The sequence below is a fragment of the Monodelphis domestica genome, chromosome 2 (genome assembly GCF_027887165.1).
Source record: "Monodelphis domestica isolate mMonDom1 chromosome 2, mMonDom1.pri, whole genome shotgun sequence".
Classification (NCBI taxonomy): Eukaryota; Metazoa; Chordata; class Mammalia; order Didelphimorphia; family Didelphidae; genus Monodelphis; species Monodelphis domestica.
In genome coordinates this window covers 522285299-522355779 of record NC_077228.1, presented here as the reverse complement: position 1 = coordinate 522355779, position 70481 = coordinate 522285299, and the positions used below count along the sequence as shown (strand labels likewise).

Sequence of the window (70481 nt, the reverse complement as noted above, 5' to 3'; positions counted from 1 at the left end):
TAGTCACTCTAATAGGTGTGAGATGGTGCATCAGAGTTTTAAAGATTTTCATTAATCAGTAATGATTTTGAGCATTTTTTTTCATATGACTAATATCTCTTTGATTTCTTCTTTTAAAAACTGCCTCTTCATATCCTTTGATGATTTTTCAATTGGAGAATGACTCATATTCTTATAAATTTGACTCAGTTTTCCATGTATTTGAGACATGAGGCCTTTATCTGAGAAATTATAAAATTCTATCCTCTCCAACTTTCTGATTTCCTTCTAATCTTGGCTGCATTGATTTTATTTATACAAAACCTTTTATATTTAACATAATCAAAATTATCCATTTTACATCCTGCTATGCTCTCAAACTCTTGTTTATTAAGTTCATTTTCTATCCATAAATCTGATAGGTAATATATTCCATTCTCTTCTAGTTTACTTATGATTTCTCCCTTGATGCTGAGGTCATGTATCCATTTTGACCTAATCTTGGTAAATAGTATAAGATACGATACCTAATTTCTACCAGATCCCTTTCTAGTTTTCTAACAATTTTTACTAAATAGTGAATTCTTATCCCCAAAGCTTAGTTTTTTACAGTTATCAAGCATAAGGTTATTATAATCATTTGTTACTATATATACCTATACTATTTTACTCTGTGATTCAAGTTCTTAGCCAGTACCAGATAGTTTTGATAATTGCTACTTTATAATATAGTTTAACGATCTGGTACTGCTAAGTCTTCCTTTTCATTTTTTTCATTCATTCTTTTGATATTCTTGAACTTTTGTTCTTCAATTGAAATTTTTTTTCCTTAGCTCAAAATATTGGCAATTTAATTGGAATGGCACTGAATTAATAGCTTAGATAGAATTGCCATTTAAAAAATTGTATTATCAGCCCATGCATGAACAACTAATGTTTCTCTAATTATTTAAATCTGACTTTGTGTAAGAAATATTTTATAATTATGTTCATAGAGTTCCTGGGTGTGTCTTGGCAGGTATTTTATATTATCTTTGTTTATCTTCTTGCAGAGCTTTGTTGGTGATATATAAAAATACTGATGATTTATGTGGGTTTATTTTATAATCTACTAATTTGCTTAAATTATTATTTTAACTAACTTTTTAATTTAATCTCTAGGATTTTCCAAGTATGCCATTATAGCTACAAAAATAGATAATTTTATTTCCTCATTGTCCATTATGATTCCTTCAATTTCTTTTTCTTATTGCTATCAGTAGCATTTTTAGTATAATATTGAACAATATTGGCAAGAATGGACATCCTTATTCCCACTCCTGATTTTATTGGGAAAGCTTCTGGCTCATCCCTGTTACAGATGCTTGCTTATATATAATATATATATAGGTAGATACTTTTTATAATTTTAAGGAAAAATCCATTTATAACTATGCTTTCATTTTTTTCCTTTATTAAAGTTTATTCATTTAATTAATTAACTTAGAATATTTTCCCATGGTTCCATGATTCTATTTTTTTTCCTCCCCTTATCCCACCCCTTCCTATAGCCAACACGCAATTCCACTGGGTTTTACTTGTATCACTGATCAAGACCTGTTTCCATATTGTTGATATTTGCACCAGGATGATGGTTTAGAGTCTACATCCCCAATCATATCCCCATCGACCCATGAGATCAAGGAAATGTTTTTCTTTTGTGTTTCTGCTCCTACTTTCAGATTTTTTAAAACAGGAATAAGTGTTTTGTCGAAAGAGTTTTCTGTATCTACCAATATAATCACATTTTTGCTGATTTAGTTATTGATATAATCTTGAACTAGTCCTGCATTCCTGGTATGAATCTCACTCGGTCACATGATCTAATTTTTGTATTACATTGCTGTCATCTGCCAGATTCTTTTAAACTCCACCTTTGAGTGTATGTAACTATCTACTCTGAAGACACCTATCAGTAGTCGAGGCTGGAGACCATTCTCTTATTGGATCGACAAGGGGTATGTTTAGGGGGCGAGACCCCCCCCATCCTCTGAAAATCAAGAACCATACTTACACCAGCATGCAGGAAACCAAAATGGTGAATACTTTCATTGACTCCTTTTGTCCTCTTATTTCTGGTTCAGAAACCGGTCAAAAGGCCTTTACCATGCAGTAAGATATGTGGAAACACTCTGACGGGAGGAGTGGAGTCTCTCCATCCCACAGAATCATGACCTTTCAGAAGCCGACTCATCAGATACTGACATGAGTCACCTGCACATGTTCCCAGGAATGGGCCTTCTTTGGCTACTTCCCCATTGTATTAAATTTAACACAGTAGTGCCAACATTCCCCTGCTTGTCTGTGTCTCTTTCTGAACTTCCTAGTGTATATGTTTACATTGTTCATTAATTCCCCCTCCCCCTTTTTTTTGGCTCTCATCTTCCCCCTAACTCTCCCTGCCCTGAGCTACCCCCATGAAAGCCCTCCCTTGCTGTAGCATTATCCTCAAGCAAAACAAATGTGTGCTGTAATGATTGTGTTTGAAAATGCACGTTCATTCTGCACCTACATTCTTAACTTCCTCCAAGAGGTGGAAAGCATACTTTATCATCAGGCTTGAGAAAGGGAAGCAAAACAGGCATTTATGTGGCACCTACTATGTGCCAGGCATTGGGCTAAGGACTTTACAATTATTATCTCACTTGATCCTCACAGTAACTCTGAGACATAGGGGCTATGATTACTCCCATTTCACAAATGAAGAAATGGAAACAACAGAGGTTAAGAGACTTGTCCAATGTTACACAGCTAGGAAGTATCTGAGGCTGCATTTGAACTCAGGTCTTCTTGACTCCAGGCCCATTGCATCATTTGCTGTCTTGAGAGGGTCATAGTTGGCCATGGCTTCCATCAGAATTCTTACATTTTTCAAACTTGTTTTCCTTTCCAGTATCATGGGGAAATCTATTGGAAAATGCTTCTTGGTCTTGTTCTAACATGTGTGTTACTTCCTTACATATCTTGGATAGCATACATTTATCAGAGATTTACTACAAAGATTTTCCCCCATTTCTTTAATTTGATTTCTGTTTTAATTCTGTCTGCATTGCTTTTGTTTGTGCAGAAGTTTTCTAATTTTATGTGATTAAAACTGGCCATTTTGTTTCCTGTGATCTTCCTGTCTCTCCTTTCAGGAACTCTTCCTCTACCCATAACTCCTTCTGTTTTTCTCTAATTTGTTTATGCTAGGATTCTTTGGAACTAATAGATTCCAGTTCCTTTCTGCTGGGTTTTGTGGTCCTGAACAGAAAGGCTAATGATTTCTGTGGGTTTCTTTTTTACCTTGATATTGTACTGAAGTTGTTAAGTGTATCTATTCATGTTTTAACATAAGATGTGAAATGTTGATCTAATTTCTCCTCAGTTGTTTCCAACTTTCCCAGCAGCTTTGCTCAAACAATAGTTTGTCCTTGAGTTTATTGAACACAGTGCTACACTGTTGAGTTTCTTTTGGATCATGTGTACCTAATCTGTTCCATTGACCAACTTTTCTTTTTTTAACTAGGACCATTTTGATCATTTGATATTTTGTAGTGTACTTTCAGACTTGGTTTTGCTATGTCCCATTCCTTCCCACTCTTTTTCGTTATTTCCTTTGAGATTTTTTATCTTTTGTTTTTCCAAATGAATTTTGTTATAATTTTGCCTAGTTCTATAAAGCAGTCCTTTTGTAGTTTGATTGGCATAACAATGAATCTGTAAACTTACTTGAGTAGTATTGTCATTTTTATTATATTAGCATGGCCAAATCATGAGCAATTAATTCTCCTCCAATTGTTTAAATATTCCTTTATTTTTGTAGTTTTTTTCCCATTTCTTTCTGCCATATAAACATTTTGAACTTAATTTTTTTTTAACCCTTACCTTCCATCTAGGAATCAATATTGTGTATTGGTTCTAAGCAGAAGAGTGGTAAGGGCTAGGCAATGGGGGTTAAGTGACTTGCTCAGGGTCACACAGCTGGGAAGTGTCTGAGGTCAGATTTGAACCTAGGACCTCCCGTTTCTAGAGTCTGGCTCTCAATCTGCTGAGCTACCCAGTTACCCCCTGGACTTAATTTTTCAATTAACATACATTTTGTGGAAAATTTTTATTTAATTAATTAATTTAGAATATTTTCCATGGTTATAAGACTCATAATTAACATACATTTAAAATATATACTATTTACCATATTAAAAAAAGGTCAAAGGGGAAGCTAGGTGGTTCAGTGGTTTGAGAGTTAGGTCCAGAGATGGGAGGTCCTGGGCTCAAATCTGGCTTCAGACACTTCCTAGCTGTGTGTCCCTGGGCAAGTCACTTAACCCCCATTGCCTAGTCCTTACTGCTCTTCTGCCTTGGAACAATTACATAGTATTGATTCTAAGATGGAAGGTAAGATTTAAAAAAAATTAAATGATTTAAAATGTAAAAAAAATTAGCATGGTTCATTATAGTTATAGTTTTTGTAACATTGAAGCAACCCTGCATTTCTGGCATAAATCCATTCTGGTCATAGTGTATAATCTTTTCAGTATGCTATGGTAATCTCTGGGCTAAATTTTTATTCAGTATTTTTGCATTGATATTCATTAGAAATATTGATCTATTGTTTTAGTTCCCTGACTTATGTCTTAAAGAAAGAATTGGTAGGATCCCATCTTTGCTTATTTCTGCAAACAATTCATGTAAAATTAAGGAAGTTAATTATTCTTTTACTGTTTGATGAAATTCACTCTTAAGTTCATCTTGACTTTTTAAGATCTCCTTTGGAAATAAATGAATTCCCAAAGGGAGTTCAATTTATTTTTCTAAAACTGTATTATTTAAATTCTCTATTCTGAAAATAAGTATTTTTAAATTTTGGTATATATTCATCCATTTCCCTTGTTATTTTTGCAGACATATACTTGGATAAACAGTTCTAATAATTTCCTTTATTTGTTTCAAGTTTTCTTCTTTCGTTTTGTATGTTAACAATTTGGTTCTCCACTTTAAAAAAATCAAATTAATCTCTCATGAATCTATTTTATTAATTTTTAGATACTCTACTTGCACTTATTTTAATAGGTATTTTTTGTTACTATTTTATTCTTTGATTTTCAGAATTTTTTGTGTTTAGATATATTTCTTTTGTTGGTCACTCTTCTAGTATTTCATTTGCATACTTATTTCACTGACCTGTTCTTTCTGTATTCTTGAGCAGGTATAGAATGACTAAATTTTCCAAATACCCATTTGTCTGTATCCCATCAATTTTGATATGAGGTTTTGTTATCATTTTATCAAATTGTGTAGTTTCTATTTTTTCTTTGAATCACCAATTCCTTAGGATAAAATTATTTAGTCTCCATTTAAATTTGAAAACTTTTTTTCAGAGGCTTTTATAAATCATAACTTTATTGGAATGTGCTCAGTAAGGAATGTGTTTAATATTTCTGCTTTTGACATTTGCTTATGGAGTTTTTATGCCCTAACATATGGTCAGTTTTATTAAATTTTTTGGTGACTGATTTCATGCATCTCTCTCTCTCTATACACACACACACACACACACATACACACACACACACACACACACATACTTATACACTGTTCTATTCTTCTTTACTAAATCACTGGAAATTTATTGTGTCTAACTTTTATAATACTACTGTGGCCCTTAATCTATTACTTACTTATGTTTTTGTTAGATTTTGTCTGCACCCAAAAGGGGTTCATTGAGGTCTCTAACTTTTATAATGGGGCAGCTAGGGGGCATGGTGGATAGAGGGCTGGATCTGAAGTCAGGAAGATATCTTCCTGGATTCAAATTTGGCCTTAGACACTAGCTATGTGACCCTGGGCAAGTCACTTTACCCTGTTTGACTCAATCTCCTCATATGTAAAATGAACTAGAGTAGGAAATGGTAAACTATTCCACTACCTTTGCCAAGAAAACTCCAAAATAAGGTCAGGAAGAGTCATACATGACTGAAATGACTGAAAAACAAAAATATCTGTATTATTGTTGTCTTTTTCCTTAGCATTCTATTGACTTTTTCTTCAAGTAATAATAATAATAATGATCACAATAACTTTTATATAGTGCTCACTGTGTGCCAGGCATAGTAGTAAGAGTCTTACATTTATTATCCCACTTAATCCTCACAACAACCTTGGGAAGTAAATGTTATAATTATCCCCTTTCCCCAGATGAAGAAACTGAGGCAGACAGAGGTTAAGTGACTTTCCTGGGGCCACCCAGCTAGTAAGTGCCTGAGGCCAGATTTGAATTGGTCTTCCAGATTCCAGGCCCAGTGCTCTGTGCCCTGTGATGCCCCAGCTGCCCGGCACCCTTAGGTGCTGTGCCATCTGGTGCATCTGTATTATATATCACTACTTCATTGTCTGTGAGAATGCCTGTGATGGGACTCCTCACTTATCCCTTTTAGCTTCGTCCATTCTCACTGTTGCTTTGCTGCAAGTCAATGACCACCTCGGCCATTTGGAATTTGCCTGAAGTACAAGGTATGACCCAGGGTCATACCTTGAAGGAGTGTCTGAGGCCAGATTTAAAACCATCCTGCCTCCCGGCCCGGCTCTCAATTTACTAATCCATCTGGCAGCCCCTCAACAAGTATTTATTAAACATCTACTATATACCTAGGACAGTGCTAGGGGACTGAGTGTACAAAGAATGAAACTATCCCTGTCCCAGGCAGTTTCCATTTAAGGAGCAGAAACAGCTCACATACAAACAAGTCTATCTGCCAGTGCTACCAGTGTGGTACTTTACTCAGCTAGTAAAGGATTGGTCACTCCCTCACATTTCCTTGCTTCCATATGTGGGTCAGGCTTGGTTCTTAGGCTCAGTGATTCACCTGGCTTCACCTCTTAGCTATGTCTTTCTATATAGCCTCAGCCTACCCTTCTGGAGGATTTGTTTTCCTTTAAAATTAGGCAGCTGGATGGCTCAGTGAATTGGAAACCAGGCCTAGAGATGTATTCAATTTTTATGTGGTTTGACTGAATATATCAAATTGGTGGTCGTCAGGGATTTAATTTCTAAATCCCAAAATGAATTACTAAAGTAAATGAAATTTATGGTAGTTTATTTACAATAGAGTCTTAAGATATTAAGGAAATGAGAAAAGGGTAGAGAGGGAGAGAGAGCTCTGGCTTCCTCAGAGCCAGGTAGAAACTGTAAGGCCCTAATCAGGGAAAAGGAGTCTCAAGAAGATGGGCCTTTCTCGGAGGTTTAGGCCTCCAGAAAGGCAGGGTCACTAAGGCAGCCTTTCACTCACCAACGGTGACTGTCTAAAAGTAAAGCAGTCTGAGGTCTCCTGCATGAGCTCTTCCAGGGGTCCAGTTCCACAGCCAAGTCTGAGTGTCCATCTTCCAGTCTCTCCTCCAAGTGACTCTTCTTCCCTCTATCATGAATCTCGAATCTCTTCGAATCCACTCTTCTGGCCTCTGTGGTCCTCTTTTTAAAGATCTTTTTGTCTTGTGTCAACTCCCCTAAATTTCACGTCTACCAGTCACAGCAGATGCTCCTCTCCAGGACTGCCCACTTTTTAGTTCACACCTTCCTTGGTTAGATTATACCTTTTTTAGTTATATCACACCTTTAGTAGTTAGTTTGCACCTTTTTGTGGTTAAAATGGGTAGATCTATTTCAAATACTGAGTTACCACCTTTTGTAGCTTAAAATCTAAAAATAGATTGTGGATTACAATTCAATCTTCCCAATAAAGGAAGAGCTAAGTGCCTTCATTGTTACAATCAGGAGATAGCTAAATCCAATCTTCACAGATGGGAGGTCCTGGGTTCAAATGTGACTTCAGACACTTCCTAGATGTGTGACCCTGGGCAAGTCATTTAACCCTTACTGCCTAGGCCTTACTGCCCTTCTGCCTTGGAACCAATACACAATTTTGATTCCAAGATGAAAAGTAAGGGTTTTAAAAAAAAAGTCAATTGTGGGAAACAGTGAGAAGAAAGAATGGCCAAAGCTCATTGGCCTACAAAGACTGTGTGTGGGTTTCTTCTTTACTCTGAGAAACTGTACAATTGAATCAACAATTCTGTTTTTAAAGCTCTGAGCCCCTAGCCAGGAAAACTGTCATGGTGCATATGTAGTAGTTATAAAATCTTTTTCTCTTTCTCTCTTCTAGGCATTTCCCCAACTGTTTTTCTCTGTTGTGTTTGAGTAATGAAGCATACAAATCAGTAATAGAATGATTAACCTCATTTATATTAAAAGATAAAAGGCAAAGAAAAGCAAAGTCATAAGACCTAGAGATTGAAGGGACATTTGTTTTAAATGCCCAGTAGACAGTGGTGATATGAAAAGGGAGCTCAGGTAAGAGACTAGGGTGGGATGTATGGACTTGGGAGTCACTGGCATGTAGATGGTAATTAAACCATGGGAGCTGATACCGTCACCAAGAGAGAGCCTAGAGAAGAGAAAAGGGACCAGGAGACAGATTGTTAGTGCAACATGAATGAACAAATGAGCCTGAGATGGAATGGTCAAACAGGCAAGAAATGAACCGCCAGCATTATAAAATCACAGAGAAGAGAGTATCGAGGAGGAGAAAGGTCATCGGCAATGTGAAATACAACTCTAGAGATGCAGAAGGATGGGAAAAGGACATCCCAATTTGGCAGAGATTGCTGGTAATTCTGGAGAGTTGCGTGATGGACTTGGAAGCTAGACAAACTATGAAGGGCTGAGGAGGGAGTGACTGAATGGTCAGAGCATTTTATATGCTTTTCTCACAACAACCCTGTGAATGAAATCCATTGTGAGAGGCTTATTGACCCCATTTTACAGGTAAGGAAACTTTGTCCCAGAGGTTAAATGATCTGACCAGTCACACAGGTAAGAACTCTTTGATTATTGACAGTTTCTCTCTGTGCCTCTCTGTTTGTCTACCTACCAGTCTTTCTGCTGTCTCATTAAGAATTTAACTGTCAGGTGGCTCACTGGACAGAGAGCCAGGCCTGGAGATGGGAGGTTCTGGATTCAAATTTGACTTCAGATACTTCCTAGCTCTGTGACCTTAGTCAAGTCACTAAACCCCAGTTGCCTAGCCCTTACTGTTCATCTGGCTTTGAACCAATAAACTTAGTATCTATTCTAAGACAGAAGGCAAATGCTACCCTCCCCCCAAATAAGATAGAACCCCCCCCCAAATTTTAAATGCTTGTTTTCTGTATCTGTTTCTAGGTCTGTCTGAATGGCTGTCACTTTTGGATTGAATTTTGTCACCAACACTGAATTTTGTTATTTTTGCCAACTTAGTGGGTGTTAAATGGTATCTTAAGGTTGACTGGATTTGCATTTCTAGAATTCTTAGGGAATTTCATTAATTTTTTTGCATGTGGTTGTTCCCAGTTTGCATTTCTGCTTTCATAAGTCATTTATGCACACCCTTTGCCGTTTGCTCCATTAAGGAATGCATGTTATTAGTTATTATAGATACTCATCATTTCCTTATAGGTTTAGAATGTCAGATCTTTAACTGATACATAAAATATAAGACTTTATCCTTAAACCTTTCTTTTATTTTAGAGATATTGCTGCTTGTTTTGCAAAAATCCTTTCATCTTCTACTTAAAAACAATTTAAAATTTAAAACCTTTTATCCTTGGGTAGCTTGTGAAACTGGATGCCTCAAAATTCTGAATTTATAAGGACTGAGGGATCTGAGTGGGGAGCAGTGAAAAGAGTGTGATTCTAGAGCAGTGATGGTGAACCCATGGCACATGTGCCAGAAAGGGCATGCAGAGCCCTCTCTGTGGGCACACCTGCTGTCACCCACCAGAGTTCATTATCCAAAAGCCAGAGGGACTGGGGCAGATCTGTTCTCCTCTCCCTTTCTATATGCCTGAGGACATCATCTGTCCCTCTGCCCAGCAGCCAATGGGACGGCTTCATCTTTCCCCTTGAGGTCCAGGGGGATGAGGTGGGGATAGGATACAGCACTTGATCTCTGGGGAGCCCAGGGGGCAACTTGGTCTGGGGGGTGGAGTGGGGGCAGGACCTCTCATTCCACCACTACTCTAGAGTATGAAAGGAAATTCTTGGTCCTCTTTGTCTATTCTGAGTTTGCACTTGTGAAAAGGCAATCCTTTGTTCTCTTTGCCTAGTTGGAGTTAACACTTTGGAATAACAATAACTTAAATACCCTTACTTAGTACCTCACTAGGCTGAAGGCAGGATTAACTCTCCTTTGTCTACTTTTGAATTAATCAACAAAAAAGAATATATTCATACTTAACCCTAAAGTAAGGGAAGTCCACAAACTTACTCCAACTTACCCTTTTTTCTAAGTCAACCAGCCAGAAACTTTTGAATATTCAAAAACATGTGAATCCAAAGGTGAGAACTCGGAGGTGTAACAATTTTGGAAACTGTGATTGGCCCCTGTGAAGAGGGGCAGGGATAGTAAATCACCATAAAAGCCACAAAATTCCTTTGGCTGGGAGACTGGTGAAGTTGAGTCTTGTGGAGAGTGTCTCCTGGAGATAGTCTTTGAGGGAACCTCATTTGAGACTGCAGCATGGATCCTGACTTCAACATAGACTCTGACTCCTGGACTACTTGGTTTGGTGAGTGAAAAGGCTGACTCCCTTCCTAGTTTCCTAAGAGACTAGCTTCCATCTTGGAGGAGGCCGAGTGGTTACTCACTATCAGCCCTCCTGGCTGAGGACTAGTATATTTTCTCTAATCTCTTTCACATTTCTCTATCTTATTGTTTCCCTTCCATTTTGGTAAATAAACTGGGTCCAGCCATTAAATTTAACCTTTACAGGAGTAAGGAAGACCTAAATTCAAATCCATCCTCAGACACTTTGACTGTATAACTTTGGGAAAGTCACAACCGCTGCCTCAATTTTCTTGACTGTATAATGTGGAGATAATATTAGTACATATCTTGCAGTGTTGTTGCTAGGATCAAATGAGATAATAGTTGTTAAGTGCCACAGGTGAGTTCCATCCTCACTCAAGACTCCAGGGGTTCCCGACAGGTGGCAAATGATCAGTCAAAAAAACCAAACAAATGGAAGACGGCTTAATCATTATGGCCATGCGATTGCTTTGCATCTGATAGCTGCTCTGCCACCCCCAGGATTGAGGTTTATTTTTATACCCATTTTTTTTGGCACACAGATACATTACCTAACACATGTCCAAAGAGAGATAATTGGAAAAGTGATACATTGACTTTTAACAAATCACTTGATTAACATTCTATATTCTTATATTGTGACTACAGACAGCATAGAAGATAAATGATTTTGTCACAGGTGGTTTAATTTTCTCATTACCCTGTGAGAAGCTTTGAGCTTACAAACAATTAAGGAAAATTGCTTTTAATAAAATGGAATAATTAATCAACAGTTCTTAAAAGACAATTCAACAATTGTATCATTGAGGTTGAGGGGTACTGGGAACACAATTCAGATTTAATATTAGACTGGTCACTTCTCAGGGCTTACTAGGGAGTTTCTGATTTACTGATTTGTGTAATTGAGTCACTGAGGCATACTGAAGCTCGATGTATCTGTACATTTTGTATGAACCTTTATGATTGATTTGTGTGTTGGCTTCATGAGAATAAGTTTCTGTGAGTGGGAAAGTTCTGGGCTTGGCTTGTAGCTGTGGTTTTACTGGGGATTATGTATCTAAGTAAAAGTTAACCCATGATAGTCTTTTGGGATTAGGTTAGAGGGTCTGATCTTTTGGTGATGTTTTAGAGAATTAGGGTACAGGTATTTTGCTCTTGCATATTTCTTCTGAGACTAGGGGGAATAATAACCATGTCAATTCCATAGGTAACATAGGTAAGGGGCATTGATGAGAGAAGTCATGTAGGGAGGACTGAGTGGGCAATCACGTCTTACTAAGGGCCACTCTGTGGCCTCCTTAGCTACTGCATGTGACTCTGTCATAGTGTCATGGCCTGATGGCTCCCAGCAGTAAAGCACAATGCCTGACACATTGTAGGTGCTATACAAATGCTAGCTATTATCATTATGTCTCATCTGAGAGGTCTTTTCCCCAAAATGAGTATTTTTGGTTTGACTTGTTATGTCCTTATAGAGTTTTCCTTGGGAAATCTTGTTGTGTAGCTTATGTCTGGGCTTCTTCAAATGTGCATAACAGAAACACTAGTGCGTTCACAAGCACTTTAGGTAATAAATGCATTTTTAAAAAACCCTTGCCTTCCATATTGTATTTTGGTTTGAAGGCAGAAGAGCAACGAGGGCTAGGCAATGGGTGTTAAGTGTTTTGCTCAGGGTCACATAGCAAGGAAGTGTCTGAGGTCAGATTTGAATTCAGGACTTCCTATCTCTAAGCCTGGCTCTCTAACCACTGAGCCACCTAACTACCCCCTAACAAATGGCTTTTTCATAGAGGGCAGCCTTTATATACCCAATAGATAATACAGACAGTTCAAAGGACTCATAGGAATGCATAAAAGGATACTCTTGGAGAACTGAATTTGGGGTTACCAATGGGACTCTTACCTGATGTCCTAGTAAAATCCTTCATTTTTACTGGAACTTCTACAAGTCCTCTCAGATTTCTTATATATATATATATTTATTTATTCATTTATTTGTTTATTTATTTATTTATTTGTGTATTTATTTATTTTTCATTTTTTATTTTTTTAAAACCCTCACCTTCCATCTTGGAGTCAATACTGTGTACTGGCTCCAAGGCAGAAGAGTGGTAAGGGCTAGGCAATGGGGGTCAAGTGACTTGCCCAGGGTCACACAGCTGGGAAGTGTCTGAGGTCAGATTTGAACCTAGGACCTCCCGTCTCTAGGCCTGGCTCTCAGTCCACTGAGATACCCAGCTGCCCCCAGATTTCTTATATTTTATCCTGTGGTTTGGACTTCCTCTTGGAAGACAAATACTTTGAGGCTGCTGGACAGGAATAATTGAACCTGCACTGTCCAAATCATCCAGGGTAATAGTGGGAAGCAAAATATAGGTTTTCAGATCCTCCACATTCAGCTTTCAATGCTTTATTGCTCCTCTACCTTTGGAGCAGGAGTCCCCAAACTTTTTACACAGGGGGCCAGTTCACTGTCCCTCAGACCATTGGAGGGCCTGACTATTAAAAAAACTATGGACAAATCTGTATACCACTGTCTGGGATAGTAGAGGCTGGAGCACTGGCTGTGATGGGTCTGTCACACCTTGCACAGGCCCATCACAGCCACCACTATACTGGGCAGCAGGATACACAGTTAGGAATCCCCTCCCCCAGACCACCGCTCACCATGCTTATGTCTTCCATTATGCAGTCACATAATCCTTTGCAAGGCGCCTTGTTCTCCTTCAGTTACTCTCAGAACAAGGTGCCACACAAAGGATGGAAGTAGTCCTGTATGTGAGTGATGCTGTGCTTTGTGGCTCCTCTCACTGACCACCAATGAAAGAGGTGCCCCTTATGGAAGTGGGGTGGGGGTCGGATACATGGCCTCAGGGGGCCACATGTGGCCTGCAGGGGACCCCTGCTTTGGGGGCAATGGAGGAGATCCTTTTCTCTCTCTGTGAGGAGTATTGCCTGGAAACCTTCTAATCTTTCCCTTGGTGGTTGGTTTTCTGAATTCTTCAAGGCAACCCCAAAACTTGTACTGCTGAAGAACTATTCCTTCTCTGCCAGAAGGCTAGATTCTAAGATCCTGCTGCCCAGGAAATAGAAAGCTTACACAGGAGTCTGGAGTTCAGGAATATTTTCCATAACCGTGTGGATAAGGACATGGAGCTTTCAGGTGCTTTTCCAGGATATGTCACCACCATCTTAGCTCTTGTCATCTCTTGGACTGAGATGTCCCCTCTCAGGGATTGTTCTTGGGAGCTGAATGGATGACAAAGTTGTGGGCAAGTACATGTAACTCTCATTGGCTTTCGCATCAAGGCAACCATTCATAGTCCCTGGGGGGAAGAGGAAAGAGCCCGTGCATGTGTACCCCAAAACCCAGGTCTGCTATGCTGAACTACGGTCTCTCTTCCAAACTGGAGTGTCAGCATTGAGTAATGGTTCTGTTCTCACTAGGATCCTAGATAATGCAATCATCTTTAGGGCAGCCAAACTTCACCAAAACCAATCCTCTAAGAAGTACCAATCAAGCCAGCCAACTCATCTTAAGGCATGCCCATTTCTGAGACCTAATCAAGAAGTACCGGGCGGGGGTGGGGGCTGTGGCAGCTCGGTAGGTCAGTGGATTGAGAGTCAGGCCCAGAGATGGGAGGTCCTGGGTTCAAATCTGGCCTCAGACACTTCCCAGCTGTGCCACCCTGGGTGAGTCACTTAACCCTGATTGCCCAGCCCTTGCCCCTCTTCTGCCTTGGAATCCATATATAGTATTGATTCTAAGAATGAAGGTAAGGGTTAAAAAAAAAAAGAAAGAAATGTCTGTCCTTTTTACAAGGTGTCACCAGGTATTGCCTGAGTCTAGTGAGATCTGGAGTTGATTGGGGTAGTCTCCAGCCCCCTCCCTCCCCACCTTACACCTAAAAATAATTACTGATATTTGTTCTTTTTCTCTCATCCATATCTCCTAATATAGCCTTCTTGCCTTCCCTACAAAAAGCCATCTTTTATGTAACTCTTACACACGGGCCTCTCTGTCAACACTTAAAGAATAAATGGGAAAAAAAGATAAAAACCAGCAAAAGAAACGAATGCATCATCCAAGTTGGTCACTTTCTGCAGTGTTTTATAGTCATTGTCCTCTATCTCAAGTGAGAGAGTATCTGTAAAAAACAGCACATAGCACATCTTTGGCACACAGTAGGCACAATTTTGTTGTGTTTTCAGTCATGTCCGGCTCTGTGACCCCATTTGGGGTTTTCTTGGTGATATCCTGGAGTGGTTGGCCATCCTTTTCCAGTTGAGGAAACTGAGGCCAACAAAGTGAAGAGACTTGCCTAGAGCCACACATTTAGGAGGAGTCTGAGGCTGGATTTGAACTCAGGTCTTCCTGACTCCAGGCCTGGCTCTCTGTCCACTGTAACACTTAGTAGGTGCTCTATAAATGCTTACAATCTGTCCTTTCCTTTCTTTCACAAGAAAGGGCAGAAGTGAATTCTCTTTGCTCTTCTTTGAGGCCAAGATTGTCCATGATCATTTCAGCCTCAATTATTTTGTTCTTCTTTTAGTTTACATTGTGATAGTTGTGTTGAGTGTTATCCTGGTTCTGCTGACCACTGCATCAGCCTTAGGAGCTAAAAGGTCTAAAAGGTACCTTAGGAATGGGCTTGGGCCACACCCCCATTTTGCAAATGAGGAAGCCAGGGCTGGGATAGGTTAGATGAGTCACCCAAGGTAAGTGGTCAGGATTCAAATTCAGGTTTAGCCCCCGTCCTATTGTACCGCACCACTGAGTTTGACCCATCTTTCTTTTCTTTTTCTAGTACTTCAGAGTTGTGGGTTAAAAAAAGCTTCCCTATTAGAATGGAAGCTCTTTGAGAGTTGGGATTGGTTCATTCTTTGTGCTTACTATGGTGTCTGGCACATAGTAGGTATTTCTTAGAGAATTGTGGATAGACTGAATGATCTACATGATGGGAATAATAACCTCATGAGGCTTGCTGGGATGCAAGTATAGTGTCAGCCTTTAAAGGCTATCGAGGGGGGCAAGATGGCTCAGTGGGTTGAGAGTCAGGTCTGGAAATGGGAGGTTCTAGGTTCAAATCTGTCCTCAGGCACTTTCTATATACTTTGAGGTGGATGGACAGGAGCCATTAAACCCTGCACTGTTCAAATCATCCATGGTAATAGTGGGAGGCAAAGTACAGGTCTTCTGATCTTCCATGCTTCCTAACTGGGTGACCCTGGGCAAGTCACTTGACCCCCATTGCCTAGCCCTTACCTCTCTTCTGCCTTGGAGCCAACATACAGTATTGATTCAAAGACAGAAGGTAAGGGTTTTACCCACCCCCCCCCCATCTCCCCATCATACTGTGAGCTCTTAGTAGTGTTATTAGTGGATACCAGGCTCCCCATGGGAGGGAGGCAGAGGGTCACTCCAGATTCTTTGGCCATTCAAGCTACAAAGACTCTTATTTTCTGTTGCCATCCCTGCCCAGAGCCAATGATGGCTTTGCCTCTGTTCTGGTAGAGATGTGGGGGCGGATGCTGAACTGAGAACTTTCAAGGTTCTAGCAGTCAGAGACCAGACACTGAGAATAAGGTCAGGGTTCTGAGATGGAACCGTCTCCACTCCCACCTTCCTCCTTCCTCTTGCTGTCTCTCTGCCCATCAGAGCCACCCTTTTCCTTCGGAAGGGCAGACAGCAAGTCCTGAGGGAGGAACCCTGAAAGCAAGTTGGGTGACTTTCACTTCCTTATATTCAGCCCTTCTAGGGAAGCTGGCATTTCCCTCACCCACAGGCAGCTTGACTGGGCAGCAGACGGTCATTGATTGGTTTTGGGCAGAGGGGAAGCAATGACCATAAAGCCCCTTAACTTAGTCTGGCGGATGGAATTGAAGAGGAGGGACTAAAGGAGGGAAGAAGATTGATTAGGAAGCAGTTGAGGTGGTCCAGGAGTGATACGATATGGAAATGGGGAGGGCACTCCAGAAGAGACAGTTTGTGTATCTGTTTGGATGCTGGAAAGGTAATTGGAAACCAAGTTAAGGGAGAAGGAAAAAGGAACCTAATGAGTACCAATCAAGGGACTCGGGGCAATAAGTCAGCGCACCAAAAAAACCCGTGGATGTGATTGCTGACCCGCCAGTGGACATCCAAAGAGTCAGTGGGTTGTCTCAGTGGATAGAGCACTGGGCTTGGAATCTGGAAGACTCATCTTCATGACTCCAAATCTGGCTTTAGTAGGAGTGACCCTGGGCAAGTCACTTAACCCTATTTGCCTTCATTTCCTCATCTCTCAAATAAGCCAGATTAGGAAATGGTAAACCACTCCAGTATCTTTGCCAAGAAAACTCCAAAGGGGGTCACAAAGAGTCAGCTGTGACTGCAAAACAACTGAACAACGACCCAGAGTGCTACTAACGGATCCCTAGCAAACCGATGCCACCCGACCATGTTCCCACATTTTCACTGACAACTCGGATGAAAGTATCAATGATGGCTGTATCCAATTTACAGATGACAAACTGTTAATCTGATGCTGGGGAAGATAACTGATCTATAGGCTAGCCGAGGGGGTGAGACAGCAGAACAGACTTAGCAATAAGAAGCCATGAGAACAGAAGGGGAGTGATGAAGACCACTCAGTGGCAGGGCTAATTGTGGCTGCATATGGCAGATGCACCTGCCCTGGGACAGACTACGGGCCTCCCCTCCCCACCAAGCAAGCACTCCCAGACCCATCCGACATTTTGGAAACCGTTCTTCATCTTAGCTTTTCCAGCACGGTAGACCTTTTCCTACCTTCCTTGACGTTCTCCAGGAATCCACTTCCTTGCTGCCTTGCCACCATTGGGGCTCTCCTCTCCTCATTGGTGGCGCCTCCCTTGGGATCACCGCCTCAGGAAGGACCCTGCCCCTGACTCTACTTCTTCAGCTGCCCGTGTCTTTACCCATTAGAACGTAGGCCCTTTGCGGGAAGGGATTATCTTGCTCCTGTGAATGTGTTCCAAGTGCTCTATCTCCCCATCGGTGTCTGCCTCCCAGGCCATCCGTTCATCCACCCTCTGCCTATCTTTATATCTACTCGTCTAGCTCCCTCCCTCCATCTCTCCATCCGTGCCAGAACTTGTTTCAGGTTCGCACCATTATTAGGTGTTAGGATACGTGGACAAACCAGGGGGAAAAGAGCCTTTGAAGTTAAACTCCGAATAATCAGGAAACCAGTGAAAACGCCAGGAAAGACCGAACACACACCCACTCCTTCAGTGGGAAGGTGGGATATCACTGGGAGAGACTTGCAGGGACGGCCACCCGATCATGTTTTTGCCTGTTTTCTCATTGTCAAGAGAGGATAAGATCACAGACCTAGACTGGAAGACACTGCAGAGATCACTTAGTCCAACTCTCTCACTTTACGGATGAGGAAACTGAGCCAGCATGGTTCAGTGACTTGTTAGCACGGTGCCTGGTACATCATAGAATAAGGAGTTAGAACTGAAAGAAATCTTTAAAGTCTATTGAATCCAACCCTCTTACTTTACCAAAGGGGAAACTGAGGCCCAATGAGATTAAGTGATTTGCTCAAGGCACTTCTTGATTGTCTGACCATTCAAGTAAGACTTGAATTCATTTCTTCCTCATCCCAGGTCAAGTACTGGCTGGCTCTGCCTACTAGGCCATACTGCTTCTCTAAATGAAAAGCCAGTGGCAGGCCCCTAGGCAGTCTGACAAGGCCAGGCAGGCCCGACCCTGCATTTGCTTTAGAGATTGGACGAGGGAGGGTTCAGCCTCAGTTTACAGGGAAGGCCAAAATAACTGGGATGTGAAGACAAAAAGCACCAGTACGATTTTTTTTTAAAGATAGATTTTGTGGGAAGACAAAGGGTTTCTGCAAGCAGAAATGCAGCCAGCCTTGAACAGCCTCGCGGAGTGAGAGCCTCCGCTCGACCAAGAGCAAACAAGAGGGGACGGAGCAAGGTCTGGGCAGAGTCTCTCTTTTTTATTGGACATGAATTCTTCAGAAAGTCCACACCCACCAGAAAGATGCCTGTTCGACCTGCCGCTCCTCTGGGGAACAGGGACCCCCGCTTGGGCCAAGCTTTCCCAATTTTATCTCCCTGGCCCAATCCCTTCGGCTTCTGGCCACTGATGATGGTGAATGCCAGGACACAAAATGGGGGGGAGGAGCGGTTCCTGAGACATCAGCTGGGGGGCTCCCACCTGGACCCGGAGATGTCACTTTAAATGGGAAGAACCAGAGGGGAGGCAACCAGTCAAAAAGGCAATCCTTGTCTATCCTAGGACTGGGAGGCCTGCCTGGAGTAGGAAGAGAGGGGAGGAGGCCCCAGGAGCATCAAAGGATCTTCATCCACCGTGGAGCCCTGGGGACCCCCCCCCAGACCATGCCCTTCTTCCTGATCCTCGCTTCTCCAAAACTCCTTGGCTCCCAGCCTCGAAAAGAGAGCACCGTGGATATCATCTGGGCGCCCCTGTATTTTACAGCAGAAGAAACGGAGGCTCGTAGAGAGCAAGAGGCTTGTCCACAGAGAAAATTCTTAACAGAACTGTGATGGAGCCCAGGGTGCCTCTCTCGACGTCCGGGGCACAAGAGGCAAAATAGGAGAGTAGCCACTGGCTTCTGGGCATCCCCCCTCCGCTGGACCTCCTTGTGGTGGGGAGGTGGAGACAGAAGTTGTAGTCTGCTGTGGTCGGGGCTCCTCAAGGACCCCTCGGCGGCTGGGGGCACGAAAGGCTCGGGATACCAGATCCCTCCCCGTGAGGGGTGGGCAGAGGGATGCCATCTTGATGGGAGGGGATCCCGGAGAAGAGACTTCTGGTGGAGGGAAGCAGGGCGTGAGGCCGGACAATTCCTGACCCCCGAAGTCCTCCTTCTCCCCGGAGTCTGCTTCCCCCGTCAAGGCTGGTGGATTCTGGGTCTGACGCCAGGTGAGGGACACGGGGTGGGGACTCCCCAGGTGAGGCTGGCCTCTAGCCCTAGGAGGGGTGCTGGAGCTTGCCCTCGGTGACAGCGCGAGTAGCCTGCTCGGGCACACGGGCAGGGTCTGTCAGGATGCAGGTCGAGGTGCTCAGCTGGCGGAGGGAGCTCAGGATGGCTGGTGAGAGAAGGAGACCGCCCTTGGGGATGGGGAAGGCGCGGGGAGGCCGGTCTGTTGGAAGCAGGCGGGCCTCTCACTGGCCGCCACCTCGCCCATCACCCACCGACGGACGGACCAGGGGGGAGGGATGGAGAGCGCCGGGGCAGAGGGGGAGCACCTACTAGGGCGCAGGGCAGGCAGGGAGCAGTACTGGTCCAGCCAGGCCAGCGACGTCTGCCGCAAGCTGTGGAGACTCGCTGTGGACACCATCCCGTTGAAGGACTCAAACAGAGGCCGGATCAGTAGGCTGAACTGTGGGCCCGGCGGGTCAAGGAGCACTCGTGCCAGCCAACGCCCTCCCCCTGCTCCCCGTCGGGGCTACTCTAGCCAGGACCATCCGCTTCCCTGCGCGCATTGCCGGAACTTAGCCGGGGACCTTCCCGTCATCCCGACCCACAGAAGTGGGGCCTGAAGAGGCCTGGCCAGGGAAGGGGCCTCCCCGCCGTTGGGTTTACCCACCTCCTCGTCTGCCCGGCACACAGTAGGTGTGCAGCCGCGGACCCCAGCTCTACTCTGATAGCCCTTCGCAAGGCTTCTAACACTAGCGGGTGCGGAGGGCGTACTTTAGGCTTGTCAGACGAGCCCAGCAGCCCTCGCCGTCTGTCCGAGGATGGATGCCAGAACCTCCAAGAGTCTATCAGTCTCCTTCCTTTTAACCCTCCCCTCGTATGTGAGACCCTGGACAAGTCACTCAACCCTGACTGCCTCCAAAAAGGGGGCGAGGAGACGCCTTCCCCCCAGGGACGCGCGGAGGGTGGCCCCAAAATCTTGGGTCTTTTAGTCCTACTTTCTTCTTAGCGTCCATACGAAGGGCCAGTTCCGGGGCATCAAATGACTTGCCCAGGGTCACCCAGAGAGCAAGTCGCTGAGGCCACGCTGGACTCGGGGCCTCCCCTCTCCAGGCCTGGCCCGGGCTGCAGAGCTGCCCAGCTGCCTCCACGAGGGTCAGGCTAAACTGCATGAAGACTTTGGGGTCACTCTGGGCTAGCCCTAAAGCCCTACACAGGCTCGCCACCCGCACGTAGACGTCATTTGTCCACAAGTCAGTGAGCACTTAGTGGGCACCTATCGGGCCCGCCTGGGCTTTGGGGAGGGCTAAAGAGCCCCCCAGGCCCTTGGACAGGCCCTCATGGCAGGCCGTGCCCAGCCTGGCCTCCCGCCCCCAGAGCCCGCTCCCCAACGGCAGCCCGAAGGATACCACCCAGAATTTCCAGTTGTGCAGGGTTCGAGTCCGCACGTAGTCCTCGAACATGTCCCGCATCTGGTCGAAGCGCTGGTGGGTGATGGGCACCCCTGTGGCAGGCAGCTGCTGCTGGCACAGGCTGGAGACGCCAAGGGGAGAGAGGTTAGGGCAGGCCCCGCCTCCCCGCCCTTCCCGGCGCCCGCTCCTCCCTACTTGATGGCCGCGTTGAGCTCCTCGATCTGGTCCCGCAGGTGCTGGGCCTCTTCCTGCATGGCGGCCCGCTCCTGCTGCAGCATCGCGATGTACTCGGCCGTCTTCTGCAGAGTCGTGGCCTTGCTCACCTGGGGGCGGCAGGGGTGACCCGAGGGTGCAGAAGTGCCAAGCGCCCATCTCTGCCTGCACGGCATTATCAAGCGCAGGCGGCGGAGGCCCGGAGGCAGGGAGGACAGCCCGGAGGCCGCCTTGGAGACCGGGGGCGTGGCACTGGCCCCGTGGAAGATGGGGCGGGTGGGGGGTTTTGGCTGTGGGGGTGGATTGGAGGCAGCCCGGGGGGTGGGACGGCGCCTGCCTCTGGTTTGGGTTCGAATCTCTCCCTCTGACGCTTCCTCCCCTGGGCCCTGGCGGCGGGGAGCTCGCTCACCTTGAGGCTGGGCTGGGCACTGAGCGTGCTCACCAGCCCGTGCAGAGTGTCGAAGCCCAGCTTGATGTTGAAGCGGCGCTTCTGCTCCGCTGAGATGTGGGTGATGCGGCGGTTCTCGGTCTGCAGGGGAGGGGCGGGGGCTGAGTGGGGGGGTCTGGGGAGGGACAGGCCTGGGGGGAGGGGCAAGGGCAGGAGCTGGGGGCCACCTTGTCTGGGCGTCCTCGGCCCAACGTGGGCTGCGGGGGCGAGATCCGGGAGCCGAGCCCCATCGGCCCGGGCAGGGGGGGCAGCTCCCCAGACAGGCGGCGCTCATGCCCTGCAGGGACAGAAGACGGGCGGCTCTCGGAATGGGAGCTCGGGCGGGCAGGCCTTCTCCCTCTGCTCGCCCTTCCCCCCGCCCCGGTCCTCACCGGCTGCTGGCGGGGACAGCCGCTCCGCTTTGGGGACCAGCGTGGCCGGGGTCAAGGCGGGCTGAGCCGGCGGGGAGAAGAAGGCGCCGGGGAAGTCGCGGGGGCCCGGCTTCTGGAGGAGGAGGGGAGGGTCTGAGGCCCCGCCCCCGGCCTCGGGCCTGCCGCCGCCCCACCCCCACCCCCTTACCGGGGATCCCGAAGGCCCGAGAGTGGCGCTCGAGGGCGGGGCTTCCAGCGTGTGCTCCGGTTTGGCTGCAGAGGGGCAAAGGAGAGCAGGCTGGGCCTCTCTGCGGCCTGCCCCGGCCCGGGCGCCTCTTCCCGCCCGTCACCTCCCCAGCCCCGCTTACGGGCTGTGAGCAGCTGCGTGAGGCAGGGGTTGGACCCTCCAGCCGAGGCTGCCGGGCTGGGCCTGCGCCCCCGAGGCGCCGGCGGCTTGCCTTTGGGCAGGGGCCGGGGCACAGCGAATTGGGGCCCGCAGCCCGGGTCCGAGTATCCCGAAGGGAGGAGCTCCAGGGGGAAGGGGGCGGGGGCGGTGCTGGAGTGGGGGGTTGGGAAGGGAGGGGGGGTAGGGGTGGGGAGGGGGGCGACTGCTGGAGAGGGGACTGCGCTGGGGAAGGGAAACCTGGGGGGGTACAGGCAGTCCTCTGGCATCAGGAGCGGGGAAGGGGCCAGGGAGAAGGGGGGGGTGGGGCAAGGCTCCAGGCCCGGCGCCTTGGGGGGAGCTGGGAAATGCAGGAGGGCCTGGGGGGGTTTGGGCTTGGGGTCTTCTGGCAGGAGGAAGTCGGGGCTCAGGAAAGCAGGGGAGTCCAGGGGTGCCGAGCAGCTGCTCCGAGCCTGAAAGACACAAAGCACAAAGCTGAGGAGCCCAGGCCTGACACAGGGGACGGAGACACAGCCTGGCCCTTAGGAAAGCCGGGGGGGCAGAGGCAGGAGCCCAGGAAGAGCAAGCAGTAGCTGCAGAAGTGTGGGAGGGAGACCGAGTCACACACTGAAAATCCTCCAGTCAGAGAAGCCTGCCTGGAGGTGGTGACCTTTAAACATGGGTGTCACAGGCCAGAGGGCCGAGGGCAGGCCGGAAGGGGTCCCCGCAGTGCTCCCAGTCACAGCACTGAGTCTAGTCCAACCCCCTCCCTTTTTTTAGACCTTCACCCTCCATCAGACTCGGGATGCCAAGGCAGAAGAGCAGTGAGGGTGGGCAGGGGGGGTTAGGTGACTTGTCCAGGGTCACCCAGCTAGGACGCCTCTGAGGCCAGAGGTGAATTCAGGACCTCCTCTCCGAGCCTGGCTCTCCATCTAGTGGGCCAGCCGGCTTCCCCCAGCGGAGGCCCAGAGGCGCTCGGGCCTTCCTGACTAGGCCCAGCATTCTCTCCCTTCTCCAAGGAGGGCCTTTTGGTCTCCTTTTGGCCAGGGCTTTGCACCCTGCCCGGCACACGGTAGGCAGTTCATAGACGGCCGATGGAGAACAGCTTCCCCCAACTGGCTTCTCTGGAGTCCTGGCGGCCCCCGGAAGGGACCAGAGGAACAAGCCAGCGCTGCTCCGGGCCGGGAGATAAGAAGAGGCACAGACGGTGCCGTCCTCGGCTTAGTCTGGAGGGGGAGACGCTGACAACAGGAAGGACCGAAGGACGGACCTTCCGTCACAAAGTGGGGCTTGATGGAGCCTTGAAGGAAACAGGACTGTGGGAAGGAGCCATTCCAGGCACGGAGGGCCTTACAAAGGCACAGAGGTGGGAAATGGAACAGCGGGGAGGTCAGCAGGGCCTTTGCCTTCAGCCTCCTGACCTCCCCCACCTGCCTCTCTGCCTTTGAGTCGTGCCTCCATGACGCTGGGCGGATGCTCTCGAGCCTTGGGACGGTTGGGCGAAGAGGGGCTTCCCAGACAGCCAGGCACTCCCCAGAGGGATGCCTGAGCTGCGCTCCTCCACCCCGACACACTTCCCAGAAGCCTCCATAGCTTGGGTCACACTTTCCCCCACTGTCCGTATCCTCGTCATACCCCCCTCCTAGGCTCAGCTCACACCCCACCACCTCCAGGAAGCCTTCTGGGCTGCCCCGGCTTGCCAGGGGATCCGGCTTCCTCCAGCCCAGACTGAGTGGACGAGAGGGCCCGCCAGGGCTAGAGGGCGATTGGTAACTCGGGGAGGTTGTTCTTCCCAGCCAGACTGGGGGCTCCTCCCATGACCATCCAAGGATGGGGCTTGCCAGGGGCCAGGCACTGTGCCGAGTGCTTAGATCTGGTCCTCACAGGACCCCGGGGAGGACGTTATGATCCCCACTATAGAGAGGAGGAAGCGGAGGCACCTGGGGCGAAGTGACCTGTGCAGGGTGCAAGGTCAGGCCCCAGCTTTGCCCATTGGGCCACTTAACTGAAAGGAGAGAAGGAGCGAGAGGTGGGAAGGGAACGAGCACTTACCGGCACTCGGCTGCCCAGGAGGAGGGGCACCCCCGGGGGGGCAGCCTGGGATTCTGGTGCCAGGAACCCGCCGCTAAACAGAGGGTCGGCCATTGGGCTAAAACTGGGGGGCTCTGGGAAGCTCACGGGTGTTGATGGGGGCCGGTAGTTGGTGAAGAACTCTGTAAATCAAGGGCAGGGCAGGCTGGTCAGGGGGCAGGGGGCGTCCCTGAAGGTCGCCCAGGCCCCCGCGCTCGGAGGGAGTTCTCTCCTCTGGCCCTCCTTCCCCCCTGGGAGCTTTCTCTGACACCCTCTGGGGCAGGAGGCCGTGAAGGAGAAGAAGGGGGTCTTGGCGCCCCCCAGTTAGCCCGTCGGGGAAGGTTTCTGGTGTGGGGACGGGTGGCCGAGTGTTTGAAGAAGATTGTGAAACCTAGAGTTTCTGTCTCACTCAGGGGGGAAGCGGCACTGGGTAAGGGTGGGGTGGGCCTCTGCTGAATTGCAGGACAGGCCCGAGACCCCAGGAAATGGCCCTCCCATGGGATGCCCTGCTGCCCAGGCCATGACCCCCCAGGTCCTGGGCAGGGTTCACCCATTCTGGTTGGGAGAGGTAAGGGAAGTGAGAGGTCACAGAGAGGGGAGGCTGTGAACGGGGCAGTGAGCATGAAGAACAGGGAAGGGCAGGTCCTCGATGGGTGCACCCAGGAAGTGGGGCAGGAAGAGCCCCAGCTTTCGATGTGGGAGTTGTGTAAGCTGAAGGCTATTCTGGTTTTGGGAAGCGACTGCCTGTGGCTTAACCACATCCCGAGGGCTTTGTGAAGCGCCTGCTGCCAACACCAGCCTGCCTGCCCTCATCCCTGCACCTTTCTCCAGCCCTGGCCCAGCTCCTGGTACCCTGGCCTCACCCTCCGTGTGCTCAGGGACAGAGAAGAGGCCACGTGGGATTTGGGGCCAGGGGTCTGCTGGTGGGTGCCTGAATGGTTCCCAGTACTGGGGGCGGTATTTCTGTCTCTGTGTTTGTCTCTTCAGTCCGTGTACGCAATGAGACAAAGTTGGTCCGTGAACCCTTCATCCCGAGCTAACTAAAACCCGGAGTCTGGGAAGAGGAGAGATGGCCCTCCATCCCGCCTTCCCAGCCTCCAGGGACCGTGATCCTAACTTCAGTCTCGGGGCTACGACCTGAACCCCTGGCCAGCCCCATTCATGGAATGGAATCCTGCCCCTAAGACTGGAGGAGCGCCTTCCTAGCACCGATGTCTCAGCCCTGAGCCAATGGCTGACACAGAGCCCCCACCCCTGGCACTGAGATCTGCCCCAACGGCTCTGCTCCACTGATCCTAAGCCCCGATCCCCAGGATCCCCAGCACCGTGCCTCTGCCCCAGAGGAGCCCAATGGCTGACACAGAGCCCCCACCCCTGGCACTGCTCCACTGATCCTAAGCCCCAATCCCCAGAGGAGTGCCCAGCCACCATGCCTAAAGTGGGCTATCCGTCCCTGACTCTTCTCCATCTCAAGCCCAGAAGCTTCATAGCTGATACTGAGCCCTCCATCCCTGGCTCTCTCCTCCCGACATGGCACCAAACGTCTCTCCCTAGTCACAACCTGCCGTTGGAGCATCGACTGCCGCAAGGTCTCCCAACCTCTTCCCTCTAATCTAGTCTCCCAGGGACTCTCCCAGAGCCCAAATCAGACCACATTCCTCCCCTGTTCAGGAAGCTCTCTGTTGTCTCGAGTGCAACACATTCCCTCTGCTAGCTGGGTGACCCTGGGCAAGTCACTCAGCCCCACTGCCCAGCACTGGAACCAATACACAGCCTTGATTCTAAGGCTGGGGGGTTAAAACCCCCAGCGAAGCCTTTGGGATGTCGCCACCCTCCATTTCTGGCCTTATTTCACATTCCTGCTCTCACACTCTCGACAGTCTCATGGATCTGGCCCAGAGGATCCCTCTCCTGTCTCTGCATCTTTGCATCGGTTGATTCCCACTCTTCTTGCTGCTGCTCACAATCCCTGCTTCTGCCAGAGCCTCCGCTCCGGGGCTTCCCTCTCCCCAAAGGAGGCTTTTCCTGATCTCCCCTCACACTAGTGGTCTCCACACCCTCCTTGGCAAAGTGATCTTGGGCTTACATCGATGGACAGGCCATATTCACCCACTGGAATATACCCTCGAGGGTCGGAAAGATTTTGGATCACCTACTACAGTGTTTGGTACCTAGTAGGGGGTTAGTAAATGCCTGTAGAACGGAATGAAATTCTTGACAGTGGAGCCTCCATCTTCAACCCTGAGCTCCTTACTTCTGGTACCATGCCCCTGCCACCTCCAGACACTGAGCCATTCTCTTCCCAGGACCGAGCCTCCTCCCTGTCCCCTGAGCCTTCCTCCGGTATTAGGCCCCCTCCCCAACAACGAACCTCCATTCCCAGCAGTAAGGCCCAAATGACTGTCATTTAGTCCACCGCTCTGAAGGTGGGAATTAAGAAGTACTGAGGCCACACAGAGGCCACCAAAGTCCCCAACACTGCCTCTGCCCTGATGCCACCAGCTTCCTCACCTTTGAGCCCTTCACCAAGGCCAAGTCCTATGGAGCATGCCCTTAGCAAGACTCCCTTGGTTCAGGCTCTTCTTGCCTGGCCTCCTGTCTCTAACAGCCACTCGGGGTTGAGTGGTCTCTCCTTCTCTCCCTCTCTCCCCTTAACTAGCCCATTCCAGGCAGGACCTGGGGAAAGTTTGGGCTGCCACTGTTTACCAGCAGCCTCTTCCTACCTGATGTTCGCATGTCCATCCCCAGCCAGGGTTGTCCCCAAGCAGGGCCAGCTTGCTCCCCAAGCCCAGCCATCTCCACTTCTGCCTGAGGCAGCCACCTCCCCTCTCCCCATGGCTGGGCCAGGCAGGCATGGGGGCATAGGGTGGTTCCTCATTCCCAAGGCCCCATTGGCCTCTGTCTCTTGATTGGCAGACCTAAGGAACCTATGGGGGAGGGGGGATACCAACCTCTATCTCAGTTCTCAGACCAGCCCCCTTACTCTAGAGAGCCTTGGTTCTGATTTGAGAGAGGATTTTTCCACCTTAAATTTAGATGAATTCTTCTTGTGTCCAACCTGTACAGTCCCTTACACTGGGCCCCCAGTCCCAAGCACTAAGTCCCCCATCCCCAACACTAAGCCTTTATTCTTGACCCTGAGTCCCTGTCCCTGTCCCTGAACTCCCCTGAGCTCTCTGCCGCAGCATAACACTGCCCTCTCTGACACGAGGTCCCTATTACTTGCAAAGAGCCCCCCCATCCTTAGCCCTGAGCTGTCATTCTTAGCCCTGCACCCCTGTCCCCAATGCTCAGATCTGACCAAGAAGTCCTAGCCCAGACTGGAAGCCACTTCTGACCTAGAGCCCCCATCCTGCTTCAGGCCATTGAACTGTCTCTAGTACTGAGCCTACATCCCCAGCAACAAGCAACACTGACTTGTTGCTCCTTAGCACCAACACCATAGATCTGAGAGTTCACTTCTGCAATGCCGATGGGGGCTCGCGAGGAATCTCTGAAGACATTTTAGGGCCTAGTAAAGGCTCTTTGCTGCAATCACGGTCATCCCTCAGGACAGCCCCCTTCCCACCAGCAGTTCTGTGTTTTTGGGCCTTGGGCCCTGACTCCAGCTCTCCTGGCCCCCCTCACCTGAAATATCCATGAAGTCGTCCAGGCTGGGCTGCAGGGGGGTCAGGTCTGGTTGGATCATGTCAGCATTGCCAATGTAGGCTGGGGGGGAGGGCGGAGGCAGTGTCAGGAGAGGCTGGAGGAGGCATGGGCTGCTATGCCATCCATGCCCACCTGCATACTCTCATAGCCTCATGGCAGAGGGCTCCCCTAACCCCCTCCCAGGTTCTTATAGAACCACAGAAGCCCAGAGCAAGAGGCCTCCTAGAGCAGTCTCCCAGTGCCCGACCAGGAATTCTCCCTCTAATGTCACTTCCCAGGGGTCATCCGCTCTGTGTGAAGACCACCAGGGAGGGAGGTCATGGGCTCCTCCTCATCAGAAGCTTGGTCAGGGATGAATTGGACTGGGAGGCCTTGGAGTCCTTCTCTGTGGCTGAGAGTGTATGATTCTATGAGGACCTGCCAGCCCTACAGGTGGCCCATTCTTCACTCTGGTGCTTTCTAGACAACAAGCTTACCTGGGTCTTTTTGCCCCAGGTTCTGCCCTCTGGGGCCAAGGGTGCTACCTCCCTATCTTTGAAGACAGCTAGCACTCCCCCCACTCCCCCCCCAGGCTTCTCCAAGCTAACCATCTTTCCGTTCTCCTGCAGTGGGGATATTTTCCAGACTGCCCCACACCTGGTCACTCCTAAATGTTCTGTCCAGGGTCCCTAGTAGGGCCATCCCCAGGGTCCTCCAACCCTCTCTGCCAAGATTCTCTCCAAGGTGCTGGTAGCCCCAGATTTTCTCCAATGTGGCCTTCACCCTTCCTCTTAATGTCATTTTAGAGATCACCTAGTTGAACCCTCTCATTACCAAGGAGGAAACTGAGACCTAGACACCCTAGAGTAGGCTGGTACCCAGTTGAGAGGCAGTATACAACAGAGAGGGACTTGTTTTAAGGTCCGGAAGGTTGATTTTGGGCAAGTCAAAGTGGGCCTCAGTTTGCTCATCTGCAAAATGGAGGGTGGGTGGTTTGGACTCAATGACCCCTTCTAGCTCTGAAGCCAGGATCCTATAATCTAGAAGTGAATTCACTTCCTTTTCTTGAGAAAATGAGGGACTGGATATTTGGCTTTGAGGTCTCGTCTAGCCCTAGATCTAGGAGCCTCTTAGGAGGTTACAGGTGGCACCCAGCTCATCAGTGTGTCCCATCCACCCCAAAGCATTGATCCACATGACCTCCAAAGACCCTTCTAGCTCTCCAGCTGAGATCCTATGATCCTGAAGCCCCAACTTCTCTGTCAATGAACGGCTCCAACGTGCCTTTCAGTTCTGTACTTCCCACCAGAAGGCTTTCCTCCTAGACCCCCAGCTCTCTGTTCTGAACAGGCTTCACCCTGATACTAGAATGGGCTCCTCACCATCATCAGGGGGCAGCTGAAGTGGGGCAGGACTGGGCTGAGTCATGGTGAACAGTGTGTCGGAGATGTCGGACAGGAAGCAGTCCAGGTCGAGGAGCTGCCGGCCCCCTGGCTCTTCTTCGGGCCCCCCCAGCAGCACTGGCACCACACTGGAGAAGAGCTGCTCGCACCATCGTTCTGGTGGCCTCCACCCCCCCTCCGCCTGGGGAGATGGCACCAACCAGCAAGCCAGCGGGACAGGGGTCACCCTACTGTCTGGCCCCCCATCACCCAACCTCTGCTTAGAGGGATGGCTCTAGTCAGCCATCCTACAGAGGTTGGGGTGGGGGGTTGTTTCATGTTTACTCATCTCCCCCCTCTGTCTGGGGAGATGGCACTGCCCAGACAACTAGTGGGCTAAGGGTCACCCCACTTCCTACCCCCATGACTCCTTTCTCCCTGCCTTTCCTTCTATCCCCTCATGACACTCTGATTTTTCAGAAATCACATCCTCTTCTCCAACATACAGCCAGTAGTTTTTCATCTCCTTCCTCTACCCTCCAGCTCTTCCCCTGCTGCCCCACCACCACGACCTACCTGCTTAGGGGCCAAGAAGTCCCCTTCCCTGCTGGATTTGCGGAGCTGCAGAGACACACAGAGGGTTGAATCCTCACACTCAGTACCAAAACACCCCCTCTACCTTCCCACCATCAGAAGAGGACATGGCCACTAGATGGCAATGCTGGCCTGGCTATAGAGAGGGAAGGATTGGGGGACCCCCCCCCAGAAGGGCTCAAGGGTCAGTGGAGGAGATCCAGGGCTTGTGAGAGGCTTCCAACCTCATCCCTGACTCCTATCCTAGGAATATTTGTGGGGAGATTGGCTGGGGGGTGGGGTGGGGACCTGAACCTCCTTTTATATACTCACCCGCTTCTTGTAGTAAATTCGCCACTTGTGATACTCTCGCATGACCACCTCGATCCTCCGCTTCCAGTAATTTCCCTCCAGCACCACGGCCTGGGAAGGTAAGTCATGGAGGCCCGAGGCAGCACCTTTCCCCACCTCCACCCTCCCAGCTCTGTTCCTGACAGCCCTAGCTAGGGTGGAGGAGTGAGATGGGGCTGGCGGCAAAGTCTAGGGTGGGCTGTGTCAATCAGAGGCTTGGGGGTGCCTGGTCTGGGCAGGGGTGGTGGAGGTCTCAAATACCTCTGGTTTCCGGTGCTCATCAGCTTCAGACCCCTGCAGAGGGGTCACAAAGCCACAGACGGGGCTCTTCCTCCGCTGGACATCTAGGAGGAAGGTGGGCTGAGTCAGGCCACAGGGGACCCTTGTTCTCCCAGGCCCCAATGTCCCAGCTTCCTCCCTCCCTTGGACACTAGGGAGGCTGATTACACACACACTGATGGATGGAAGGTACCAACCACCAGAGGATCATAGACTTTTACCATCTGTCCCAGACCTAGCCCCAAGTCTCTATGAAGGCACCCAGATTACATTCTTCTTCTTTTCTCTCCTCTTTTGCTTGCTTTCTTCACTTCCTTCCTTCCTTCTTTCCTCACCTTCTGTCTCAGAATCAATTCTAAGGCAGAAGAGTCCTAAGGGCTAGGTGACTGGGGTTAAGTGACACCCAGGATCATGTAGCTAGGAAGTGCCTGAGGGCAGATTTGAACACAAGTCCTCCTGACTCCAGTTCTGGTGCTCTACACCATGCCACCTACCTGCTCTTCCCCATCTTTTCTGGCACAGTATTACCTGCTTGTCACCTCCATTTAGCAGAAAGTAGTGGGATTCAGGTCCTGCTTCTAACACATACTAGCTATGCCATGGTGGGGAGTCACTTAATCTTTCAGTGCCCTCCAGATACTCTATAACTGTGTTGGTGAAGATGTGGCATGCATGCCCTGGAGGGAAGGACGACTCTCCTCTCCACCACACCTGAGGACATTTTTTGCATGCCCCAATCCTCTGTCCAGCAGCTGAATGGCACACAATCTCTAAAAGGTTCACCAAGGCTGCTCTATAAGACTATAAATTGTAAAGCAGATGCCAATTGTCATTGGTCAAAAGATTTTCCTCTGGTAATCCCTTATAATACTAATGGAGTTGTAGATTTGAACAGAAACAAATTGTTCTGTCTCACCTCTTATGAGTTATCTCTGTGGGTGTAGGTGACTTCTCCAGCTGGAGGAGAAGTTCCTCAAGGTCAGGTCCATGTCTTATACCCTTGGGAGCTCCCTTAGCAGACACCGGGCTATGCACCCAAAGGAGACTCAATAGACCCTTGGTGAAGGAATGACATTGGAGCCTTGACTGGGTTTCTGAAGCAGAAAGGACCTTCCCCTGAGGCCCTCTGGCCCAACCCCTTCATTTGCTATACTCCAGGGAGGTAAAAGCCCACAGTAAGGTGGGTCAGATCTAAGGCACAATCTGGATCCAGGCTCTTGAAAGACATGGCCAGGATTCTCCCATAGGACCATACCGACGACTGCCTTGTGATCCCTCCTTCACTAGGGTTCCAGAGCAGAGCCTAAGAACCACATAAGGGGAATCTCCCTTATACGACTTCCTAGATCTTCCTTATATGACATTCCTAATGTCATATAACAAATCATGGAGGTGGCATGCTGCAGTGGATAGAGAAGGACCTCAGGGCCTTGGGTAGAGTCCCTTGACTACCAAAGACAGAGCCTATCAACCTGGGGCACCAGCCCCCCAAGAGAAAAGGGGCTGGCCAAGAGGAGAAAGGGAATATCAGGGAGTTGTCGCTAAAGCAGGACAGTGGGTCCTGGCTCTGTAGGGAGAACACTTGGATTCAAATCTTTCCTCTGGTGCTTAATACCTGTGTGACTTGGGCAATCACTTAACCAGTCTGGGTCTCAGTTTCCTTGTATGTGAAAAGAGGGGCTTAGCCTCACTGGCCTCTGAGGCCCCCTCCAGCTTTTTATCTTTAATCTCAAGTTTTGCATCTATAAGAGAGGACCTCAGAAGACTGGCCTCTTGATGTCAAGGCCAGCAACTAAGCTTCTGTTGGAGGAGGGAGGTGAGCCCTGAAGGAAGGATTCTGAGCCTGAGCTCAGCTGGGAGGGTCCTCACCTCCTAAGCTTCCAGGTATGAAGCTTAGAGGGAGCCCTGGAAGGCAAACCGATCATTAGCTGACACCAGAGAAGGGGTTAATGACAGAGCTACACCCTTCTTTCTCCTCCATGTCTGGAAGACCTTGGGGAGGTTTTAGTCCTCCCATCCTGGGTAAGACTAAGAAAACTGGAGAAGGTCCAGAGAGGAAGAGCTCAAAGGATGTAAAGGGGAAGTAAAGACAGTGGAAAGGATGGTCTAGAATGGAAAACGTTTTTCATATTGTACTGTCTCTTGTGGGCTAGCCTTCTCTCCCTGACTCCATTAAGGATAAGGACTGTGTTTACTCCCTCTCCTCCTTGCCTCTCTATCCTGTCTGCCTCAGTTTCTTCATTTGTAAAATGGAGATAGTAATATGATCTCTCAGGGTTATAGTGAGGATGGAATGAAAGAATATTTTAAAAGCTCTTTGCCTGCCTTAAAGACATAAATGCAAGCTATTGTTAGGGTCATGGAGCCCAGGGAGGGGACTTCACTAAATACTTCCTGAATAAGGCATGGAAAGAACACTAGGTTCTGAGAGTTCAGACCTTGGTTCAAGTCTTGACCCCTTCCTAACAGCTGTAGGTCATACAACCTTGGTTTTCTCAATGGGGATCTCATAGTATTTTCTTACCTAATTAACTTTTGAAACCCTCCCTCCCTTCCCTCCTTCCCTCCTTCCTTCCTTCCTTCCTTCCTTCCTTCCTTCCTTCCTTCCTTCCTTCCTTCCTTCCTTCCTTCCTTCCTTCCTTCCTTCCTTCCCTTTCTTCCTGACAAATCTACAAAAAAGGCAAGGGCAAGGCTTGCCCAGGGTCACACAGCTAGGAGGTCTCTGAGTCCAGATTTGAATCCAAATCCATCTAGTTTCTCCTGAGACTCTAATTCTTTAAAGATCTTTGATTTTATGACTCAGGGTACTCCCTTTACCAGTGAAGATTGAAACCCTTCTATACTCAGTTGACAATCTTTGAGTTGAGAGCTGCTGCAGCAGAAAAATTCATCACCTTGCATCCATTCTGGTGATATTTCTGAACTGAGCTGGTTGGTTTGGAGATAAGAGACAGAGTCTATCACTGAGGCTCCCAATCTTGAGGGCTCATAAACCTAATTCTTGGACCCTTGGAGGCGTTTCCATTTTAGAGTTAAGGGAAGTGAGGACCAGTAAGAGGAAGTGATTTGTCCTAGATCAGACAGACAATAAACAGACAAAAAAAAGAGAGGCAGCATCGAAACTTGGGTCCTCTGGACCCAGAAGCAAAGCTCTTGCCATTGTACCACGATGCTTCTCTTACAACAAACCCAAGTCTGCCCTCCTCTGGCATAACCTTCTAGAAACATCACAGAGGAGGCATTTGGAATGTAGCCAAGCCAGCTGGAGAAGAAAGGAGTATGTCATTAGGATTGAGAAGTAGAGAGGGAAGAGATCTGATTGGAGACCTTCAGTGCCTCCCCATGTGTGGGATGATTGGGTGGCCCTAGATCAGGGGTTCTGAACTTTGGTGTGTCCTTGACCTCCATTGGGGCTGTTGGGGGAAGCCTAGGGATCCCCCTTCTCAGAAATATGCTTTGAAATACTCAAGATCAAATACATAGGATGATAAAGGAAACCAATTCTATTGACATACAGGGATCCAAATATTTTTTAAAAAACATGTTTGCAGACCCCGGGGTTAAGAACCCTTGCATTAGCTGACCTTTAGCTTTCAGCTCTATCATTCCAGAGCTCCGTGTTTATTGTTTCAGGAAGGGGCAGAAGATCACAGGATCACAGGTCTGAAGCTGGAAAGGCCCTTAGACTTCATCAGGCCCAACTCCTCCATCTTACATAAGAAGAGATTGAAAACACTCACTTGCCTAGGGCCACACAGGTGGGATTTGAACCCAGGATTTCCTAACTTCAAGCCCAGGATTCTAGCCACTACATCATGATGCCTCTGAAGAGGACACAGTTTTGTTTTAAGTTTTCTTTGGGATTGTCTTATTTTGGTCTTTGTATCCCTCATAGAAAATTACCAAGTAAAATATTTGTAAAAAATCCCAAGTATGGTGCCTAGCATGTAGTAGGCACTGTATGAAGATTTACTCCCTTCCCAAAGCCTGGTACACAGTAGGTGCTAAAGAAATGCTTGCTGATTGAAATCTCACACACAACAGCCAGAGGTGAAAGGAAGTCTTTCAGACAGCCCTGGGAATAGGGGCCATACTTGGGATTTCACTGGCAGAGGGAACTCCAGGATGAGGAAATTCCATTCACAACTGCAGATCAGCATTTTCTCTGCAATCTATGCTCCTGAGAGTGGCCTGGGCCAAGGAGAACTTCCCTGGTCACTGAGGTGAGAGGTGAGATTTGAACCTAGATCTTCTTGACTCAGGCTAGTTACACATGTCTCAGAGTGACATGGGGTAAAAATAAGGTCTCAGGCCCCCTGATATGGGACAGGCTGAGACTAGAAGCAAGTTCCAAACCATCAAAAGGCCTTGAGTGACACACTTCTCTTAGGTCACCAAGGGAAGAGTGAAATGTCTTTTCCCTGAGGGGGTGACCTTAGGTTTCCCCAAACTGATGGACAAAATCTGAGCTCCATAGATTGTGGATCTGACCCTGGGGAGGCAACTGATACTCTGAGTTAGGTAGACATTGCTATGTTGTAGCAAAGTGTCCTATTTGGAGTAGGAAGGAACTGGGTTCAAATTCTGCCTGCATCTACCTGCCTGTGGGACCTTAAGCAAATTATATCATTTCTTAGGTCCTTAGTCTTTTCTTGTGTCAAAGAGGGGCTGGTCTGTCTCAGAGGATCCCAGAACTAGAGCTGCAAAGGGATCTTAGAAGGCAACTAATCCAACCTCCTCATATTACAGGTGAAGAAACTGAGGCCCAATATCACATCTAAGTGATAGCCACCAGAATTTTAACCCAGATCACCTCTAAAATCCCTCCTTCCTCTGAATCTCTGATCCTATGACCTACCTCACTCTAAATCCATGATACAGGAGACCAAGCAGAGTAAATCTGGGAGACTTCCTGGAGAAGGTGTGTTTGAAATCTGAAAAGGCCAGGACTCGGGGAGAAGCACAAAGCTTGGTGTGGGCTGAGGTGGGGAGGATGGGAAAGTGGAGACTCCAACCCAGATGCCCTCAGCCTACTGGCTGCCCACCTCCACTCACACTGGATGTACCAGGCCCTCCAGATTGCGTTGTTGAGACGGATCTTGTCCCTGCAGAGTAGCTTCAGGCCTTTGAAGTTCTTCCACTTGGGAGACACCAGTTTCCCGCTGTGAGGGGCAGAGCAGGTCTGAATCAGGAGGGGCAGAGGGACAGAAGTGGGGAGCGCCAGGCCCTCCCCCTAGCAGGGAGGGAGCAGCTTGGTCACTGCATCCTGGGCCATTGCCGAGTCCCCCCATCCAACCCTTACCCAGTGGGAACAAGCAGGCACCTGGTGTCTGGGGTCACCCCCAGCCCCCCTCGCCTTCTCCATCTACCCGTCACTTTCTCTGAAACTCCCACCTTCAACTCCTTTGACTTAAAGCATTAAAAAATCCTCATTACAACGTATGTGGAAGCAATGGTGTAGTTTTACAGGAAGACCCTTATCCTAGGATCTGGGAACCTGCACTGACTGGAGATTCCCTGTGTGATCTTGGGCAAGTCATTTCCCAGGTTTCTCCCAGATGTCCCAGCCTCAAGCCAGTTCTCTGTCCACATCTTCCTCCACACAGCTGCCGAAGGGATTTTCCTAGAGAATATCTATCCACAGATACCCCAAGTCAATGAACTCCAGGTTTCCTCTCACTGTACAGAAACACCTTGGTTTGGTGTACAAAACCCTTCCATTTGGCTCTAACTTGCCTTCCCAGACTCCCTCCACCTGACCCTCTTCTCTCCTCTCTACTGTGCAGCCACATGTCCGACCTACACCCAAATGTTCCACCTCCCACATGCCTGCCTTGGTCCTGGGGGGTCCGCCACGCCTGCTCTGCACCCCAAACTTGCCTTTACCCCCGAGAATCCCTGCTTTACCCAAGTCCCACCAGTGATTCTTAGTGTCCTCCTTCCCCCAAATGACATTTTTTCATTTAGTCTATTTTCTATATGTCCAGCTATGGGGACGGGTTGTTTCCTCCACTAGAACAGAAGCTCCCTGAGGCCAGAGCCGGGTTCCCTTTTGTTCTGGGATCTCCAGCACTTGGCATCATGCCTGGCCCCTTGGAAGTGACTGATGTTTATTGATTGATTCTCCTCTCTGGGCCTCAGTTTCCCTCTTCTTTAAGGGGATAGGGGGAGCTTGTAGGGCCCTCCATTGCTAATATTCACAGCTCTCTATTATAGTATCTGGGAAAGGAGAGGTTGCCTCTGTAACTCATTATCAACCATTAACACTCTAGCTAGAATTATCATATTGGATTAGGAGGCAGGGAAGGAGGAAGGAGGAAGGAGGTACGTTTGCTTTAGCTGAGCCAGGAAATGTGAAGAGGGGCACAGAATGGACAGGAAGCCTTCTTGCCTCCCTTCTTGCATCCCTTTCCAGCATCCTCTTTTCTCTCCCAGGCTCCCCAGACCGGTTCCCTCCTGGTTTCTCCTGTTCCCACCCATCCCCATCCTGCTCTCAGAGGCCTGGCAATGTCCAGCCCCCGTCTTAATTGCCGAGGACTTTGGGAAGGGAAAAGCCACCATGTGTGGGGACAGGCCAGAGTCACTGGCTGGGGGAAGCTCTAAGCCTGATCCAGAATCCTCTGCCTCCCGCTGGTGGGTGTCCAAGGCCTCAGGTCACTTTGTGTCCCCTCCAAGAATCATGAAATGAAGTAGGAGTCACTGCTGGGGTGGGGGTGGGGGTGTGCCCCCTCCCACGAGGGAGGTTGGAGCCAGCCGAGCATCCTGGGAACAGATTATCAATGCTTCTTTCCAAAGACCTCGGAGTCATAGGATCTCAGAGGTCATTCTACAGGAGGGGAAACTGAGGCCAGGGGAATGAAGGGACTGGCTTAGGTCACAGAAGGGAGGATTCCTTGGTCCCTAGAGCCAGTGCCCTTTCTGCTAAGTTCTGAAGTCTGGCTGAACTCAGGCCTGCTCCTTTCTTATCTGGGCCCTGGGGCTTGGGAAGCCCTTCCCCCTGGCTGAGGGTTTGTGGGCTTATTTGTCCCTGGCCGGCTGCCCCCACCCCACCCCCACCCCCATCTGTGCCTTCCCCCATCTCCAGGCTGAGTATTTGCTTAGCAGCAGCTGGAGGGGGCCCCATGGGTGAGAGGCCTCATTGCTCTAATACAGTGTACATAATGCCGGGCACACACACGTCCTTCCCCTCCAGCCCCAGAAAAAACACCATCTGGGAAGGAAGAAGAAACGGAGGGAGGGAGGGAGAGAGGGAGGAAAGGCCTCCTAGCCCCAAATTGCCTTTCAGCCTCCCCCATCTGGAGCCTCCAGGCTTATTTTACAGACAGGGAAACTGAGACCCAGAGAGCTTAAGTTCTTTGCCCAGGATCACAGGGCTAATAAGTATGGGAGGCAGGATTGGAACCCAGAGCTTCTGAACCCCAAGGCTGGCCTTCTAGCTATGGCACCATTCTATCTCTGACAGGCCAACAGGTAGGGAAAGAAGGAACAGACTAAGCCTGGAGGGCTAGAAGCTTTGAAAGCTAAGGAAGAGGATTACTAAGGGTTCAATGGCAAACAGCATGGAAGGCTGAACAGGCAGAGAGGATTGGGACCAGGAAGCAGAGAAAAGGCTACCCAGCAACGGCAGGGGCCAGGATCAAACGATGAACCCAAAGGTCTGAGTGGAAAGGGACCTCCTTTTATTTAGGACTCTGCGCCCTCCAATTTGGAGGGAAAAGACATCCAGTGGGAGAAGCTAAAAGGAATTTTATAGATTCCAGTGGCTGTGGACACTGTGGGGTCTGGTGGTGTATGTAATGTAACTTAAGGACTGGACAATAGACAAAGGACAGTTAGGTGGTTCAGTGGAGGAGCACCAAGCCTAGAGTCACAAAGATTCAAGTTCAAATCTGATGTCAGACACTCATTAGCTATGTGACCCTGGCCAAGTCCCTTCACCCTGTTTGCCTCAGTTTCCCCATCTGTAAAATGATATGGAGAAGGAGGTGGCAAAGCACTTCAGCATCTCTGCCAAGAAAACCCCAAATGGGGTCCCAAAGCATTGGACACAACTTCACCAGAGATCTTAGCCTGGAATGGTGGGTGGTGGTCGACTTGTTCTCTTGCTTCAATCCTCTATTGTTTTTTTAAATCAACCCCCATCCTTTTAGGCAGAAACTGCTCTGTAATTAGCTTCTATTTTCAGATAGCAGATAGGTAGGGTTTGCTTTGATAATTCCATTTTGACTTTCCATCTTTATACATCCTGCCCTCCGGTCTGAATACACTCCAGGCATGGATAGTTGTGCCCACCGGATGCCCAGAACAGAGTATGGGGGTGGGTGAGGAGAAGCCTACCCCTGGGTTGGCTTGGAGAACCACAGGTCTGAGATGGAGGCAATATGGGGGCCCACAGCTTAGAGGGGAAGGGAGGTGTTTCCCACGGGCTGTAACAGGCGATGTGGATAATTGATGGATAGTTCATCCTCCACTGACACTAGAATAGAGGTAAGTCTTAGAAAATGGCAGGGGTGGGGCATTCAGTCTCAGCTCTTGGCTTGAAGAGGCCAGGTTGGCCAGCCCAGCAAGTATCCTGGGGCTTGCCCCCCTATGTGGCTGATGGGCTCACACTTGAGGATCTGCGTGTCCTTTCTATCTCCATTCAACCCTTCGTGGAGTGTGTCAAACAGGTACTTTTCCTAAGCATGGGAAGTACTCAGTCACCTGGGCCAATAGAGGGGATGGAGGAAGAGGGAGTATGCAGCTAAAGCCTGAGATGGGGAGCCACTGAGAGATCTGGGGAAAAAAAAGAGATAGAATCTGAGAGCTGAAAGGCATCTAAGTTTTCCTAATTCAGGCCCTCATCACCTCGTACCTAGACTAGCTGTCTCCGAACTGGTCTCCCCTTTTCTAGCCTTTTCCCTCCCCAGTTCATCCTCCACATGGCTGCCAAAGGGCTTTCCCTAAAGTGCAGCCATAGGAAACGCTCCTGTTCAGTAAGCTCCAGTGGCTCCCTATGGTTTCTAGGATCAAACACAAACTTCTCTCTTTGGCAATGAAAGCCCTTTCCAGCCTCAATAGACAATCCTCCCCCTTACTCTCTCTGCATCCAAACTCTAGCCTTCTTGATGTTTTTTACACCCACGATTCCATCTGCCACTCCACTGCCCCATTTTCATGTACTTGCAGAGGAGTTGCCCATGACTAGAATGTTCTCCCTCCTTATCACCTTAATTTACTCCAAAGATCAAATGTCAGTTCCAAATTGTAGCCTTTCCTGGTCTCTTCAGGGCTGGGCTGGTGCCTCATCCTCCCAATTCCCTTGCTTATCTGGTGGATTTTTTTTTTAATTTTACTTGACAGCTATTGGAGCTATTAACGCTAGAACCCTGGACTTCCTAGACTCCATTCAAGCCTGTGGTATGATCTGGGGCAATTCACATAACTTTGAGCCTCAGTTTCCTCATTTTGTCCTTATTTTACATATACTTATATGCATACCTGCTGTTTCTCCCTAAAGAATGTAAGCTCCTCAAGGGCAGAGATTATTTCATTCCTCTTTGTATTTTTAGTCGTTAGCACCTATCTAGCCCTTAATAGATATTAATAAATTCTTGTTGACTGGCAGATTTTCCCAACCAGGGCAGGAATCTTCTTTAGGGTGTTCCTGACTGGTGGAAGTCCAGTGCCTGCTCAAACATTTGTGACCTGGAAGCTCATTGTATTACCAGATGCCCCATCCACTCAGTTGTGGGATACTTCTTCCTTAGAGTAAGGAAACATTTCCTCTCTATAACTTCTACTATTGGTCCTAATTCTGCCCACAGGAACAGTAGAGATCAAAACTAGCCCCATGTCAAATGCCTGGTCTCCATGTCCAAGCCCATGCTATTTTCCATGCCCAATATCTATGATGCTCCAGCTGAGCCAATCTCTTCTATCTCCTGGCATGCTCTGAACTCTCCTGCCTCCACACCTCCCCTCTACTCTCCCTTATTCCTAGAATGCCTTTCTTATCCAGTTGAACTCTTTCCCTATCTTTAAAACCCATCTCAGAAGCCACCTTCTTCATGTAGTCTCCCTGATACTCTGTTCCATAATGATCTTCCCCTTGGATCACATATAGCACTTGTTTTTGCACAGTTCCAATATATATGAGTATAGATTAGAATTATTTTTGACTGTGTCTTCCCCACTTGATGGATGGTAAGCTCCATGAGGGCAGGGACCAAGTCTTTGTCTTTATAAACCTTGTAGCTTCCTACAAAAGATACTCTGAACACATCGAGAACTTAGAACACCTCTCACAGACAATAACTGACACAACAGCCATTTAATAAGTATTTCCTGGATGAATAAATCCAATTTCTATTTGACAGCTCTTCTCCTACATCTCCCAGGTCTGCTCTTCTCTGAGCTAACTACTACTGGTTCCAGACCCCCTCATCATCCTGGCCATCTTCCTCTGGATCAAGGAGCTCCTTTTTATTTTCTCCCCTGAAGAGAAATTCCTCCAAGGGCAGTGAGGGTATTACCAAGCATAGCTTAATATGGTCCTAGGCTTGGAGTCTAGAAGATTCCAAGTACTCCTTTCACTTTACTAGTTGTATGATCAAGGGCAATTCACAATTGTACTCCCGGAGCCTCTGTGTCCTCATCTATAACATGAGGATAATATGAATAATTTTAAGACCATGGGCAGTTCATAGAGCCACTGAGCCTCTGATTCTTACCTATAAAATGGGGCCAACAATTCCTATAAAGAGGAAGGAATGCTGTGTGGATGAAGAGGTGGGCTTGGAACTAGGAAGGGCTGAGTCAGTTCAAGCCCTGCCTCTGACACATAATGACTGTGTGACTGAAGCCTCTCTCACACTTCAAGTTGCAGAGGAAGTGTTGGCTGGCATTGATAGAAGGATTCTCCTCACCTGGGAGTTCCCTATTTCAGTGAAATCACAGGGCCAGTCCCTTCCCAGGGCTGTGGTGAGGCTCTGATAAGCCCCCTCTGGAAATGTTTAAGCATCATTCAAATGCTGGTTTCTCTTTCTTTTTTGAGTCTCAAATTTCCCCCTCTAGGAAACAGACTTTTGATTCATTTAAAAAACAAACAAGGGGGCAGCTGGGTAGCTCAGTGGATTGAGAACCAGGCCTAGAGATGGGAGGTCCTAGATTCAAATCTGGCCTCAGACACTTCCTAGCAGTGTGACCCTGGGCAAGTCACTTGACCCCCATTGCTTAGCCCTTACCACTCCTCTGCCTTGGAGCCAATACACAGTATTGACTCAGTATTGACTCCAAGATGGAAGGTGAGGGTTAAAAAAAACAAAAACAAAAAACAAGCAAACACCTCTTATGCTCTCTCTTAGTATCAGTTCTAAGACAGAAGAGCTGTAAAGGCTAGCTGATTGGGGTTCAGTGACTTGTCCATGGTCACCCAGTTATTTGAACCCCAAAGACCTCTTGCCTCTAGGCCTGGACTTCCAGTCCACTGTACAAGCTAGCAGCCCCTGCCTCTATTGATTCCTGAGCTTCTCCAGTGCAGGTCCCTCAGGACCTCCTCATTCTCAACCCCTAGCATCAAGCACTTCCAGCTTACTTCCCATTAGGCTAGGGAGAAGGAATACCAAAGGATCCCCAATAATAATAGCTAACGTTATTGACCTAAAGCAACAGGTTTGCACCTTTTAGAGAATATTATCTTGTCTCATCCTCACAATAAGCTTGTGAATTCTGCCATTATTCTCTCCATTTTACAGATGTGGAAGCTGAGGCTGAGAGCAGTGAAGGGGCTTGCCCAGGGTCACACAGCCAGGAAGGGCCTCAGGTAGGTTTAAATTCTGACCCAAAGGCAGCACACTCCTTCCCAAGCCCAGCAGTGCTCTAAGTCCCTGAGGACTATTTTCAATGCTCTCCCACCTAGAAATAGCCAAGCTTTTCTCCTGCCCCCTACACACCCCAACACACATTTGGTCACAGATTGCACCCCCAGCAGGGCCAGGGAAGAAGAGCCCAGGTTTAAAAGACCAGTTCCATGCCTTGCTGCTAGGCTGGCAGTCTCCCAGGTTTGGGGGGGGGGTTGGATGCCTGTGAGCTCATCTCCCTCCCGGGAAGGGTGACTGTCTTGGGGGGGGTGGCATGCCTGCTTCCACCCCTGCAGGAGGCCAGCTCATCATTAGGAGACAAGACTCCCCAGTTCTTATGACACTGCCCCTCTGGGCAGCTTGGACTATTTTTAGAGCACATGTGTTACCCTGGGGGAGGGGGGAGAGGGAGTGAAGCCATTTGGGGGGAGCCACCTTGCGAAGGGGAAATCTTTTCTCTGGGGGTGGGGCAGGGCTCCTAGTGGCCAAAGCCAGAGCCAGACCCGTCCCCTGGACCTTGACCCATAGACCACCTGTCCCCAAGTCTGAAAGCAGGAAAGGGCAGCAGGGGGATGGGTAAGGAAGGAGGAACAGCTCCGCAGGGCCTCTGGACAACACCTGGCCTGTATCCTAGGGCCGGTGGGGAAACTGGATGATGCACCGTGCCCTCGCCCACCCTTGGGACAGTAGCCTCACCCTCTGATCTGCCATCCTGGAGACGGGACAGGCTCTTTGGGGGGAGGTGGGAGGGGGTTCAAGGGACCCTAACACCTTTGGGGGTAAGACCACACTGGAGACCCGAGATGCCCCAGACTGAGTCTCGTGATCTGGGAGGAACAGGGGCAGGGAGGGGGAGAGTTGGGGTGGGAATTTGAACTTTCCACATTGGTCCTGGCCACCCAGCCGATCGGGTTGCAACATGACCTGGGCATCAAGCCAACTCATGTGGGCCAAGGTTACCCGCTGCCTGCTTGGCCAATGGGGTCTCGGCGTCTGGACCGAGGGCTCCAATCCCCTGGCTGGTCAAAAAAGAGCCCCTCCACCGCCCCCTCGCCATGTTCTCCTCTGGAACTAAAGGGAGGTAACTGCTGCCCCTGCCAGGATGCCCGGGTGATTGAGGGCAGGGGGAAGGGCAGCCAGTGGGTGCCAGCATTTCTCAGAAGGGGGGGAGGGATGAAAAGAGATATTTGCACAGAGAGATCAAGGCCAGCCTATCCCCCTTTCTCCTCTCCCATCGTTGGTTCCCAGTTGATAATTTATCCCAGTCCCTGGGTTGCTCTGTTCTTTGCTCTGGGAACTTTGCTCCAGGACATCCAGGGCACTTGGCCAGGAGGGGGGCAGGGAAAGGGGTTCCTTTACACCCCGGAGAGTACAGCTTGGAGCTTGCTGGGGGTGGCCTTCCACCGTCCCTAAGCCTTTTGACCTGACATCCCCAACTGCCCCCTCTGAGGCCTGCGATGGAACCCTTTGGCTCCAAGCACAGGAGCAGTGAAGAGGAGCTATGTCCCGGGACAGCAAGCCTCCCTCCTACCCAGCCTAGCGCTCCCTCCAGACCACCAGCAGCTTGGCCATCCCCAAGCAGGCTGCAGCACCCCCTGCTGGCCTAGAGTCTCCTGGGGGCAAGCAGGAAGAAGAAGGGGTTGGAGGCGCCAACCTTACAAGGAAGCCCTCAGGCCCCCCACCAGGCCAGAGGAACCCCTGCTCCCCCAGCTCTAGTAGGTGAACTCGTGGCTAGGGGCAGTGAAGACCTTAGTGGGCATCCTTAGGGGTAGAGGAAGGACCCCCCTTTCCAGCAAGGTTTGGGGGAGGGGGAGGATGAAGGTTGTGGGGTTCTGGGCACTGGAGGGACCACGTCGGGCCCTGGGAGCCTCGCGGAGAGCAGTGCCGGGCCAGGGAGGGGGCTCTGGTGGGTCTGCCCAGGAGCCAGTATGGGGGGGAGGGGGGAGGGTAATCCCTGGGAGCCCATCTTCTAGGGTCTGGGGATGGCGGATGTGCCGTGTGGGGGCAGGGGATCGACGGAATTTAGGGAAGAGCAAGAAGTCCCGGTGGGATTCCCCCGGTGTTGAAGGCCAGAGCCCCGAGGTGAGAGTCAGCAGGAAAGGTCCCTCCGCTGTGTCCCTGGTAGAGCAAAAGGGAAGAGGGGGCGAGGGAGGCCTGCGGAGGTGGGGCTGCGGTCGCTCGGTCCGTGGGCTCCCCGAAGGGGAAGGAGGGGGCCATCCCAGGATGGGGCTGGGGAGCCGCAGGTCCGAAGGGGACCTCCGGGCCTGTGTCCCGGGAATGTCGGGGTGCTGGTGTAAAGGGTTTGGGCGGGGCAAGGAGGAGGAGCTCCGGCATGTTCCCTCTGAGGTCCCCGCGTGTCCCAGAGGGAGGGGAGTCCTGGCTCAGGTGGGGAAATGGAGGGAGCCCAGGGAATAGCCAGCTACAGGCAGGGTACCCCAGGGAGGGGGAAGCAGACTCTGGTGGGTACGGGGCAGGGGGAGCGTGGCGAAGGGAGGAGGGCTCGAGGTGGGGAGCCCATGCCCAGGTGCCCTGGAAGGAGAGGGGTGTCCGCGGGTTCGAGGAAAAGAGGGGGTCTTGGGACTGGCGGGGCACTCCAGGGAGGGGGCAGCGGGCTCTCAGGGGCTTGCCTCGATGCGGGGGATGGGGATGGGGAAGGGAGACCCTACTCATCCCTGCTCACCTGTAGGCCAGGCTCATGCACTCGAAGAGGCGGGTGAGCGTGGGGTCAATGCTGCGCGGCCCGAAATCTCCGGGCCCCACGGGCCCTTCCTGGGCGCCGCGCCGGGGCACCGAGTCGCTGTGAGGCGACGACACCATGAAGTGGCCGCTGTGGATGACCTGTGGCGAGCGGAGAAGCGAGGAGGCCCCGCGCCGGGGGCCCGGCCCCTCCGAGTCAGTGTCCGAGTCTGAGTCCGGCGCCGGCTCCGCACGCGGCCCAGGGAAGCCCCCCGCGAGCCCAGCCAGCGCTCCGGCCATCTCCTCAGCCAGCCCGTCAGGCCCGCTGCAGCCTGTTGCCTTAGGCGTCCGGCCCGCGCCGCGGGGCGTCCTCATTAGCATGGTCCCGCCCCGTCCTCCAGGACCCACCTCTACCTCAGCCGGCTCCGCCCTCGGTCTGCAGCCAGGCAACTGGGCCTGCAGGGGCGGGGCGAGGATCTCATTAACATAATATATGCGCCAGGTGCGCGGCTAGATGCGGCGGCGGCGGCGGCTGGGAGGGAAGCGGGTCTTAGGAGCGGTAGGGAGAAAGGGAGAGCGGGAAAGCAGTAGAGAGGGAAGAGAAGTACCCTCCAAAGCCGAGGAAGTCACTTTAGCATAGACTTAAGAGTTCGTCCAACCCCTTCGTTTTACAAAGGAAGAAACTGAGACTTTTTTTTTTTTTTATAAAACCTCATCTTCCGTCTTGGAGTCAATACCACAGTATTGGCTCCGAGGCAGAAGAATGGTCAGGGCTAGGAAATGGGGATCAAGTGACTTGCCCAGGGTCACACAGCTGGAAAGTGTCTGAGGCCAAATTTGAACCTAGGACCTCCCGTCTCTAGGCCTGGCTCTCAATGCACTGAGCTACCCAGCTGCCCCCTATAAACTCAGACTTTTAAAGGAGACATGATTTACCCAGGAGTCACTTGGATGGACCTCACGGCTTGGTTGTGGATATCCAGTGAGATTAGTGCAGAATGCCAAGCGGAGTACAAAGAGTATCTATTATTGCTATCTTTCAGCCAGTACAAGGCATCTCCTGCCTCCCAGCCTTTGCATTAACTGTCCTCCAGGCTTGAAATGAACTCTTTTCATCTCTGCCTCTTCAGGGCCAGATCAAGTCCCTCCTCATGAAATCTTTCCCGTTCCTTTCCCTTCAGCTCCAAGCGCCCGACTTCTCAGTTACTTTTGTATCTGTTCTGTGCTACATAAGCTCATTCTGTTTCCCAGACGGAATTAGGCAGCTCTTTGAGGGAGCTGACAAGGACTCCTGTGTTTTATGTCTTGGTCACCAGAATTCCAGAACCAGTGTGGGGAGAGGGACTAGATCTGTGTATTGCTCTAGAATCCCTCCACCTAAACTCGAAGGGAGAAGGTCTCGAACTGACTGGTTTCTCCTTAACATTCTTAAAAACTGAGGAACCCGGGGCAGCTAGGTGGCACAGTGGATTGAGCCAGACCCATAGACAGAAGGTTCTGAGTTCAAATTTGACCTCAGACATTTCCAAGCTGTGTGACCCCAGGCAAGTCACTTACCCCAGTTGCCTAGTTCTTACTCTTTCCTGCCTTGGAACCAATACACAGAATTGGTTCTAAGGAGGCAGGTAAGGAAGGGTCTTTTAGAAAAACTGAAGACCCAAAGAGCTTTTGTTTCTGTGGATTATATCTATTGATATTTGCAGTATTTGATCTTAATGTTATTATTATGACCCCCAAAGGGTCTTGGGGACCCCTGGACCAGGCTTTGAGAACTATTGCTCTAGGGAACCCACAGGTTCTTTGCAATTGGTCACCTTTTTTGCAATCCATAGTTTTGAGCAGAGGCTCCACCTGGAGCGTGTGAACTTAAAAAGAAAACTATTTCATCGTAGTTGAGTTCTTCTGTAATCACACGCATATATGCGTTTAAAAAAACTTGTTCTGAGAAGAGGTTCCTAGGCTTCACCAAGGGGCAGAGCCTGCTCCTACTTGCTGATTGTTAAATTTTCTGAGTAAGTATTACCTGTGGGAAATTGATAAGTCCTGATAGTCTAGACTTAAGAAAGTGATGGAGAAAGTGTTAACTTGAAAATGTATCGTTTGGAGAGTCAGTTGTTAAACATTCACCAGCAAAGTGGGTTGGCACCATATAGGTCAGAGTAGGTGCTTGACAAATACTTGCCCATTGTGGTTATTATTGTAGGAGTAGCAGAGGGAGAGGCCAGCTAGCTTTGAGGCTGCAGAGTACAGGGTCTGGAATCAGAGCTCTCATCTTCTTGAGTTCACATTCAGCCTCAGACACTTCCTGGCTGTGTGACCCTGGGCAAGTTACTTAACACTGCTTGCCTCAGTTTCCTCATCTGTAAAATGAGCTGGAGAGGAAATGACATACCTCCATATCTTTGCCAAGAATGCCCTTGCATGGGGCAGAGGCAGAATTCAAACCCAGCCCTTTGGATTCCTGTTCTAGTGTCTGCCACTCTTCCTATCCTGCCTATAAATGTGCATTCCTATAAGTTCCCTCTTCCTGAGGAGGCAGTAGGAGAGGGTTGAGGTGGGAGGGATGACTGAGTTACCAGTGATGGCTACAACCCTGGTAGGGGAGTTTTTTCTTTTTTGTTATTCAATCTGGAAGCAGAAATCTGTGGGTTCTGTACCCTGGTTCCCTCTACCTCACCCACCAGCACTCCCTCCTCCAGCACTGGGCCAGACCTCTCTCTCTCTTCCCCCATCTGCCTGTGTCTTTCCCTAAATTGCTTTAGGGGGAGAAGGGACAGAAGTGGGGAAAGGCTCTCCTCCCCTCTTCAGGCACTTAGGACCCATGGGCTCCATCCCTCGAGAAGGGGTTCTCCCAGACACATTTGTTAAAATCAAGCCTGACTAAAACCACAAGTTTAAATTAAAATTAAATTATTTTTAAAAATTAAATTAAAAATTAAAAACCAAACAAACAAACATAAGAGACAACTATTAAAAGCCCACCTGGCTAGAGAGGACAGCCAGAGGGCTGCGGCTGTTCTCTCCTCCACCCCTACCCCCCAGATAATAAAAAGGAATAGAGGAAGGTCTCCAGCTTGTTGGGTAGACCCTCTGGGGAGAACTGAATGTATGGCCTGAGCAAGACTGGTCGGGGATCTGCAGACCCTAGCTGGGAGAGGGAAGGTGTGTCTATAAAGAATGAGTTCCTGGATCCAGCCCAAGGATCTAATATGGGCAGAGTTTGAGGAGTCCAAAGGCTTATATACTCTCCCCTCTTATCTCACTCCTACTTTTACCATCTGACTTGTCTTAGCCTACCGCCAAGGTCATCCTCCCTCCCCTCCCCCCCTTCCACTCCAGCCCCAGATTAGGATCTCCTGCAATGAGGCCGTAATGTATTTCGGTGTCAGGTTAGCTAGATGCCTATCTGGGTATCCTTTGGCTACGGAGACCCCAGCCCCAGCCGGACACCAAATGGCAGGTATAATCCGCAGCCGCCTTGACCTATCCTGGTTCCTTCTACCTCCTCCAACAGGCGACCAGACCCCTCCCTCCCCCCCTGTCTGAGTCTCCCCAAATCTCTCTAGTGGGAGAAGGAACTGGAGTGGGGAAGGGCTCCACCCCCCTCCTCGGGGTCCCGCTGCCAAGCCATCATTCAGCCTTCGGCTTTTCCCCAGTTGACAGCCTCCCTGCTTTAGGAGGCTCCTAGGAAGTCAAGTTCTACAATTACTCAGAGCCGTGTAGAGGGTGTGGTTCCAGCCGGGACTTAAAGGGGAGGGAGAGGGAGATGGTGCAGCCCTCCGAAGCTCCTAGAGTTAGAATCGGAAGGGATTCTAGCGAGCACTTCCTCCAATCCCCTTACTTTAGAGTTGAGGGAACAGTCAAGAATGAATTGGATGGAGGTTGGAAGAATTCAGAGAAACCTCGGAAGATTTAGACGAACATCTGCCAGGTGATGAAAGCAGAAGGAAGGAGAATAATATTGAAAGCTCATTTAGTTCTCATCCAAGGTCGAGAGAGTAAGCAGAAGAGTTCGAATTTGAATTGAAACCAGGAGGTAAGAGAAAGGAGGGAAAGATTCTGCATATTTCAACATATTCAGAGCAGAACTTTTTATATGAAGAATAGTTATAATTTACAACTATGTTTAAAGATTTGCAAAGGATTTTACATATATCATCTCATTTGAGCTTTACGACAACCCTCTGTAGTAGATGCAATTATTTTCCCCATTTTACCTATGAGGAAACTGAGTCACAATGAGATTAAGAGACTTGTCTAGGGTCCCAAAGCTAATAAGTGAAGCAGATTTTGAATTCAGGTCTTCCTTATTTCTGATCTAGCCCTTTATCCACTGTGTCACCCAGTTGTCTCTGATAGTGCCATACTGGAAAGAAAGTGGGTTCTCTTTGATAAGGAGATGGCTGAACATACTGTGATCTATTACTGCAAGAAATGAGAATGGATAGGAAGAATTCAGAGAAGCTTGTGAAGATTGTGATGATATAACATAGAGCAAAACAAGAAGAACCAAAAGAACAAGACAAGCAGGGACTATAATAATGAAAATGGAAAAAAAAGAATGCTAAAAGGCAGCTGTCCTCAGGTTTCATTCATGGATCAAGCTGGATTCCAAGGGACTGATGAGACATCCCAGAGGTGGGAGCCCGACAGAGTGGAATGTCATGCTTGTCTTGGCTGGTTTTGTTTAATGTTGTCTTGATTCTGAGGGAGTATTCTATGGGTTGGGGGGCAGTTAGTATATAGTTTATGGTATATAAAGCAAAAACCATCAATAAAATGATTTAAACAACAAAGTTATTAGTAGCAATCCCATAGAGCAGTGGTGTCAACTCAAATAGAAATAGCTCCACTGAATAGTACATAAAGAAATATTAACTTAGAAAACCACATGTGAACATTATCTATTTTCTATTGTATTTTTATTTATTTTATTAGACATTTCCCAATTATATTTCTTTAAACCCTTACCTGCTCTTCTAGTATCAATTTTAAGGCAGAAGAGTGGCAAGGCTAGATGATTGGGATTCAGAGACTTGCCCAGGGTCATACAGGTAGGAAGTATCTAAGACCATATTTGAACCTAGGACCCCCACTCTCCAAGCCTGGCACCCTATCCCCCCCATGCTACCTAGTTGCCCCTCCAATTACATTTTAATCTGGTTTCCCAAATGTTTATAGGGGCTATTTGTGCCTGACCTGTAGTAGAGCTTTCTAGGCTTGTATTGGTCTTATCAGCCGCAGTTGGACACACTGCACATTGACCCTGACTTAATAATGCCATTTTGATCCTCTGGGAATATGAAAGAGGACAAGATTGTCTAGCCCTTGCCGCCTTTTTATCTTAGCTTTGACAGGAGGTCTGACTAACTCTGACTAAGACAGAAAGTAGGGTTTGAAGAAACAAACCAAAAATATGCAGGGATTGATTGTATCAAATGGCTAGCATACAATATGAGATCATGTGAGCAATGAGATGGTGAACTGGACATCGTCCCCAATTCCCATGATTTACCAAACCTCTCCGAAACAGAAGGGATGTGCCAAAGATAAAGCAACACCAGCTGTTTCCATGGTCTAGGATGCTCAGAATCCAGGTATCCCTAAGTACCTAAATAGGTACCTTTGGCATGGCAGGTTCTGTGCCCCAGGGACCCCTAGATAGAAGAGCAGGTACTCCTGGCTGGACAGACTATGGGCCCCAGGCATCCTTAAGTACCTAAGCAAATACCCTTGGCAGAAACTCTTGGCATGATAGGCTCTGAGCCCCAGGTGCCCTTAAGTACCAACAGCAGGTACCCACCCCTAGCAGGACAGGCTCTGGGTTCCAGGGCAGGAACCCACAGGTCAGAGTTGGGTTCTCCTCCTTCTTTTTAGTTTTCTTTTTTTTTTAAACTCTTATCTTCTGTCTTAGAATCAATACTAGGTAGGTATTGATTCTAAGGCAGAAGAGTGGCAAGGGCTAGGCAATAGTGGTTAAGTGATTTTCCCAGGCTAGGAAGTGTCTGAGGTCAGATTTGAACCCAGGACCTCCTGTCTCTGAGCCTGACTCTCAATCCACTGAGCTACCCAGTGGCTCCCTTCTTTTTAGTTTTTAGTGAGTCAGTGAGCCTCACAGGAATGAATGGGCATCAGGGGGTTGTACTCTGCATGGCAGATGTATTACATCCTCTTTTCTCCTCCACCACCCCAAATTAACCAGGCTTACAAACTTTCCCATTATTGTCAAGGGCACCACCACTACCACCACTGTTTGCCGCTTTGGTGCCAACTTCGATTGCTCATCCTCTTTCACCCCGTATCTTAAATCATTTGACAAGTCTGGTGTCTGACTCTACAACATCTCTCCCATCTATCCTTTCTCTACAAACACAAACACTAGGATGGTTACAACAGTCTCCTCATTTCTCTCTCTGCCTCAAGCCTCAGACTTCCAATCATTTCCCCACCATGTGCCAAAATGGTTTTTCTAAAGTGCAGGTCTGAGTGGGTTAGCCCTCCCCTCCTCAATAAATTCTAGTGGCTCCCTATTGTTTCTGGGATCAAATATTATTTCATCTCGACCTCATCCATTTCTAATTTCTGTTTGATGATACTTATAACTATATGCAACATAAATATCTCTACTTATATAAATATTTGCATTTCTATTTACTTATGAATAAATAAATACAGATATTGCAGAGTTCTCTGTTTTTTTTTTTACTGATAGAGGAGAGTAATCAAAAAAGTTTGGTAATCATTGTTAATCCATGAAGAGAATGGAATGTTAATAGGCTAAGAAACAATGACAATGAAGGATTCAGAGAAAACTTGGAAGATTTCTATGAACTGATACAGACTGAGATGAGCAGAATCAGGAAAACTGTACACAGTGACTACAACAATGAAAAGGGAAAGAACAAGAAAATGAACTTAAAATAATGGATGTCCAAATAGTAAAATGACAATAATACAAATTCAAAGTGATGGTGTAAATCTTGAAATCTCTCAGACTTGTGAATGTTAAACATTTCCACATTGAGGAATCCTCCATTGAAACAAATTCCCTACTGGAAACATTCCCCATTTTGATGTGAGAACTCGCCAGGATCAGAAATGTGAGGACCTCTACTCCAACTGTACTTAAGACTGCTTTAGGGGAGAAAACTCCTTGCTATGGGAGGACCCCAACTCTACCCATACTTAAGACTGCTTTAGGAGAGAAAACTCCTTGATAAACAATGAAAGTACTTGGACCCATGCTTATGATAAGGCAAGGAGTTCTTTGAGCCAGGCCTGTTTTTAGAATTGATACAGTGGGATGCTAGGTACCTAAAAGGGTCGGGCAAGTTTTCTCTTGATGAGATTAGTTGACTCAGCTATGTTTTCTCTCATTCAGACTTACTGAGGGGATTAGTCGACACAACAGCATTTTCTCTGGTTCAGACTTACTGAGGAGATTAGTCGACTTAGCAGGAATTCAGATGGGCAGTCCTTTGGAAAACGTCTACAGTGATTTGTAGATGTAAGGACTTAGGGGAGGTGACATAGGAGAAAAACCCCTATATAAGAAAAAGCAGAATCTCTTGAGGAAAAAATCCTTTTGGAGGATCTCTGATGAGGATCACTTGGGAAGAATCTCTTGAGAGAGGCTCTGGAGAAGGGAAGCTCTTGGAGGACAATCTCTAAGGAGGTCTCGCTGGAGCTCCTCTGAGGGGACTCTGTCCCTCTGGAGGCTCTGGAGAGAGGCCCTTTGGAACAGTCTCTGGCTGGAAGGCTCTTTAAGGAGGACTCTGGCTGGAACTCTCTCTGGTGAAGTCAGCTGAGATGGAGCTGGCCTGGTGTCACTAGAATCCTTGCTTAGACAGACCTTGTGGTGAGTGATAAAAGACTGACTGACTGATCTCTCTCTCTTAAGACTCAGGTCTAGGCCATGTTGGCTTAAGGCCCTTCATACTTATTTCCTTTTTCTCTCTTTCCTTTAATTACTTATTGTATTATTAATTAAAATCTCTATAAAACCCAGTTGACTTGGGTATATTGAATAATTGGGAATATTTCCCTGGTGACCACCTTATATATTGATTTAAAAACAAGACACTGTAGTGAAACATATTTCTGCGGTCAAATTTACTCACCCTCTCTTATATCTATCACAATTTATATCTTCCACTATTTTAATCACTACAGTTTAAACCTTCAACCATTTTAATTATAACAGTTTATGGCAAACAACTAATTTTAAATATTACAATAGTCATGACTATTTCAGACTTAGGAGAAGAGATGAGAAAATGAATCTCCTTTCCTTCATTAGACAGATGGAGAACTATGGGTGTGGAACAGAAAATATTTAGTTAGATTCTGTTGATGGATTGACTGGTTTTGCCAAATTGCTCTTAGAAGAAAAGGCTTGCTGGGTAGGAGAAGGGGAGTGTCTTTGACCCAAGAACAATAAATGTCCCCATATCTCTGTTCAATTCTCATATCCAAGACTGTTCTGCACAAAGCAGGAAGGATGAGGTTGACAGACTGGGAATAGGGACACCTGGTTGCATTTGTGATTCTCATCATTGACTCATCTCGTGGCCTTGGTCATTGAGATTGGCCAGTATCTCTGTGCTGCTCTCCAGGATTAATTCCTTTCTACTTCTTAGTTCCATGCTGAAGAAGGCATATGGGATCACAGATTTACAGATAAAAAAGGACTTTAAAAGCTATCCAGTTCAACCCATTCATTTGATGAATGTGGAAACTGAGGCCCAGAGAGGGTGGCCCAAGATCACCCTGAGTGCAAAGTGGCAGAGCTGAGATTCAAACCCAGGTCCTTCAATTCCAAAGTTCCCACTCTTAAAAATTTTTTTTTTTAAAATTAAAATCTCACCTTCCGTCTTGGAATCAAGACTATATATTGGTTCCAAGGCAGAAGAGTGGTGAAGACTAGGCAATGGGGGTGAAGTGACTTGCCCAGGGTCACACAGCTGGGAAGTGTCTAAGGCCAGATTTTAACCCAGGACCTCCCATCTCTAGGGCTGGCTCTCAATCCACTGAGCCACCCAGCTGCCCCCAGTTCCTACTCTTTTTGCTGTTCTGTGGTATGAGCTATCTCACCTCTGAGACTGACTGATATGAAGCATCAGCTCTTCTGTAGTCTCTCTAACCTCTGCATTCCACTAAGGGCTTCCCACTCCCACTCTCACAGGATCAGAGGGAGAGGAGTAGGCAGGCAATTCCAAGTGTTCTCATTCAAAAGGCATTCTGGGAGGAGGAGAGTCTAGAGTTCTGCAATGGCCAGGCACCAGACGATTTCTCTGATGGGGACAATGTAGATACTGCCTTGAGTCCCTGGTTGTCTTCTGTTCACCCCCAAAGACTGCAAACCCTCTTTGAAGCCCCTTTGCAGCAGGTAAACTGAAGGACTCTCTCATACCTTCCTGCCACTGTAGAAAGGAAGCAGCTATGGATGGGCACTTAGGAGTCGTGACCCTGCCACACTCTAGGTGACGTTGGACAAATCCTATTCTCTGTTACTCGGTTGCTCCTGGGTAAAATGATGGGGCAGCTAGGTGGCCCTGGGGATAGAGAGCCAGGTCTGTAGACAGGAGGTACTGGGTTCGAATTTGACCCTGGACTCTTCTGCTTTAGAACCAATACATAGTATTGATTCTGGGGGTTCTAAAAGAACAAATCTACAAGTCCCTTGTCATCTTGGCCATTCTTCCCTGTGACTCCTGTCATTTTGAGGCACTATTTTAAGGTTGGTTTGAGAAAATTCTTGGAGTGGTTCTAGTTTTTGTTGCTACTAATCTTGGATCCACTTCCTGGATATTCTCCATTGTGCCTCCCAAAACATGGCTTCCAAAACCCAATATAACCCTTCCATGGACAGCAGAACTAGGATTTCCCCAGTCTAGCCCCTCTCTTAAGGTAGCCCAAGATTATATTAGTTTTCTAGGCTGCCATAAAACACCGTTTAATTCAACCAATATTTATTGGTTAGATAAAATGACCTCTAAAGCCCAGCCCATTTCCAGAATTTGGTAATTTTATCCTTTCTCCCAAGCAATTGACTAATTTTCAGTTTGTAATCCAATGAAACTCATATATCTTTTAAACATGAACTATTTTAAGCATGAACAAGCTAATTCTCCCCCATTTTGAATGTGGGAAATTGATTTTTTGGGCCCAAGGGTAGAATTTTATATTTGTCCTTACTCAGCATCATATTTTAAAAAATGAAATTAAATTATTTCCAATGAACAAAAATCTAATTTTTCCCCTCTACCTCCCAATTAAACCCCCCTACCCCCAACCTTTGTAACAAATATGTATAGTTAAGCAAAACAAATGGCTAAATTGGCCATGTCTTCAAAATATACAACTCATTCTGTGCCATTGCTTCTGTCAGGAAATAGGTAGTATATTTTGAGATTAGTCCTTTGAAATCTTGTTGGCTTTTCAAGAATTTTCAAGTCTTTCAAAGTTGTCTTTCCCCAGCATCTAATTAAATATATCTCATCAAATTAATATGGGATCTTTTCGGACCCAGACCCTATCCATCAGCATGTTAGCCACCTCTCCAAGTTCTGTTTCATTTGCAAATTTGACAGCATAGGCAGTGGACCTCTTGAGAGAGAAGTGCTAAAACTAAGGGGACAGGGTGAGCTCAGCATACTATTTGGACATGGTCAGTGCAATAATATGTATTATTAGACTATGGACATTTATTTATCCATCCATTCATTCATTAATTTTTAAACCCTTTATGTCCTAATAACAACTCTAGGACAGAAGGGCAAGGGCCAGGCAATGGGAGTTAAGTGACTTGCTTAGGGTCACACAGTTAGAAAGTGACTGGATGGGGCAGCTTGGTAGCTCAGTGGATTGAGAGCCAGGCCTGGAGACAGGAGGTCCTAGGTTCAAATTTGGCCTTGGACACTTCCTAGCTGTGTGACCCTGGGCAAGTCATTTCACCCCCATTGCCTAGCCGTTACAACTCTTCTGCCTTGGAACCAATACACAGTATTGATTCCAAGACAGAAGGTGAGGGTTTAAAAAAAATGGGATATTTGCTTCTCTTCAGTCTTGTAGGGCCAGCTAGGTAGTTCAGTGGATGGAGAGTCAGGCCCAGAGGTCCTGGGTTCAAATTTGACTTCAGACACATCCTAGCTGTGTGACCCTGGGCAAGTCACTTGACCCCCATTGCCCAGCCCTTACCACTCTTCTGCCTTGGAACCAATACACAGTATTGATTCTAAGACAGAAGGTCAAGGTTTAAAAAAAAATCCAAATGGTAAGTAATACAGCCTCACAGGTCCATATATAGTCATCATTTCCTGTTCTTTGTATATAGAAGCATCTTGAATATTTGCTTTTTACATTCATGTTTATCAAGTACAAAATGAAAATTGACCCAATTCATAATAAAAAAAGGTCGCTGAGAGAAAGCGAAACAGACAGGCTGAAATGACTGGCAGGGCGGCCTGAGCCCATCAGATATCTGGGCCCCTCCCAAGCCCTTTCAGCCAATCCTTAGGCTCCACCCCTTTGTTCTTTTCCCACTCCCAGCTAGGAGAGTTGATCCATCAAAGAAAGGGTATTTCCCGAGAGCCTCTGGGAGTGCCCAGCCCGGTGAGGACATGAGGAGGAGGAGATAGTTTTCTGCTCAGAACCAGGCATATACTTCAAACAAGAGAAGCAACAGTATTTCTAGGGGACCCGAGTTCGGATCCCAGCTCAGCCCTAATCAGGCAAGTCACCCCGGGCTATTCACGGCTCTCTCCTTCTCTAGAGAGTAAGAAGGGCAATCCAACTGGAAAGAATGCTAAGTAGTGGAGGCCATCCGAGTTGGAGGGGTGGGTGGTGGGAAGAGATGCTGTTGGTACAGATGTGAATTGGTCCAGAATTATGGGAGAAAGGTTGCTTAGCTGCTCGAATCCTTTCACCCAGAGACCCTGGTGCTAGGCATATACCCCAGCATGATCAAGGGGGTGCAGATGGGTAGCTGGGTATCTCAGTGGATTGAGAGTCAGGTTCAGAGATGGAAGGTCCTGGGTTCAAATCTGACCTCAGACACTTCCTAAGCTGTGTGACCCTGGGCAAGTCCCTTAACCCCCATTGCCTAGCCCTTACCACTCTTCTGCCTTGGAACCAGTACACTGTATTGACTCCAAGACGGAAGGTGAGGGTTTAAAAAAAAAGAGGGGAAAGATTTCTCAGCTAGAGATGGGTCCTCAAGAACAGGTAGAATTTTCAGAGGGAAGGGAAGACATTTCAGAGGGAAGAGTCAGCTACAGTAACAGTTACAGCTACTGGGAAGTAGTGGGTGAGAGCATAAGAAAACCCCATCGATTTGAAAGAGGGAGAAAAAGTCCACAAAAATCACAAATTTTATAATAATCATAATTTTCATGTAATCTTTGTTCTGTTGTGAAAGACTGTGTGACTCCATGGACCCTATCACACTAGTACTGTCCATGGGGTTTTCTTGGCAAAAGACACTGGAGTGATTTGCCAGTTCCTTTTCTTGTGGATCAAGACAAATTCACAATGTTAAGCAACTTGCTCAGGGTCACACAGCTAGTAAGTGTCTCAGGCTGGATTTGAACTCAGATCTTCCTGACTCTAGGTTCAGAATTCTAACTGTTGAACTACCTAGCTGCCTGCATATAACATAATATTATTATATGATTTTGATGATTTATGGTATTAATCTGATAAAAATAAATCATTACAATTTTTTTAAACCCTTACCTTCCATCTTGGAGTCAATACTGTGTATTGGTTCCAAGGCAGAAGAGTGGTAAAAGTTAGGCAGTGGGGGTGAAGTGACTTGCCCAGGGTCACATAGCTGGGAAGTGTCTGAGACCAAATTTGAACCTAGGACCTCCTATCTCTAGGCTTGGCTCTCAATCCACTGAGTCACCCAGCTGCCCCCCATTATAATTTTTAAAAAAGTGAATTTTAACATTTAGCCAACGATAGCAGAATATGCCAATGATCTAGGAAGGCTGTGATTCTTCAATACAGAACCAATATTTAGAGCTAGAAGAGACCTTAGGATTCATCTGCAATCAACATTTTCATTTAAATTCAGAATACAATCATGATATTGGCATGTTGGTTCTACCCATAGCTCCCCAATGCTGCAGTGAGAATTCTTGCTGCTCAGGTGGACAGCGCTCTGGTGTGGGAGTCAATTAATCCATCCAGAAGTGTATAATAAGTACCTCTCTTTGTGCTCACTCCAACTGCTGGCTACTTTCTGCCCAGCCACCGTTGCTATATGCTACCAACCAGACCAGCAGAGGACATGCCCTTGTCCATTCCACCCCTTGCCTTAGAATTGGGATCAATCGATCAAACCATTATCTCTGGAAAAGAGAAGACTTTTGGACTCCTCAAAGGCTCCATTGATGACTCCTAGAACTTCCCAGACCAAAATACCTTTCTCTGACCACCCCCCTACTCTTTTTTTTCCTACTCTTCTTAGATATGTTGTTTCCTCCATTAGACTATAAAGAGGATCATGCTGTTCATCTTGTATTATCTCTAGCCTTTAGCACATAATGAACAAATAGTAAACACTTTTTCATCCATCCATCCATCCATCCATCCATCCATCCATCCATCCATCCATTCATCCATTCATTCATTCATTCATTCATTCATTCATTCATTCATTCATTCATTCTCCTCTTGCATTTCATGTATGGAGCTGGGGACTTCCATTTTATCAGATGGGAATCCTCATTTTCCATCCTGGTACCTTCATTAACATATTTTTGCATAATTGTGTTTGGGTTATTTCTAGCTTGGGGTCTCTGTTTTCCCACCTTTCAGATGGGAAGAAAAGTATCTGGTTCATAGTAATGTGGTGAGCTTGGGACCAATGTTAGTATGCTCTGAGAGTGAAAATGGGACTAATAGCATAGATTTAGAGCTGGAAGAGGTCCTACCCCCTCCTTTTATAGAGGAAGAACCTGAAGCTCACAGGGGTTAAAGTGATTTGCTTGGGGTTACATAGAAAGCATCTAGTCGAGATTTGAATCTGGGACTTTCAGATTCTTTTTCTAAGAGTTCTTCTGTGCCTGGGTTTTTGATCGGCTTGGGTATAAACCTTCTCTATATTTAGAAGACCATGGGTGGGGTAGCTAGGTCACCCAGTAGACAGAACATTGGCTCTAGAGTCAAGATGTGAATTCAAATCCAGCCTCACCTCTCTTTTAGCTGGGTGACCCTGGGCATGTCAATCTAACCTCTTTGTGCCTCACTTTCCTTTACTATAAAGTGGAGAAAATAACAGCATTTCATGGGGTTGTAAGACTCAAATGAGATATTTGTAAGGTCTTTAACCCAGCTCCTGAGAGTAGCAGTCACCTTGGAAACATGGAAATGGATGGAAGACTTGATCCAATGCTGTCCTCACTCCTAACTTCAAGGGGATTGGACAGAATCACAGGGGCATCAGTTTAAGCCTGGAAGGGACCCAAGAGTTTTATTTCTGCCTTCCAGTTGGCACAATATCACATCTCTAATGTAACAGTGGTTCCTTATATTCTTACAACTAAAAAAGGTCTAGAATAATGTCATGATCTCAGGATGGAGGTTATTCTTTCCATTTTGTAGGCAGGGAAAACTGAGACCTAGAGAGATTAAATTGTCTCCACCATCAGTGCTTTAAGTTTATTATCACTCTCCTGCTTATAGGCTGTGTGATCTTAGGCAAGTCATTTCCCTTTCTTTGGACCTCTGTTTCACTCTCTGTAAAATGAAGGGTGTGGGCTAGATGGTCATTTTCTGAAACCTCTTCTCAAGATCTTGGGGCAGCTTCCAGATCCTTCCAGATCCCAGATCCAGATCCTTTTTTTGTTGTTCTGTTGTGTCTGATTCTTTGTGACTCCATTTAAGGTGTTGTTGTTTTTTTTTTTTTGGTAGACATCCTATAACAGTGGTTTGCCATTTCCTTCTCCAGCTCATCTTACAGATGAGGAAACTGAGGCAAGCAGGGTTAACCGACTTGCCCAGGAAATGCAAATACTTCTGGAACTTTAGTGGGGATGATGACAGTAGCAGTAGAGATAGGGTGGTGGAGCAGCCAGAAAGTGATCCTTAGAGGCAAGAAGACCTGCTGTGTGATCCAGAGCAAGTCGTCACCTTCTCAGTGCTCCTTGCAGCTGTTCAAGACTTTTTAGTTCAGTGTAACAACCTGCATGGAACTTTATCACCTGGAGTTCCCTAAACCAATGTACTCACAAGTTCAGTTAAAAAAAAAATGGCAGGGGCATCTGGGTGGCTCAGTGGATAGAGAGTCCAGCCCAGAAATGGGAGGTCCTGGGTTCAAATCTGACCTCAGACACTTCCCAGCTGTGTGACCCTGGACAAGTCACTTGACCCTCATTGCCCAGCCTTTACCACTCTTCTGCCTTGGAACTCATACACAGTATTGATTCTAAGACGGAAGATGAGGGCTTAAAAAGGCAATAGGGAAAGCAGGGTTAGGTGTTTAGGGGTGTGTAATCATGGAGGGGAAGGGTCAGTATCCAGGGACCGAGTGAGCGTTGCTTTCTACCAGCCACTGACAGTTTTTGTGTCATCGCTCACAAGGAGGAGCCCTAGAGCTGGAAGGGCCCTCAGAAGCCACCCATCTGGCCCCATCCCTTCATTTGAGAGAGGAGACCCAGGGCAATTAAGGGCTTTTCTCCAGGGTCCCACCCATAACAAATGGCAGACTCAGGATTTGAACTCAGGTCCTCTGACTCCAAATCCTAGGCTTTCCCCCCCTCCTACATGATCTCTTTATTTCTTCCTCCTCACTCCTGGATTAAAAAACCTACATGTTTGCACCCAAGTTTCAGAAGCTGTATCGCTGTTATGGAAAGAGCAGGGGATGAGGAGACCCAGCCTCAAGCCTCAGACTATCACTAATTTAGTTCTAGAAAGAGCCCTGGTTGTTGTCCAGACTTGCTTCTGAAGGACCTTGGGCAAGTGACTTCATTGGGCCTCAGTTTCCCCAAGAGTCAAGTGAAGAGAATGCTGCCTGCCTCACTGTTCTTTTTTTTTTAACCTTTACCTTCTAAGGTATTTATTCTAAAACAGAATAGCTTCAAGGGCTCGCCAATGGAGGTTAAGTGACTTGCCCAGGGTTACATAGCTAGGAAGTGTCTGAGGTCAGATTGGAACTCAGATCCTCCCGACTCCAGACCTGATGCTCTATCCACTGGGCTACCCAGCTGTCCCCCTGCCCTGCAGCTCTAAAAAGTGCTCTAGTGAAGTCTAATCAGACAGGAGACGGTAAATCTTGTTATACAGATGTTCAGGGCACTGTCTGGCTGACTTGGCTCTTTGTTGAGAGGGGGGCAGATGCTCCATCTGGGCATGGCACCACTCATTTTCCTTTGGGGCCAGCCAAGGGAGATGTGCTGCCTGCCACACAATTCTGATCACTGTGACCTGCTCGGGAAACGTCCTCTCCTGGAGCCGGGGCTGCCCCTCTAAGGTCAGGTGGGGTCCCCAGCAGAAAAGGGAGGATCCAGGAAGGGTCTACACTGACTCTTGTTGGATGGGTGGCTGCCAGCGTCTCGTGGCGTCCCTCTCTGTCACTTACTGCCTGTGAGGAGGTTCCTCATTCCTGGACGCTGGTAACACCCAACTAGGAGCCCAAGAAGAGTCCCGTCCTTTACCCAAGGTCACACAGGCAATAAACCCCAGCGCTAGGATTAGAACTCAGATCTGATAGCTGCCAGTTTAGCCCGATTTCCCATGAGTCACAAGCTATAACCCCCGCCTGCCATGCCCCGACTCAGGGGTGTAAGGAAATCATGGGGGGAAATGGAGGGGAGAGCCAGGGGAAGAAATGTAAAATGCTGTTCAGGTGTGTTAGTGATGACGATGATTAACCTTCGACCAAGCCTCTGGGTTGGAGAGTGGGAATGAGAAGCCATAGCTTGGAGAACTGTTCACAGGCTGATCTATGACCCTCAATGGCTCCCTCCTTCCTGCCATCCCCAGATCTGGGTCACCTCCAGAAATCTTGCGCCAGACAGTTTCAGTTCTTCCTTCTAGTCCCATGGCCACCCACCTTTGTTTTCAGGCTGGTTTCAGGCAGGAAGAGGAAGGTGGGAGAAGCGGGGCTCGAGGCGGAGGTTTATAGGTTGGCTCAGGCAAAATACTTCCGTGGGAAAGGGTCTGGGGCTCCTGGTGGTTTTTCCTGCATGTCCTGGAGAAGTCCTACATTCCAGATCCTATTGGGACCTAGCTGGACAAAGCGGGGGCACAAAGACCCCCGAAATGGTTTGCTTGTGATGAGTCCCTTCTGCTCCCTTCTCTATTCTTTTGAATGCCTCTAGTCAGGGCTACCCTTAGAGTCAAGGAGGTGCAGGATCACAGCCTTAGAGCTGAAAGAGACCTTAGAGGCCATCTAGTTCAGCTCCCTCATTCTGAGTGATCAACTGATTGATAGGAGTTAGAATTTGAATCCACAACCAATACTCTTTCCACTGTACCACACTGCTTTTGAAGCACAATTTGTTGTGAATGTACTTGCTAATTCAGGAGAGCAACTCATGGGTGATCCAGGGCTTCTCTCTCTCTCTCTCTCTGTCTCTCTGTCTCTCTGTCTCTCTCTCTCTCTCTCTCCCTCTTTTTCTCTCTCTCCCTCTCTCTCCCTCTCTTTCTCTCTCTCCCCCCTCCCTCTCCCTCTCTCTCTCCCCCCTCTCTCTCCCTCTCTCTCCTCCCTCTCTCTCCCCACTCTCTCTCTTTCCCTCTCTCTCACTCTCTCCCCCCCTTTCTCTCTCTGTCTCTCTCTCTCTCTCTCTCTCTCTCTCAGTCTCCCTCTCTCTCTCTCTCCCTCTCTCTCTCCCACTTCCCCCCTCTCTCCCCCTCTCTCTCCCCACTCTTTCTCTCTCTTTCCCTCTCTCTCACTCTCTTTCTCTCTCTCCCCCCTCTTACTCTCTCTCTGTCTCTCCTTCTCTCTCTCTCTCTCTCTCTCTCTCTCTCTCTCTCTCTCCCTCTCTCTCCCACTTCCCCCCTCTCTCCCCCTCTCTCTCCCCACTCTTTCTCTCTCTTTCCCTCTCTCTCACTCTCTTTCTCTCTCCCCCCCCTCTTACTCTCTCTCTGTCTCTCCTTCTCTCTCTCTCTCTCTCTCTCTCTCTCTCTCTCTCTCTCTCTCTCAGTCTCCCTCTCTCTCTCTCTCTCCCTCTCTCTCTCCCACTTCCCCCCCTCTCTCCCCCTCTCTCTCCCCACTCTTTCTCACTCTCTCTCTCTCTCTCTCTCTCTCTCTCTCTCTCTCTCTCTCTCTCTCTCTCTCTCCCTCTCTCTCCTCCCTCTCTCCCCACTCTCTCTCTTTCCCTCTCTCTCACTCTCTCCCCCCCCTTTCTCTCTCTGTCTCTCTCTCTCTCTCTCTCTCTCTCTCAGTCTCCTCTCTCTCTCTCTCTCCCTCTCTCTCTCCCACTTCCCCCCTCTCTCCCCCTCTCTCTCCCCACTCTTTCTCTCTCTTTCCCTCTCTCTCACTCTCTTTCTCTCTCTCCCCCCTCTTACTCTCTCTCTGTCTCTCCTTCTCTCTCTCTCTCTCTCTCTCTCTCTCTCTCTCTCTCTCTCTCTCCCTCTCTCTCCCACTTCCCCCCTCTCTCCCCCCCTCTCTCTCCCCACTCTTTCTCTCTCTTTCCCTCTCTCTCACTCTCTTTCTCTCTCCCCCCCTCTTACTCTCTCTCTGTCTCTCCTTCTCTCTCTCTCTCTCTCTCTCTCTCTCTCTCTCTCTCTCTCTCTCTCAGTCTCCCTCTCTCTCTCTCTCTCCCTCTCTCTCTCCCACTTCCCCCCTCTCTCCCCCTCTCTCTCCCCACTCTTTCTCACTCTCTCTCTCTCTCTCTCTCTCTCTCTCTCTCTCTCTCTCTCTCTCTCCCACCTCTCTCCCCACTCTCTGTCTCTGTCTCTGTCTGTCTCTTCTCTTCATCCTGGCTTTGAATTTCAGGTTTCAGAATCTCTTAGAACAAATGACACGACGTTCCACAGAGCAGGAAGGAACCCCAGAGACCATCATGGCCAACTCTTTCATTTTCCAAAGGTGGAAACAGCCCCAGAGATCAGAGAACTCGTTGGTGGGCTGGCCACAGATTCACCTTTATCCAATGACTGATCCCTGGTCATGGCTATAGACTGAGCCCTTGGTCCGGGTTCAGACCAGTCACTGTTGCTGGCCTCTAAGTGACCCTGACTTCAGCTGAATCACTCATTCTGGTCTTTAATTCAATTGTTTTTGCCATTCATTAAGGCCACACTGGGCAGCGAGGTGGTACCAACCTTCCTCAGACATTTTCGAGCTATGGGACCTATTTCTGTTGACCTCAGTTTCCCCAGCTGTAAATGGGTGCTAGCACTATAATAAGAGAAACCATAAAACAGGGTAACAATCGCACCTAACTCCTAGGGTTGAGCAAGGATCAAATAACTCAAGATTATAAAGCACTGAGTAAGGCCTGTTCAAATGCTGGCTATTATTTAGCTATTGTGTGCCCAGCACCATGCACGGGTGGGCTGGGGATAACAAAGACAAAAATGAAGTCCTCCTTGCCTCAAGAAGCTTACATTCTGGGGGCAGCTGGGTGCTCATTGGATGGAGAGTCAGGCCCAGGTCCTGGGTTCAAATCTGACCTCAGACATTTCCCAGCTGTGTGACCCTGGGCAAGTCACTGACCCCCATTGCCCAGCCCTTGCCACTCTTCTGCCTTGGAACCAATATACAGTACTGATTCCAAGACAGAAGGTGAAGGTTAAAAAAAAAAGTAAACAAATTCTACAAAGTACTTTCAAAACTATCCTGCTAGTCTGGACTTTGTTTGGCCCTTTTGTCTGTTGTCTTTTGTGTGTTTAAAAATATCTCTTTCATTGGCCTTTTTTTCTTTTTTGCATCCATATTGCCAGTCTGCTTCCCCTCCCCTGATACCCTTTCCCACAATTAACAGCGAAAAAGGAAGGGCGACCCCCCCCCCCTCATCAAACCCTTGTACCAATGAACATGGTTAAACAAAGGAAATCCTCACAGTGACCGTACAGAGGTGGATGGCTCTGGCACCTTGGCTCTATCATCTTCTCTGTCCAGAGCCGGGGAACGTGTCTAAGTGCCTCATTTTAGGGAGGAAAGGGAAGGTGACTTGTTTAAGGTCACCTGTTGCATTGGGAATGCTGGGACTCCCAGGGTTCCGGAGTCTTAGTCTAGACTCAGCCAGGGAATTCTCTAGCAAATAGCAGGGCAGTGGTGGCAAGGAGAACTCAGGTCCAACTTTCCAGGCCATTAGAACTGACCAATAAGGAATGCTCCAAAACACCATTTCTCCCAGGTGGAGAGGGCTGGACTTCCTGGGGTTCAGATTCCCTCCCCACCCTTACTTCCCCCTTTTCCCTACCAATGTGGCCGAAGGCACCCCAGAATCCAGGCTCCCCCAAACCCTAAAACGATACCCCTAGAACAAGGAGTCTCGTCCTCCCCTGGCTGAGCCATGTGGAGCTGGAACTCTGCCTCCATGGCCGTAGCTAGCATTAGTCATCTGGAGGCTCAGATTTCTCATTGAAAGGGAAAGCTCAAGGGTGGGGGCCTCTCCTGGTCCTTAGACCAGCCACCCCCATCCCAGGCAATCCTTTAGCCCCATAAGCCCTTTTTGTGGTCCCCATTCTTAGACTTCTGCCTCAGTTTGGTAATAGGCAAACAGAATTGCCCCCCCCCATTAACACACACAATTTGTATATGGTGGATAGGTGTTGGGGGGAGCTCAAATACTTGAGTCCTTTCCCTTGTGCTTCCTCCCTGGGTCTGAGCTCACCTTTCCTGGGGAGCTGAGGCTGAGTGTGCCCCATAGGCACTACAGGGGTCAGGATTCTGTCTCTCAGCTCCCACTGGGACTAGAGGATCCCCCCCCCCCCACTTATTGGACAGATTGTATGACTGAGGCTCACAGAGGCAGCTCCTTGTGCCTGACAGCTCCTGGGCTCCCTTAGAGACCAGAGAGGAAATCATCTTGTCTTGGCTCCCCTGCCTCCTCCTTCCTTGGCTGTCACCCGTCCTCGTCCCCTTCCCTAACCCGAAGATCCCTCACCTGGTTTCCTTGGGAGCGGTGGGTGGCGTGAGTGGCTGCTCCTTCACGTCCCCCTCCTGGGGCAGCCCCCCCCCCCCCCCCCCCCCCCCCCCCCCCCCCCCCCCCCCCCCCCCCCCCCCCCCCCCCCCCCCCCCCCCCCCCCCCCCCCCCCCCCCCCCCCCCCCCCCCCCCCCCCCCCCCCCCCCCCCCCCCCCCCCCCCCCCCCCCCCCCCCCCCCCCCCCCCCCCCCCCCCCCCCCCCCCCCCCCCCCCCCCCCCCCCCCCCCCCCCCCCCCCCCCCCCCCCCCCCCCCCCCCCCCCCCCCCCCCCCCCCCCCCCCCCCCCCCCCCCCCCCCCCCCCCCCCCCCCCCCCCCCCCCCCCCCCCCCCCCCCCCCCCCCCCCCCCCCCCCCCCCAGCGGGTGGCTTGGGGATGCTCTGTCCCTCCTCCCTGCCCAGGCTGCCCGGGTCACACTCTGCTCTGCTCGGGCACCAGAGGGCTCTGTGGGCTGTTCTGCTTGAGACTCAGAGCCTTATAGTCGTTCCCTATGATCTGTCCCCAGGCTGCCTATCACTGGTCTCTTCAAGGTGTCCTTTGACCCTCTCTCTGGTGCCTCCTTCTCTCCTTAGCACGTGGGAGGCAGCCGATCAGCCAGCGGGCAAGCCTGTGGAGCAGCCATGCCCAGGAACAGGAGCTGGGTGCTGCTACCAATCACTGTCCTGGGTGCTTCTCGTGCCTGCTTACCTTTCACCTCCTCCCCCCACCCCCTGAGTTTCTGGGTGCCCAGCCTCTAAAGTTTGAGGGCCAGGGAAAGGAAAAAGGGAGGAGGAAAGATTTGGGGTGCCCTGCCAGCCGGTGGGGAAAGAGGGGGGTAGGGGCTTCTAGCCTTCCTCCCAGGTTACAGCGTGGGGGACTTCTTGAGGCACTGAGCCCCTATCCCAGGCACAGAACTCTTCTCCTCCACTCTGAACCCACACCCCTGGGACTCATCCCCAGTACTAACATGCTGTCTCCATGGTGAGCCTCTGTTCCTAATCTTGAGCTCCCATCCTTGGCCCTGAGCATCCATCCGTCCATCCTTCCACTGAAACTTGGACCTCCAGTACCCAGCTTCTGTCCCTAGCAGGGAGCCCTCATCCCAAGCACTAACTCAAATCCTTGACCCTGAACCCTCATCCCTGACCCCAGAGCTTCTGTCCCCAGAACTTCTATTCTTATCAAGCAATAAACCTACCAATACTGATTAAGAGCCTACTATGTGCTAGCACTAAGCCACCATTCTTTTTTTTCTTAAAAAAACCCCCAACAAACCCTTATCTTCCATCTTAGAATCAATATTGTTTATTGGTTCCAAAGCAGAAGAACAGTAAGGGCTAGGCAATGGGTTAAGTGACTGGCCCAGGGTCACATAGTGTAACATTAAATTAGTTTCTCTACCAAAAGCATTATATTTTTATGAGGTTTATTAGATTATTAGAAATCAAGGATAAAAAATATAAAATAAGAAAAGTATGTGCCTAGGGTACATTAGCCCATTCACAACCTACTCACTACATGTCGCCTGCCAGGTAGAGAGATGCGTGTGTTTAGAAGTGGAAGAAGAGAGCTGGTGAGAGGCAGAGAGCCCTTTAAATACTAAATTGTGTTCTCGCACTCAGGTGAGGACTCAGGTGAGATTATAGGGAATTCTGGGAGGTACCAAGGACTTCTGGGGATTGAAGTCTGGGGTTCAAATCTCCATTTTTACATTAGCTAAGAAGTATATGAGGCTAGATTTGAATCCAGGTCCTCCCCTCTCAATCCATTCAGCCATCTAGCTGCCCCTTGACTCTAAACTCATTTGTCCAACAGTTAGCCCTTGTTTCCAATACCCTCCCTGCCTCCATCCCTGATGACTTTCATCATCCTTTTTACTAACACTGATCCTTCATCTGTAAACCTTAAAATTTCTCAGACTTATGAATGTTGGAAATTTCCCCATTGGGGAATCTTCTACTTAAAAAAAATTCCTTAGCAGATAGTGAGAATTCTACTTGAATATCCCTATTCTACCCTACTTAAGACTGCTTTAGGACAGAAAACTCATTGCTAAACAAAGAAAGTACTTGGATCCATGCTTATGGTGGGCAAGGAGTTCTTTGAGCCAGGCCTGTTTTTAAAATTGATACAATGGGATGCTAGGTACCCATATAGGTGGGGCAACTTGTAAACTACTTAAACCTAAAAGGGTGATAACTTATTCAGAGGTTTTTTCTTAATGAAATTTGTCGACAGAACAGCATTTTTTTCTGACTTACTAAAGAGATTAAAACTACTCAGCTGTGAATTCAAAATGGGCGGTCCTTTAGAAACATCTACAGTGATTGGTAGATGTAAGGACTTAGGGGAGGTGACAGAGGAGATTTTGCCCTTAAAAATAAGAGCTTGGATCTCATTCAGAGCTCTCGGTTTCTGACTCTCATTCTGAAGGAGAGTTCCTTGAGGAGCTCCTCTGAGGGACTCTGTCCCTCTGGGGTAGGAGCTCTGGAGGCTCTTGAGAGAGGCCCTTTGAAACAATCTCTGGCTGGAGGACACTTTGAGGAAGGACGCTGGCCTGGTGTCACTAGTATCCTTGTTTAGTCAGACCTTGTGGTGAGTGTTAAAAAACTGACTGATTTCTCTTTTAAGACTCAGGTCTAGGCCATATTGGCTTGAGGCCCTTCATACTTATTCCTTTCTTACTCTCTCTCTCTTTCTTTGATTACTCATTGTATTGTTAATTAAAATCTCTATAAAACCCAATTGACTTGGGTATTTGAATAATTGGGAATATTTCCCTGGCGACCACCTTATATTTGATTTAAAAACCCAAGACACTGTAGTGAAACATATTTCTGCAGTCAAATTTACTCACCCTCTCTTATATCTATCACAATTTATATCTTCCACTATTTTAATCACTACAGTTTAAGACCTCAACCATTTTAAATCTCACACATCCTAGGCATGTCAGGAGTCCCACTGCCTAACATCCTGGGGCTTCTCACCTGGTTTTCTGGAGAACTATGGAGAGCTCAGGAGAATCTCTTCTCTTACAAATGTCTGGCCCTATAACTGGTTTCTCCTGCCACTTTTTGCACTCAGCTCTTGGCTATGTCCATACTGGCCCAAGCCCCAGTTCAGTTTCATCCCTTTTTTTCTATCCTTGCTGGGGCCCAACCTAGGGTCAATGGCCAGTTAATCTAGGAGTTTGGGTTGGTCTATTCCCTAAGTGCAATCAGGGGTTCCATATAGTTGAGGAGTCTCCCCAGTTGACTGAAGAGAGGAGAGTGGATCCTATTTTGTAGGACTTTCCAAGAGCTTGTTGATAATGGCTGAACAAATTGTGGCATATGATTGTCAAGGAATACTGTTTTGCTAGAAGAAATGACAAGCAGGTGCTCTCAGAAAAACTTGGGAAGACTTATATGAACTGATGCAAAGGAAGGTGAGCAGAACCAGGAGAACTTTGTACACAGTAATGGCAATATTGTGTGATGATCAATTCTGAATGATTTTGCTGTTCCCAGCAATGCAATGATCTAAAGACAATTCTGAAGAAATTATGATAAAAAGAAAGAACTGACGGAGTCTGAATGCAGATGAAAGCTTATTATTAAATATTTAAATTAAATTAAATTTTAAAAATAAAATAAAATTAAAATTATTATATAATAAATTTATTAAAAAACAAAACAAAACAAAAAAACCAACCCTTCCCTTCTCTTTTAGAATCAACAGTGTGAATTGGTTCCAAGATAAAAGAGTGGTAAGGGTTACGAAATGGGAGTTAAGTGACTTTTCCAAGGTCACATAATTAGGAAGTGCTTGAAGCTAGATTTGAACCCAGGACTTCCCATCTCTAGGTCTGGCTCTCACCATCTCGCTGCTCCAGAAGCATGCTATTTAAAATTTTTCTTTACTTTTTTCCTTAAAAAGTGCTTTCTTTCTGAACACGGATATCATGGAAATGTTTTGTATGACTTTACACTTCTAATCTATATCAAATTGCTTGCCATATCAGGGATGAGGAAGAAGAGGGAGGGAAGAAGAGAATTTGGAACTTAAAATATATTTTTAAGAAATCCTTATCTTCTGTCTTAGAATTAATTTTAGGTATCACCTGGCACTCTATCCAGTGAGCCACCTAGCTGCCCCTTGGAGCTTAAACTTATTTTTAAAAAGAATGTTAAAATTGTTTTTCCATGTAAGTGAGAAAAAATAAACAATAAAGAGGAGTCCATTTGTAGACCAAGCTCTGGA

At 48.4% G+C, this 70481-nt stretch overlaps 1 protein-coding gene and 1 long non-coding RNA gene across 9 annotated transcripts in view; one reads left to right on the top strand and one right to left on the bottom strand.

The window, feature by feature from the left end:
* Window positions 1-2308, top strand: part of LOC107651055 (uncharacterized) — a 6163-nt gene extending 3855 nt beyond the window's left edge. Inside the window, exons 2-3 of the long non-coding RNA XR_001627395.2 lie at window positions 1876-1976; window positions 2103-2308. This is a non-coding gene — a long non-coding RNA (uncharacterized LOC107651055). The remainder of the gene's footprint in view (window positions 1-1875; window positions 1977-2102) is intronic.
* Window positions 2309-18586: 16278 nt separating this feature from the next.
* On the bottom strand, window positions 18587-66381 carry MLXIPL (MLX interacting protein like). 8 transcript variants are annotated; one of them, XM_056819775.1, is made up of 18 exons: window positions 35695-35801; window positions 35498-35551; window positions 34224-34349; window positions 30622-30704; window positions 30343-30432; window positions 30013-30057; window positions 29437-29713; window positions 28055-28135; window positions 24410-24570; window positions 22344-22830; window positions 22184-22248; window positions 21997-22108; window positions 21793-21902; window positions 21587-21706; window positions 21160-21287; window positions 20962-21085; window positions 19886-20015; window positions 18587-19721 (listed from the first exon to the last, which is right to left on the bottom strand). In XM_056819775.1, exons 3-18 carry the CDS (start codon window positions 34243-34245, stop codon window positions 19603-19605), a joined length of 2154 nt encoding a protein of 717 aa, XP_056675753.1. In that variant the 5' UTR covers window positions 34246-34349; window positions 35498-35551; window positions 35695-35801; the 3' UTR covers window positions 18587-19602. The 8 variants fall into 8 exon arrangements, 7 of the variants coding, with proteins under 7 accessions (XP_056675753.1, XP_056675754.1, XP_056675747.1 ...); XM_056819776.1 differs by lacking the exons at window positions 34224-34349; window positions 35498-35551 and adding an exon at window positions 66224-66381; XM_056819769.1 differs by lacking the exons at window positions 34224-34349; window positions 35498-35551 and adding an exon at window positions 45160-45541.
* Between the last annotated feature and the right edge of the window lie 4100 nt (window positions 66382-70481).

Excerpts from the sequence above, each read along its gene's own strand:
- MLXIPL (XM_056819769.1), bottom strand. The coding sequence starts at position 45,536 with ATGCTAATGAGGACGCCCCGCGGCGCGGGCCGGACGCCTAAGGCAACA. Across the intron at positions 30,433-30,621 it reads ATGAGCACCGGAAACCAGAG|GCCGTGGTGCTGGAGGGAAA; the intron begins GTATTTGAGACC and ends TTACCTTCCCAG. Across the intron at positions 21,086-21,159 it reads GAGCTCAACGCGGCCATCAA|CCTGTGCCAGCAGCAGCTGC; the intron begins GTAGGGAGGAGC and ends TGGCGTCTCCAG.